Source organism: Thalia democratica, chromosome 3 (genome assembly GCF_965202585.1).
Source record: "Thalia democratica chromosome 3, ktThaDemo2.hap1.1, whole genome shotgun sequence".
NCBI classification, from domain to species: Eukaryota; Metazoa; Chordata; class Thaliacea; order Salpida; family Salpidae; genus Thalia; species Thalia democratica.
In genome coordinates this window covers 44,036,963-44,109,051 of record NC_139167.1, presented here as the reverse complement: position 1 = coordinate 44,109,051, position 72,089 = coordinate 44,036,963, and the positions used below count along the sequence as shown (strand labels likewise).

Sequence of the window (72,089 nt, the reverse complement as noted above, 5' to 3'; positions counted from 1 at the left end):
TGATATGGACATTGCACACTATTAAACATCGTGCAGGATTGATATTCTAGTACAGTGCTTCTGAACCTTTTTCTAGTGGCGGAACCCTTTTCTAAAGTTTAACATTTCCGCGGAACCCCTAATTTAATTTTACATAAAATGTTTAATATAATATTAATGTAATATTAAACGTTATATGTAAAATTTAATGGAACAATATACAATAACAATAATAATAGTAGAACAATAAACATAACAGTAATGTTTGAAGAAAAAAAATGTTGCAACTAAAATTACATAAAAAAAAACCTTGATTAAGCAAATCATTATTTTATATTTTTTATTTAAAGTCATAAATTTAAAAATAATATCATTTTTTCAATATTAAAAGTTTTTTGTCACTTTCTTTAGGTGTTTTTCTTTAGATGAATATCAAAAATAAAATCATTGAGTTATAATATTTAAACAGAAAAAGCATTTAATACTTAAATAACAAACTTTAAAACTTGGCTAACACATACACATTTAAAGATTTTTATCATGTAATTTAAAAAAACATTTCAAACTCAATTTCTCTTAAAATTTTAAAGACCTGGTCACAACTTTTAAAATTAGAGTGTCATTTTTTATCATATGAGTCTAAAAAAACTATTTCAAATTCAATTATGTTAAAATCTTATAGGCCTGGCCAGATTTTTTTCTAAGTTATGGTAGCATTTTTTAAGTAAAAATAAGCTTTTATGCATATTAAGTTTTTAATCAAGCTAACAGACATCTTTTTAAACATTTTTACAGCATTTGAAACAATATAATATACTAGAAATAAGTTTCTGATAAAGATTTTTTTCTTAGTTTTATTATGTAAACATTTAGAATTTGTTTTGATTGCTCCTACATTGTTTGCTTTAGTGATAATACCAGTATTTTCATGACTTCGCTAAAAATAGATATTCAAAAAATTTGCTAAAATTTGCGCAACAAGGACACCTTACAATAATGAGTACCCATTAAAAGTCCTACCCACACTAAGTAGATCAAGGAATGCTATAATTATATATGTTTTCCATTTTATGTATTCCATTTTTTTTGAAGTTTTATGATTTATGGTTTTTTTTCAAATTTCTTTTTCAAATTTCGAAAGGCTTCGCGGAACCCCTGAGAGGCGTCGCGGAACCCTAGGGTTCCGCGGAACCCCATTTCAGAAGCACTGTTCTAGTAGATCAATAAAATAGTTTAGATAGAAGAGATATAACTTATTATATAGATCTAAAAATTTAAAACATTCAGTTTTTTATCTCTAAATTTCAATAAACTGTATAAGCTCACCTAAAATATAATTAAATATAAAACGTTTACAAATACAAATTTTTTTGACTATGCATCACCTGATAAAACCTCAAGCTAAAATATAAGTTGAGACAAAAACGTTTTGAATTTTAACAGTTCTTAAGAAATAAACATATATCCTTATAACATCTAACCAAGCATTGGAAATCGAACTTACTGTCTTCTCCGACAATTCAATTATTAACTATTCTGAGTTATTGTTCTTTATTTTTATGAAATTATAAAAAATAAATATAATTTACGATCATAGTTGACGATATCAAAATATCTTATTATTTTTTTGCTGTTTTATATAAACTTTATTGCTGTTTATCCTCAAATATTTTTATTTAGACTTAAAGGAGCATACTTATTAAAACAAATCGCTTCAATTACACAAACGTAAAATTTGAAGTTGATATTGACAAAGTTTAATCGGCTTTTGGTACTTAATTGGTAAGACAACCTATATAAATATATGTTACTGTTTAAGATAAGCTCCTTTAAAAGTTTTTTAAGAAATTGTATTGTCAGAGTTTGAATTGTCCCGTAATCATTTTTGCTAACACTGATTAAGTTAAAATGAAAACCAAAAGTATTATTAGATCATTATATTGTACTTTTAATTACACAAAAAATTACTAGTGTTACAATAAAGATAAGTAAGATAAACGATTCTTAATTATTAAAAGTCAGAAAAAATAAAAACTGACTTTTTCTTTACTTGAAAAGTTGTGTTTTAATTTCCCAAACTTAGCTTACCTTAGTTTTTACTTTACTAAAACGATATCCAAATATATAATTGTTAAAACTTAGTCATAGTGTTCTTATAACAGTGATAGAAAACGAGCTTCAAGTTTAAACTTATTACTTTTAACAGTTAAGTAGTTAGAAAGCTTTAAAAACGGCTATTTTAGTACTTTTACACATATTAAAATAACGTAGAGTGGATGGTATTTTACTATGTTATAAAGTTTATAAACTTTTGTCATGTTATTCTAATAAACTTGATAAAAAACGAGCAAAAAGTTTAAATTAATATAATTTAATACTTGAATAAATAGAAATCTTCTAAAAACGCGTGTTTTAGTACTTTTAGACCTTATCAAAAATACGTAAGCTTAAACAAGGGTGGTTCGTTCTTTATTTAATGACAGTTGCACTTCTTTTAAATTGCCCTATTTACTAAATAGTTTGTTAAACTGATATCAAACTTTTATTTTTAAAGTGTCTGAACAAAGTAGAGCACCAAAGAACAATAACCAAATTTAGGTATTTTTTTATTTTGTAAATATTATTGTGTTTCAAAATTCTCATTTAGACTCTTAAGTCGATTGTAAAAATTTATAAAATGGAAGAAAAAATATAAAGAAGAGCCGATTGTAAGTTTTAATAATTATGTTTATGTATAAATTAAGACCATATTAAAGAACCTCATTTTTTATTGAAAACCGAACAAAGCAAAAATAAAAAATAAATAAACAGGTATGGTTACTAAATTTTTTACTATTTTGGGTTATACTTATAAATCATTAATTCAACATCAATAAAACCACAGTTGGAAAACATTTGGCAATAGATAATAGAAGATAGAACAGGAAAATCTACAACTACGGCAAGAGCTTTTATCGAGAATCTTTTGATCTAAAATTTGAAAACAAGTCATATTTTAATCTTAGAATTCAAGAATTTGATTAGTTGCTCAATTTTACTGTATATGACTGATGATTAAAACTGTCTCTAACATCAATTTTGTTGCACAACTCAAAAATTTTAAATTGATTATAACTTTTTTTTATATATAAACAGATTATTCATCGATACTTCTTCTGGATAGAAAGTATAGTACAAAAGCGTATACAAATAGGTCAACTTCTCCGTGTAGGAGGTAAAAAACAAGTGGTATTACAGATCATATTGTAATTATAAAAACCAAGATCATAAAAATTAATTAATTTCTTTTCAGTTGTTGACGTAAACTCTTGTAACTGTTGTACACTTTTATCCTCTGCCATGTAAATTAAATAATTATTCTGCCATCTTTAAATTAAATTTCAATATTAGTAAGGAATCTAGAAAAAGTAATTTAAATTTTAGCTTTTGTATTAGTCTTAATTGATAAATTGATAACAGTGTAATTGTATTAAGATTCAATGTTACAATTGCAGCAAATAGTTCAACGAATATTGCCTGGGATATACAACAGATGTCTAAATTGCAATGTATAAACAAGTTACTCTTTTAAAAACTGCTATTATTCTATTTTAAGTTAAAGTGATTGTCGACCTCCTAATTGTTGTACAAGTACTTAGTAAATTGTGAATTGAATTTTAGAACAGTTCTTTTTACTTTATAGTATATTGATTCATTTAACGAAAAAAAGACGCTGAAAATTTTTTGTTATATATCTAGTGCAACAAGAACCATTCGGTGATCGAGTTGCACAACTCTTGAATATCTTTTCACCTTTAGTTAAATAATATTCATATTCTCAAAAATGTTTGGAATAAGTTTTGTTGTTTCTATTTTAAACGTTTATTTAGTACATAGGTTTTTTCAAAACTTTATTGCATAGGTTATTGTGTTTCGTTTTTCAAAGTAATTTTAAAATCTATGGTTCTTTAAAAACTTATTGCAAAAGTTGTTGTGTATTTTCAAAAGTTTATTGTGTACACATGTTTCTTTATTGCGGAAAGCTAATTGGAGAAGTTATAAATATTTTTTTAGTCAATGAAAAAGTACTAACCTACCTTGCATAAGCTTACGTGTTTTTAGTAAGGTCTTAAAGTACTAAAAAATTATTTAAAAGCTCTCAAATAAGTACTAAAAGTAACGAGTTTTAACTTTGTCCTCGGTTCTTATCAAGGTTATAAATAACATATCAAAGTTAAATAAAGTTAATAATATAAATATAAATTAAGTACCAAATAACCTTTGATAAACTTACGTGTTTAGATATATATCGTTAATATAGAGTATTTTTGAAACTGTTCAAACTTCACCTTAGTGAAGTAAATCTTTCAATAAGTCTTTTTTAAGGTGCAGTCTGTCAACCTTCACGAAACTTTTTTTTAAGTATTTGCTACATAAATCCACTTTTGTCCTTGTATCTTTAACTATCGTTTATCAGTTTGAAAATCTTGAAATTTTGGAACGATTGAGTCTTATATCAAATATAAAATGTTATAAAATTTATGTTAAAATGTTTTGTACATAACATTGTTACCTAAAAACATAAAAATGTCTAGAGTTTTGCAAAAAAAAACTCTAATTTCAAATAATTTTATAGATATATTTATTCTTTCAAAAATTTATTTTACAAACTAAGTTTCGGTCAAAGACCTCGTCAGTGCTTAAATAAATCTAAAAAAAAGATATGTGACAGTCATCGGAAAATAGCATTTAAAAAATTAAATTAAAATAAAACCAAATTATTACTGAAAATTTTTACTTAAGAAACTAAACAAGTCAAATTTTAATATTAAGAATGAGTTTTAGTAGAAGTTTAAAATATTAGCTAAGTTTTAAAACCAATAAAACAACAACAATAATAATAATCAAAGCTGTATGTAGCTTTCTTTTTTCTTCTAGATAATTTACAGAGTAAACATTGCTTAAGCAAAAGTGTAATTAATGAAGTGAGCTTATTTGAGATTTGTTAATAAGAAAAAATTGATCAAAACTAGTTTTGTTAGACTTTTTTATTTTAATATGTAGTTTTTTTAGCTTTGTTAAACTATAGATATGTAAAAATTTATGGAAGGAAAGTTATAAAACAAATAGTTTGCTACTTAAAATATTAGAAAAAAGTTATGCCATTTGAACTGTATTTTTAGTAATAGAAGTATCTTGCGATGGTCTGCTAATTTTTAACTTGATATTTTTAACTTTCGGCCGTTAGCTAAATTTCTTCTTTTTTTTTTGCGATGTTCTATACAATCACTGATACTACTTCCCATTTTTTTTTTTAATTTTAATGTTATTCGTGAAATTTTTTTTTTAAACTACAATATACTTTTTTAAAACAACTATAAACAATTTAACTTGAAGATATCAAAGTTGCCATTCTTTTAGACTAAAAAAGTGAACTAATTAAAAACCGTCCTAAAATATGCTGAGGTTTTACCACTCGTTAAAAAAAAAAAATTTTAACTAAAAGAATTATTTCTTTAACAAAATTGGTGATAAAATAATAAAATTTGCAACTGAATCAACTAAACCTCATTCACAACCTTTGAAAAAATGTCTTGAAATTAAAAAAAAAATTGAAACTATCCTGAGCTTTTTATATGAATCAAAACTATCCTGAGTCAACCTAAGTTAAAAAAACAACTTTAAAATATCCTGAGCTGTAAAGAATCATACTGACATTTTCTAAAACTTTAATATAACCTGAGTGTCCTGAAAATCTTGAGAGTGTGGCAACCTTGAGATCTAACCAATTTTTAAAAAGTTTCTGATACAAAACAAGTTTAAAAAAAAAGTTTAATGATCATTTTTTTCAAAATCTAATTTATTCTTTATCTAAAATTTTATCAACAGTCTTTTAATATCATAAACAGTTTTTAGAATGCACACTTTTATAAATAACATTTTGAAAGTTTATGACTTAAATTAAAATACATCTTTTTTTAGACTATTTGATAGAAAATTAAACTACTTGATAGAAAATTAAATAAAAATAAAAAATAATTTCCTACAAGTTGCTTAAAATTCAATTATTATTCAATTTTAACTCCCTTAATTTAAATATTTATTTTCTAAACAGAATTCAGAACCTTCTTTTGTAACAGTGGATTTTAATAAACAAATATTTTATTAATTTTAGTTCAAACTTACTAAAGTTTTTAACAAAAACATTAGCGAAAGTCTACAGAACCGAAGCCTGGACTTTTATATACCGTGAGACAAGTTCAAGTTTACAAGGTTTAATCATAGATTTATGTAGATTTTCTATGGTTTTACTATTTTTAAAAGCATAATATAGAAATTTGGACTTGGCAGTAAATAAATATTAAATATCAAATATAAATTTAAGAAAAGCACTTCTAAATTTGTTGAATAATGTGGTGTGCTTGAACAAAACTTTATTCAGTTTTCTTTTTATATAAACTTTTTTTTTCTCCTAAACTCAGGTTGATTCTGGCTAGTTTTACGGACTGTCTTTAATTTTATTTGCGCACACTTGATTCTAGTTTAAAGGAATTTTTTGAGCTTCCAATTAAATATTTTCATCTTTATTTACCAATTAACATAGCAAAGTTTCACCTTTTTAAAATGACAATAGTAATTATTTCACCCTGCTAATGTACATATTTTACTAGGAAACTGGTCAAAATTGCACGAAGACAAAACTGCACAAGGGCAGAAAATTGCACGAAGATAATTTTGCACGAAGAAAAATTTGCACGAGGGAACAGAATTGCAAAAAGAGAATTTTTCACCAAGGGTGAATTTTGCATAAGTTGCAATTTTCCACGGAGGGTCATTTTTGCATGAGAGTAAAAAAAACAGCAAAAAAAATAAAATAAACTGAAAAAAAACTAAAAGATAAATTTATTAAAATAAAAAGTTAACCGAGGGTAAGGTTTAGGGTAACAGTGAAAGTAAAAATGATTTTTAAAAATACAAATGAAAATTATTATTTTTAAAAAATGAACAAATAAAAATAAATTAATTAAAAAAAGATACCGACCGAGGGTAAGGGTTAGGGGTAACAGTGATAGAACAAAAAAAAATAATTCAACTCGTGCAAAAATGTCTCCATACAAAATTGTCTGCTCGTGCAAAAGTGTCTTCGTGCAAAACTGACCCTTCGAGCAATAGTGTCTTTATGCAGTTTTATCCCCTCGTGCAAAAGTGTCTTTGTGCAAAAGTGTCTTCGTGCAACTTTGTCCCGTCGTGCAAATTTGACAGCTAACCGTTTTACTGAGTGTCATTTTAGCTGCAAACTTGGGTATCTCTGTAACTGTTGATAAAAGCATCATTTACACTTTTTATTAGTTATGTGTTATTTAATATTTTTGTTATATATTTCTAAAACTAGTTAATACTATTATAACAATTAACTTGTTGTCTGTATTAAACTTTTAACAAAGTTTAATTTTAATTTAATTTTTTTGATAAACTATTTATTACTGTTTTTTAGAAAGTATTAACATTGTAAAACTAAAAAGGTTTTTTATAATAGCATTTTAACAACGAAAAAAGGTGAAGTTAATATAATATTAGTTATTTTAATAATTATATTTGACTTCTACTGTTCTTATGAATAAACTTTCAAAAGCGTATAAATTTAATTTAATATTTAAAGCTTCTTTTTAAAATCTAATGACTCATTGTTTTAACAAAATTTAATTTTTGGAACATATGTGACCAGTAATTATACAATAAGATACAGAAAACACACAATTTCAATAAAACTAAATATATTTCGAGAAATTCTCATCAGTAGAGTACAAAGCTAACAAATAATAAGATAAAACAAACTTATATAGTTCCCAAGTAATCAAGTAATCATATTGTAATCAAGAGACTAATAAAAGACAAAAGCAATTAGAAACATTTAAAACCATTTAAGTTTACTTCTATTGTAATTGGTCTACAGTAAAACTAAATATAAATAAAATGAAAACAATCCTTATACAGTATTACGAAAATAAAGAAACAGTATAGTCAAATTTTTTTTGCTTACATAAAACAGGTTTCCTTAACAAAATACAAATGGCTTCTAATCTAACCAAATCGAAAACATTACTACAAGTTTTAATAATTTTGAATCTGTTTATATTATAACTGTTTGCACAAGTTGAATTATTAACCAAAGGTTCTGAAATAGATGAACGTTTGAATGCATTTAAAACCTTGACTGGTATATCATCTCTTTTATCTAAAAAGCAAAAATTCTCTACATTCTTTGGTACATGCTCTTTTATCCTTTTCCTTAGATGTCTTGTTCTTAATCCATTGTAGCTTGCTTTACCACAGCAGCTGTATTGGTTAATTACTATACTTTTATATAAGTTTGATATCGGATCCTTACTACCTGATGTTAACAGTGGTGTTAAACCCTAGAGTGGTCTTCACCTCTAAGCAGCTATTATTTTTTTTTTTTTACTTTTTTTCACTTACTCTTTTAGTTTTATGGTTTATGTATGATACATATCGCTGTGTGTGAACTTAGTATAAAAATTAACTTGTTTTGTTAGGCTTTATTTAACTCTAACGATAGTGTCATTTCAAATTATATTTCACATTGTTAGATAAATTAATTGCTTCTATTTTTTTAATATTATAAACATCGGAAAGCTCAAGACAAAACTTATGAAGGACAGTGAGAATTTTAGTAGAATTTTCCTTGATTTGTAGCAGGGGCGTCGCGTGGGGTGAGCGCTGGAGCTGTAGCTGCACCTAAAAAAATGAAAAATTATGCTAAGTTTATTTGACTTTAGAGTTTAATTCTTTAAACACGCTGCTTTAAATGGGCCCCTGATTCAGCTGTACAACCCCAAACTACGTCAAAGTAACTTTATTATAAAGCTGAGTAATTGAACTTTAAAATGATATAAAAGTTTTTATATTAGCTAAAACATAAGAAAGTTGTGTTATTATGAACTTGTACAAAAAACACAGCCAAATGTGTACATGATCGTCGTTAATTTCTCTGCTAAATTAGTTTTTTTCAACTTTTTATATTTGATGTTTCAAAATGTTCGTAAAATTGGAGCTGCATTTTGAACGTATACAAGTTTTTAATACAAATAATCTTGAAAAGCCGAATTCTTGAGCTGCATAAACTTTCAGCACCATGTGAATAAAATCATGATCGTTGTTGAAATTTATTACAACGCGAGAACAATAAGAGAAGTTAAACTCGAGCAGAAGAAACTCGAAGAGGGAATACTCAAGCAGAGGCAACTCGAGCAGGAACAACTCGAGCAGGAAAAACTCGAGCAGGGGCAACCTCGTTTTTTTTTGTTACTTACTTTTTTTTTTTTCAAATAGTTAGAAAAGTCATAAAATTAAGTTTGTAAGTTTATAATTGTGCAAACACAGAAACTTACAAAGACATAAATAAAAATAAAAGTAGCTATAGCTGTTAAGAAAGGGATATACAAAGGTATGAGATATGTGTTTTATTTTTATTTTTAAATTTTGTTTAATATTTAGTTAAACAAATATGTTAAATTTGTTTTCTGAAAAATTTGCTATTTCTTCACATTACCTTTATGATTTTAGTCTAAATGTTTCAAACTATGGGAATTTTTAATTTGACAATCTCAATCTGCAGCACCCCCTAACAAAAAGACCACGGGACGCCACTGATTCGTAGTATTCTAGAATAAACTATAGAATAATATATAATAATATACTAAATAAAACTTTTACTGTTTTTTTTTCTAGTTACAGTTTATTTCAAACAAAACCTTAAACAGTATTATAGTATATTTAACTTATAGTGAAAAAAGATTTTATATAGAATAATGTAAATAGTTTAAAATTTCTTTTGCTGTATGTTTTTTGATATTGCTAAAATAAGTACTTGAAATTGAACTTTAGAACCAAAACATAAAAATTTTTGTTGATTTTTATGACAAATAATTTATTCTTTAATGTTATACGAGCACATTTTTTTAAAATATTTAAAAATCAATTTCAATAACTAAAACAAAAAATAAATAAAAAAGTGTAAATTGTTTAACTTGTATTATTTTTTTTTTTTTACAACTTTAATAAAATTTTTGTTAAATAGTTGTCATTTAAATGCTAAGTAACAATATTTTATCGTATTTAAAAACTTCATCACTGTTTTTTTAAACTATTTACTTAACTTAATTATGTACGACATTTATTAAATTGTTTTGTCATACAATAACTTACTTTACGTTCTATATGCTAGTATTTAGTGATATCATACGTACAGCACAAAAATAATTACAAAAATTTTTATTTATTAAACGAAGTTAAAATAAAAGTATTATATTTTTGACATAGGAAAAAAATGCTGTTTGCTAATAAATCGTTTAAAAAACTATATAACTTTTAGTTTACTTTTTAAAAACATATCTACTACAACACTTGTACCTTATTTTCAATAAAAATCAAATTATGACTTAGTTTAAAATAAAAACATGAAGAAAATAATAAACAAACAAAAAAACAAAATATACTTTTTTTCTATGAAAAATTTTACTACTAAACATAAAGCTCCCGATGAAAAAACAATTTCAATTTAATAACTATAAAAAACTTCGATTAATCAAAACTATTTAAATAAATTCTGAAATCAAATTATCCAGTTTTTAAATTAAAAGTACTATTTAACATAATTATTTAATTTGATTACAGTGAAGCTTGATTAAAATAAAATAACAGAAACAAATTTGTACACTTAACTTTGTAATCAAACAATAGTATACGCAGTTTAGTTATAACTATAACAAAAATTAAAAAACAAATTATTGAAAAAAATTTTATAGTCGATTTAAGAAACTATTTAATGTTTTAATATATATAAAAAAGTAAAATTATACTTATTTCCTAATTAAAACTTCCTCTAAAAATATAAATAAAAGATCTTTATTAACTAACTTTAAAATAACATGAAAAACATTATAACATATATTAAACAAAATTCTTTTAGCTTAAAAAAGCTTTTAGCTTCAAAAATAGAGAAATATTATCTAAACGAAAATAAAAACACAGATAGTTAAAAAAATCAAGGATCATTGATGTGCCGCCTCAATGAAAAAGCTTTGTCAGCCTCCAAGAATAAGTGATGAAGAGCCATCTCTTTATGTTGGTGTAGAATGAGATAGCGGTACACATGCCCCTAAACATAAAAAAAAACCTTCTTACTATATGGTCTTAAGGTACCCCCATATCCTCTCAATAATCTGTGTCTGAATCCACGGGTTTCTAAGATCCATAAAAACTCGACTGCATGATTAACCGTTTGGTGGATGTAGTTTAATGGTTGCCCATTACCATCCACCAAATTCAGAATGTTGCTACAGGCACGTCAGCAATCGAAAATTAATGTCGTTTCTAGCAAAATATTTCTTAAAATGAGAGGTTCCAAGGTCTCCCTATCACTCTTACCTCCCATACCCAAACATAAAACGAACATTTTACCACTACCCCTTTTTATTCCACCAAACACCCAGTGATGGCTCTTCCTAAGTCTGCAACCTCTGTTATACTTCGCCGAGCTCATTATGTGCGACTCGTCGATTTCGACAACTTTGCCCGGTTCATCAATTGTGTCATATCTATTTAAAGCATAAGCGCATACCTTTTATTATTAATTTTAAAATGTTCGCATAAAAACTATTAAACATAAATATCAACTTTTAATATCGAGTATAAAATTTTAAATTTTTATTATATACTTCTAAATCTGCAAAAATGTAAGTGGAGTTTTAATTCTATTGAAGGTAGTATGTTATAAATAAAATTATTCATAAAATAAACTTTTAAACATTTTAATATAAAAACATTAAAAGTTAAGCAATTTACGATTTTCTTTTTGAAAATACATACTGATTTTTAAATGTTTTTAAAGTCTATACAGGTAGTATGTTATCAAAACAAATAGTTTTATTAATAAATTAAAATTTCACAAAATTTATAAACTTTTGGTTATTGGAATGTATTTTGTTGTATTCGAATATTATTTGCAACTAAATATAACTATAAAACGATAATTAAGAAAACGATAACTATTAAACTATACAATAAAAAATACATTCTAGTAAGTTAAACGATTTTTTTATGCTTACATAAAATAATAACTTTAGTTAGCAGGTTATTTTTTGCAATGTGTGTTTCTTTGGATCATCTTTGTCAACAAACTTTAAGTTATCTTATTTCTTGTTTTATTGTTCTTTAGAAGTTTTTTTGCTTAAAGTTATAAAATGAAAATAATTTTTAGCTTTATTTAGTTTTTTTACTTGGTCCTAAATCATTTAAACTCGTGTACCTTATTTTTTGTAGTCGTAAAAACTGTAGTTAATTGTTTTATATAAATCTTAAAGCTTTATATATGTTTCTATCTTAAAACACCAAGTCTTTAGACTTTTTTCATAAGACTCTTTATTTTACATTCACTTATGTTCAATACACCTTATATCGACTATTGCTTGTGTTTCTTGATATACGAAACTAATTTTAAGTACTATTTTACAATAGGATATCAAACAACATACAGCAAGAGAATTTTAAACTGTTTAAACTATTCTAAATAAAGTACTTTTTCACTTTAATTTGAATTTATTGTAATACTGTTTAAAGTTTCGTTTTAAATAATTTATAATATTGTAATTTGTTTTAAATCAAACGATTCAAAGTTCTCGGATTAAATATCTTTAAGGAAATTTTTTTCACGGTTTATTATTAACAAAACAATGTTTCACTCCTATATTGGCATAGAGGAGATCATCAGTTGTAATATAAATCTTATTAAAATAGAATCTAAAAAGTACTTAAGAGTACTATAAAGGTTTTTTTTATAATTCGGTGTTTAGTTAAAATGCTATTTGAGTTAGGGAGACCATTCCTGTAGGAACAGGAAGATTTTTTAGTAGTTAATGTAAAGTAATTAGTTAAAAGTATTAAATTTTTTCTTTGTTGTTTGTTTTTAGGTATTTATTTATAGTTAATGTGTTAATGGTTTTGAAATAATTTTTTGTAAGTAACAAAAAGTGTTAATACAAAAGCAGGATAATTAGTTTTATATTTAATTTTTGTTTAAACAATGATAAATAACTTTCTGTATAATATTTTTTGCAATAATTTGTATTCTATAGCATTTTTTAACTACATTAGATTAAATATTATGTTTTGCTAAAGTCAAGTCAGTCATAAAATGTAATAGTACGCTTAAAAAATAATCTTTAGTTTTCAAAACAAGTATGAGTCATAGGTAGAAGCTGCTTCTAAACAAAAAAAAATTGAAGCTAAATGGTATTATTGAGGCTAAGTTTTTGATACAAATAATAATTATTTTTATAATAAATTAAAGAGTTATTTATTTAATATTCTTTGTTAGTTTTTTTATTTTAAAACTATTGAACTTATAAATTTAGCTAAAGCTTATGCTTAATATGATTTTTAATCAACCGATATAAAACGCTAGTAAAATTTGGTCTAAAGACCTGGTGTAAGAAAAAAACATTTGATTATCGTGTCGTACACATCATGCTTTTACAACGTATTAGAATCTAAGAAAAAAAGTTTTTTAGAGTTCAATTTTCAATAAATAAAACAAACGCAAAAGAAGCAAATTAAAACGAAAATTTTGAATAGTATATTCAGTTAAAAAATTGTAAACAAAATCTACACAAAGACTTTTCTAACAACATTCATATGAAAAAAAGAGTTATAAAAAATAGTCGTGCCCAAACAGGTGTATGTATTGTCTGCCTTGATTACAGTAAAGTACGTGTGCCCCTACTGGAGTCTTGATACAGATGTACAGTTAAAAAGGTTTAAGCTTATTCTTTACTGGTTTAGAACATATGTTTAAACTAGCTGTTAAGTTAAAATCATTACTCAATAGTAGATTAACCTGTTTATTTGAACTAAATATATTTTTTACTCGTTTGCTATTACACTTTTTGATCATTTTCAGTGCAGTTATATATTTAAAAACTAACTTATTCTTATACTGTATTAGTTGTGTTTAAATTTGGTCTAAACTCTAAAGATTAAAATTGTATGATCAAAACTTTATGTGAACTTGAGCTTGTCTCTCACTCAGCTCACAAAAATCCAGACTTCGACATTGAAAATTAACTTTTGCTGATATTTTCTTTGATTTACATTGTTAACATTTAATAGAATAGAACAACAATATTTCTAAAGAATTTATGCTATATATTATTGTTATTATTAACTAATTTTACTTAATTTATGATTCAGTGGTTAATTAGTTAAAATATATATTGTGTAAAAATAAAAACAAATATTTAAATTTATTTTGTGTTAATTTAAAGTATAATTTTGTTAATTATTCGATTAGATTTTGTAATATAGTTGTTTCCTTAAATCTTTTACCGCTACGATTAGGTTTGTTCCTGACAAAAATTGACGAATCAAATTTGAAAATTAAATCTAAGTCGTTTATTTATTTATAAAAATCAAGAAAACCTGTGGTTTTATAAATTATTTTATTATAAATTATTTTATGTAAATTAAGTTTAGTAAGTTTTAAAGATTTATTACTTTAACATGGTTGCATTCCTATTTCTATCTACTGACAAAAAAATCTTTTATTTAAAACAGTTCTAGTACAAGTTTGATTAAACTTTGGTTTAATTCAAATCATTTTAAATCTAACTGTTTTTTGTTTTTTGATATTAAATTTAGTTATCTTCAAATAAAATTTATTTTTATTTATTTGAGGAGAAATTTTTATATAAATGTCAAACGTAGTTGAAATGTCACTTGTGGTTACAGTTTTCTATCTTTGCTTAAAAAAGCTGGTCTTGGTCTCTGATAACACCTGTAAAAAGTTTATGAATACTTAGTTCTTAATAATTTGCCTAAAACCAATGTTAAATAGTTTTAAAATATTAAAAAATTTGGTTACATGACTATTCAAATTCGGACAACTCAAATTCCGACAATTCAAATTCTTAAAAAAATATTAAAAGGACTATATCTCAATAAGTAATATAAATTTGAAAAAAATAAAAAATACATATGTAGATCTTCATAATATCTAAAGCCACTTTTTTTCTTTTTTTCAAAATCTTTTCAAGTCATTTTAAAATTACTAAAAATAACCATGTTTTTTACTTTTTTTAAGCCATATCTCAAAAAATATTTAATGTTTTGCAAAAAGAAAAAAAAATTCTGTAGATATTAATATGGTTTACATATGCATTTTTTATTTAAATCAAATACACATTATTTTTTTATTTTTAGTCGTTTTAATCTTTTATTAAGAACTTGAATTGTCGGAATTTGAATTGTCCGAATTTGAATAGTCGTGCACCCAAAAAATTTAGTGCGTACTGCGTACCTCTAAAAGTTCATACATTACCGATGTCTTTATATTTTTAAAAGTACATTGTAGAAATTTGGACCTGGTAGTAAACATTTATTGAATATCAAATAAATAAATAAAAGATCTTGCAAATAAAGACTATTTTTTTGGGCCACATTCATGACAATAACCAATATTTTATGCAAGGTGGAAAAACATCAGGCTTACTAGCCTCCTGCATATATAAGTTTTTCAAAGGTCAAGCAAGTTATATTCATCATTTCTAATTCCATCTGCCTTAAATTTTAATTAAAAAAAAAGATTAATTATTGTTTAAGGGAAACAATAAATTTAATTTGTCTTTAGAAACAAAAACAGATTACTCAAAATGAAAAATGTGAACCTTTTTCTAGTTTTGAACAAAGTTTGATTGTAAGCTTTAGTAATGAACGTCATAGTAATAAACTAAATTGCCAAATTTATAAATACACCAAAGTTTTTTTACAGCATGAAATTTTAAATATTTGTATCATAATAAAATGTTTTGTCTAATATTGAAATTTTTTTAAGTTTCCTTTTTTTTGAAATTGTCTGGATAAGTGAGCATCTGGATAAGCAGGGTTCGTGCGCATCGGACTTTTTTAATTCTAAGGCCAAATCAAGCTAAATCAGTGTTTTTGTGAAAAAGTTGAAAAACATCAAGCTAAATCAGTTTTTTTAATTAAAAAATTTAGAATCTTAGTTTAAAGACTTGAAAATTTTTGATAAAAAAAATTGAGAATTTATTTAAAAAAATTAAACTGAGATATGAACATATTTCTAAATATAATTTTAGTGATTAAAGACAAAATCAGTTGGGGTTTATTAAAACAAATGCTTGAAACGTTTTGAAATTCTAATAAAAATTTAAGTATGTTTTTAATCATGTTTTGAGTAGATTATCTTTGTCATAATTTTGAAAGTTTATTAAGAATTATACAGTTTAAACAATACAGTTGGGGTGCACAACAATTCAAATTGGGATTATTCAAGTTCTGATTTTTTAAGCAAAACTCAATTATTTATTTTATTTAAGTTTTTATTTTCACCATCATAATTGTAATAACCAGACCTTTGTGTGCATTTTTTTATTTTTTTAAAATTCAAACTATTAGTCAAGATATAATATGAAAAAATATTTGGTAATTTTATAATATTTTACACTTTTAATTTTACTTTCTGATAGGAAGAGTATAGAAATGAAAAGCTCTAAATCAAAAGTTTAAATAAAAATAGGGTTGCCACACACTCAGGGAAACTCAGGGAATTTTGATTCTCTGTTTTTAATTCAGGGAAACTCAGGGCAGTTTTGGTTTTTTCTAAAAATCTCAGGGAAATTTTAAGATTTTAAAAATAATCTCAGGGAATTTTTTTTCTAGATCTAGAATGAGATATAGTTAATCCAGTTTCAATATTTTGTTCATAAAAGTTTATTTTATTCAATTTTAAGTGCTTATTTAAAAATGTTACGTCTTGTGGCAAGTTCTTCAATATTCTTAGAATTAAAATGGTAATTTTTTAATAAATAAAATAATTTTAAGGGTTTGAAAAAAACTCAAGGAAACTCAGGGAAGTTTAAGGTTACTCAGGGAAGATTTTTTGACTCAAAGAGTAGCAACCCTGTAAAAAAGAAATTTTTGATTAATAAAAACAAAGCTACCAAAGGGTAAGGGTTAGGGGTAACAGTAATAGTAAAAAAAAAATTAATAAAAATTATTTTGAAAAATTAACTGAAAGATTAATTAATAAACAAAAAAAATACTGATCAAGAATAAGAGTTAGGGGTAGCAGTGATAATGAAAAAAAATATTAAAAAAAAAAAAACTGAAAGATAAATCAATAAAAAAACAAAAAAAACTACCGTTCAAGGGTAAGGGTAACAGTGATAATAAAATTAACTAATAAAAATTAAAGAAAAAGTTTTCTGTTTGATTTTAAGTAGTTGTGTACCTTATACTTCAACTTTGTACTTGTCTTATCACAGTGTAAAAATAAAAGTGTAAAATATTTTCACCCTGATATTAGTGCGACATCATCCTAGGAAATTACCAAATATTTTTTACAGTATTTACAGTATACAGTGTAAATAAAATTTAATTCTAAGAATATTTATATTTTATTTTTATAACTATATTCTTTGTAATCAGATTTAGGTACCTATTTTTATTTCAGGATTGCCACACACTCAGAGAACTCATGGAATTTTCAAATTCAAGAAAATATCAGGAAATTTTGATTTTTCTTTTAACTCAGTGAAACTCCGGGCAGTTTTGACTTTTTATAAAAATTTCAGAGAACTTTCAGGGAAGTTTTAAGATTTTTAAATAAATCCCAGGGATTTTTTTTTAATAGATTTAGAATGAGATTTAGTTCAATTTCTATAATTTGTTCAAAAATATAATATTATGTATTTATAAAAGCTTAATTAAAAATTACATAGCCTTGTGACTAGTTCATCAAGTAGTTTTTAATTATTTTTAATAATTTTTAAAAAGTTTTTAAAGTTTTGAAAAAAAACCCAGGAAAGTTTAAGGTTACTCAGGGAAGTTTCTGGTCACTCAAGGAAAATTTTTGACCCTAAGAGTGGCAACCATGTTATTTTTCTCAACTTCAGTTTATATTTAGAGATATAGCTTATTTAAACAAAGTTTAAGTATTTGAATTGTAGGAATTTGAATTGACCTAATTTTAATAGTCAGATAACCTAACAGTTGCAGTAAAACAACCTAGCTGATGGTTTGAATTTGTTTACTTCAGCTATGTTTTTTAAAGTTTAGATAGTATAACTGTAATATATTCTAATTTAGAAACTAATTAACAAATACTTTTTCGAATAAAAATCATAGCAATTTATTAATAATATGTTTTACTATTTGTTTATTAAAAGTTATTGAAGTTACTTACACTACTAACACATTCTGAACACAGCAGCTACTTAATAGAGAGTTTGTAACTTAGAATTTTTAAGCTCAATAAAAAAGAATACTGATAGAATCTTAAAGAGTATTATGTTTACCTAATTATTTCAAACAGATAGTCCATTAGGTTTTATCAATCATGTGACAGTTTGTTATACAAAAATTTAAAAACAATTAGTCTTTTTGCAATAATGTTAAGTATTAAGGGCGTAGGGGGGGTAACACCCTTTTTTGGTTTTTAATCTTATTTTATATAGTTTTTACTAAGCTACAAAATGCTTTTTACAGATTCAAAGAATTAAAAGTAATTTTTGAGATATAGCCGGTCAAAGTCGGAGCCAACAATAGGTTCCTTATGGGAAGCGCAAACTAAAACGGCAAAAATAGACTATTTCACTAAAAATTTATCTTCTCCTACATTTTTTGAGATAACTACCTCAAACTTGCAGGAAATGTTCCTTGATATATTTAAACAGTTCTGTTGGAAGGATTTTAAGTTTTGACAGAATTTTCTAAATACTGCAAGTAACATGTCCTGAAAATTTGAGGTAATTATCTCAAAAAACGTAGGAGGAGATAGATTTTTAGTGATTTCTAGTTATTAGTCGTTTTAGTTTGAGCCTCCCATAAGGATCCTATTGTTGCCTCCGACTTTGACCGGCTATATCTCAAAAATTATTTTGAGTCTTTCAAATCTGTAAATAGCTTAGTAAAAACTATTTAAAATAAGATCAAAAACCAAAAAAGGGTGTTTAACCCCCCTATGCCCTTAATACTAAATGATATAGTACAATGCTTGTTTTATTTCTTTGTTAATGTCTTTGTTTTGCAATTTTACAGGGTTCGTGCGCGTCAGGCTAAATCAGGCTAAATCAGTTTTTTTGAAAAAAGTTGAAAAACGTCAGGCTAAATCAGTTTTTATGTTTAAAAATTTGAGAATCTCAGTTTTTGTCAGTTCAAATGCATGAAATTTTTTAAATTAAGATCAAATTGAGATGTGAATTTATTTCTAAATAAAGATTTAGTCATTAAAGACAAAATCAGTCAGTATTTGTAAAAATAAGTGCTTTAAACCTTTTGTTGAATCTTTAAAATTATTTTAAGAATCTTCATTATTTTGTTTTTAGTAGATTATATATGTCATAATTATAAAAATTCATAAAAAAGTACAGTTTAAACATTACAATTTAGTTCAACAACTTAGCTGTTTGTCTGAATTTGTTTACATGAGCTTTGTTTTTCAGAGCTTAGTTGGTTAAACTGTTTTAATTTCTAATATAAAGGCTTTATACCAAATACTTTTTAGATTAATACTCTTAGCAGTTTGTTAATATATTTTATTTTCTGTTAATTCAAAGTTATTAGAGATATATTCACAAGACTAAAACTTAGCTTAAAGATATAAGTTTCATAATTAGTAGAATCATATTTTGCAAGTGAATGAGTTGATAGTAATTTTTATTTTACTCTTTTTAAATGTTTCAGTTTATTATAACGCTTAGATAATTTTACGTTTATTTTTTGTTCAAAGACATTTATTTATTATAACAGTTTTAAATATAAAATTTTTTTTAATATAAATGTTTTTTTTATTCATTCGTTTATAAAGATTTTTTTGAATAGTTTATGTAGTAACATAAAAAGCTTAAACTGTTTTTTAGTTTGAGTAGTTGTTTTTAAAATTATGTTGTTAATGAAAAGATAAGTTTTAGAGTCCAGATCATGTGTTTAATACTTATCTTTATGTATTCGTTTTAAAGGATTCTTTGAAATAACTTATGTAATATCATGATTAGTTTAATTAGTTATTTTAAAAATTAAGATGCTTAAATGATAACATAAAGTTTTTGAGAGATGTGTTTAATTACATTTTGTTTTTCTTTTACAGACTTATTCACATTTCTGTTTTAATAAAAGCTTCTGGTCCAGTCATGTAACTTATAATTGACTAATTCAAGTACTAGTTGACACTAACCCTGTATATGGGTGATAAGCGGTGGATGTAACTAAGCCCCAAAATTTAATAAAGGTATGAATTCATTGAAGCAGAAATTATAATGACCAGTTTAAAAATATTCAAGTTGCTGGGTAAGCAATTGATAGATGTTGAAAATAATTTCTTTAAATTTTAATTTTCTTCAAAAATAGTGTTTGTGAATACTTTTATTGCGTTAATTTGCTAATTAAGACCCTCCGATACCCAAAATGCCTTCTGAAGGTGATTTTTTCTACTTTGAAAAAATGTCAGGCTAAATAGGTCTCTGTCAGGCTAAATGAAAAGGAATTTCGCGCACGAACCCTGATTTTAACTTGATGTTGAATGCCATACACATTACCTTGCCTATATATAATAAATCTGAGTTTTCTAATATTTAGTTAATTTGTTGTAATGCTGATTGAATAATTATTTAAGGGTGTTTTAAACACTTAAAGCTAATTGAACTATGACATCAAATATCCTGCTAATAAACATACCACATCACCTAAATTTTAAAAGTAAGTGTACTTGAAAAGTTTTGTCTTACAATAAAAAATTTTTTTAATAAAAATTACTAACAAGCTATGCTTTTTAATTTTCCAAAAGTTAATTTTTACAGACAAATTTTGCCTATTTAAGGTGATTATGACATCATAATACATCAAAAGCCTTTAATATGTCTTTAAATCTATTTCAATAAGTATAAGCTTTCATTTAAGATATAAATTATAAGTCAGGACACGTATAAGTGATTTTGTTTCTGTATAAGTCAAAATATCAAAAATATGTGATTTTTGGGGTGGTAAACCTTTTTTTTGCAAATTTTTTTTTCAGATTTTTTTTAATGAAGCAAAAACACATCCAAATCGCATGGACTCCTATGAATTTTACAATATGACCAAAAGAATGTGCTCTACTCCCTACCTATAACACAACCTTCCTTATAATTATTAAGAAGAAAAATGAACATGAGGTATAAGTAATTGGAGCCAGAGTTTGAAAAAAACTCAGGTTGACTCAAGTCACTTTAAAGTAGTGATGTACCGGACTCACTATCCGGATATTGCCATTTTTGTCTGATATTCGGATCCGGCCGGACTCTAATTTGAAAAAAAAGTCCGGATCCGGTTCCGGCCGGATTCTAATTTGAAAAAAAAGTCCGGATCCGGTTCTGGCCGGATCCTAATTTGAAAAAAAAAGTCCGGATCCGGGTCCGGCCGGATCCTAAAAGATATCCGGCCGGACCCGGATCTAGTTAGTAAAAAAAAGCATACTGAAAAGTATTTTTTTCAAAAACAAACCCTGAGTAAATTAATAAGAGTCATTTTCGTCAGTTAAAATTAAACACCTACCGTGATTGGCTCATTTTGTACACATGACTAATTTACATTTGTTTACATTTAAATCATGAAATAAACATTTCATAAAATGCAACTCTTTACATATATTGTAAAATTGAAAACTTTAAAATGAATACTTGCATTATTTATTGTTTAAAGTTGAGCTCAGAGAATATTTAGAGTTAATATGGTTGAATGTACGAGCCAATGAGAATCATATGACGAAATGTTTAAAACTAAATACTGATGCAACAAAACATCAGAACATGACAGGCAGTTTATATGTAAGCAGTAAGTTAGTTTGGTGTGCAGCTTGAAGCAACAAAGTATCTTGAACTTTTTTGTTAATGATTATTGTAAGTAGTGTTTTGTTTTAAAAGTGAATATTTCAACTGGTGTTTAATTGTTTACATATTTAAGCCAGGTTTATAGTTTAATAGTTTATTAAAGATTTTACAGTTTCTTCTTTACTAAAATTTTTATTTAATTTTTAGTTTATTGTTTAAAGTCTTTTTATATAGATTTAAATAGCTTCCAGTTTTAAAGTGTTACCAAAGTAATTTATAATTTTGTATATGCTAGTATTTCTTTTTGTGTTTTGTATAAAAGATTCATCACTCAAAACTGTCGTGTCTGATTATAGAAAGTAGTCTCAGTTAGAATTTAGTATTTGTTAGATATTAATTAAATAAGGTAGGATTTAACTATGATGGGTAGTACTAATAAGTTAAGTGTACCACAATCAGTCCATAACTTAACTACTAAATTGTCAACCCTATGCTAGCTGTTCTACTGATTATTAGATTAAAGTAATTTTTTAGTTTTTAAAAAACTCATTCTGACTCAGGCTTGTTTATATTCACTCTAGCTAGTTTTATTGACTTAAACAGTGGCAACTCAGGCTAGTTTTTTTTTTAAATTTTGAATGAGTTTGAGCTGATCCAGTTTTCAATATTTGGTAATTTTCTAGTGTATTTTGTTCAAGAACTTGATTTCAGATTTTTAATTGTAAATAACACCTAAATTTGTAAACCTTGTGGCTAGCTGTTTTACTTATTATTAGATTAAAGTTCTTTTTTTTCAGTTTTTAAAACCTCATTCTGACTCGGGCTAGTTTAAACTAGTGATGTAGCGGACTCACTATCCGGGTCCGGGTCCGGCCGGATATTGCCATTTTTGTCTGATATCCGGATCCGGCCGGATTCTAATTTGAAAAAAAAGTCCGGATCCGGTCCAGCCGGATTCTAATTTGAAAAAAAAGTCCGGGTCCGGTTCCAGCCGGATTCTAACTTAAAAAAAAAGTCCGGATCCGGGTCCGGCCGGACCCGAAATTGTGGGTCCGGTACATCACTACTTTAAAGTCACTCAGGATAGTTTTTTACTCAAAAATTGGCAACACTGCCTATTGTTTGGTTAGATCAGGATTTCCCAAATTTTTATTTAAAGGCCCCTTTTAAAGAAATAAAAAAAGCTATGGCCCCCTCCAGCAAGTTTACTCAAAAAACTACCATTAAAAACGTTTAAGACTTTTTTTTGCTCTTCATTATCTAATCCAGAATATTTAGTGTAAGTTTCAAATTATAATCTAATGGCTCCCCTCTGGCCCATCTGCTGCTCATGGCCTCCTAAATTTCTGTCATTGGCTAACTTTGGGAAACCCTGGGTTAGAAGTTATTAGGATATATTTTGTTTATTAAGTGTTGTTAAAATTTAAGTAATTTTTGCTTCAATTTTTGTTTAAGGTTTCATCAAGTGATGCATAATCAGAAAAATATTCTATATGTATAAATTTAGTATTTCTAATATATTTTAGTTTTATACAGGGTTGTCACATACTCAGGGAAACTCGGGGAGTTTTCAAGTTTTAGAAAATCTCAGGGAAACTTAAGGAATTTAGACTCTTATTTTTTTTAACTCAGGGAAACTCAAGGCAGTTTTAGTTTTTTCTAAAAACCTTAAGGAAATTTTATGATTTTTAAATAAATCTCAGGAATTTCTTTTTTAAGATCTAAAATGAGATTTAGTTAATCCAGTTTCAAGTTGCCCTTGCGGCTAGTTTATCAATATTCTTAGAATTAACATTGTAATTTTTCAAAGATTAATAACATTTTTAAGGATTTGAAAAAAACTCAAAGAAGTTTCTGGTCACTCAGGGAAGATTTTTGATTCAAAGATTGGCAACCCTGTTTTTAGTGTACTTTAACCACTACATTTATATTCAGAAATAAAAATTTAAATGCTTTATTTTTTTATGTTGACAGAAAATAAATTCTGCCTTTTGAAAACCACTCATAAAATCTATTTAATCTAAACTATTGTATTGATTTACTAGAACACTTTTCCTGCATGTTGTTAAATACTGTCCATAGTATGTGGTTTTCATTATAAACTGTACACTAAATAAAATAGAACAATGACTGTAAAACATCAAGTTCTATTCTATAGGATCTTTTGTTAGCAAACAATTAAAACTATATTTTGAACAGTTCTATTCTATATAAATAAAGTTAATAATCGACAAAAAAGTACAGTAACATTAACATATAACTGGGCTGCAAAAACACCTACAGAACTAGAAAAACTTTAATATTGACAATATAGGTAAAAACGGTTGAACCTTGATGTTGAGAAATTTTGAAAAAAAATTTGGTAAAACCTTGAACTTTTAATACTTAAGTGTAAAGTAAAGAAATTTTAAAAATCAGATCTGAAAAATTCATCATACAAAAAATAAGTTAGCAATAGTTTTTTTTTTTAAAAGCACATTTGAAGTAGCTTTAAAAGATTAACGTCAACTTAAATTCGAACATTTTAATATCCAACAATTCAAATTCTTAAAAAATTGTTAAATTAATATATTAGGTATCCCATGTATAATAAATAGTTAACTAACTTTTAATTTTTGCCAGATAAAAATAATAAACTAATTGATAAATATGATACAATTCTAACTTCTTATAAGAATGATAATAACCATATTATTGTTTTTAGGTTTTTTAGCTTACATCTGTATGTTTCAATTGTTTATTTTATAGATTTCATAAAAAATAAGATAGAATAATGGATAAATGTGAAAAAAAAGTTTCTGAACTAAAAGTTGTTGAACTGAGAACAGAACTTTCCAAACGAGATGCTGATACAAAAGGATTAAAATCTGTCTTAGTCCAAAGATTGCTGGAAGTGAGTTAAGTTTAATTGACTTAAGCAAAATGTTTTACTTTAGGGCATATAGAAGGCCACTAGGAACGTATTGAACTCATGGCTTATATCTCAAAACTTACTTAAAACTTGGTTAATCAGTAAACATTATATGATAGTTTAGATAAAACCTTACAGAAATATGACCAACTTATTAATAACAAGGCAGACCTCCGTCCTGTACTCTTATCAGGTATGCCAAAAAATTTTGAAACCTGGAAAAACCTGGAATTTTTAACAATTAAAACATTTTCAGTAGTAAAATTTTAATTTTCAAAAAATAAATCATATAAATAAAAAGTTTTTGTATCATAATTTTTTCAATCAAAAAACACATCAAAATAGCCTTAGACTATCTTTTCAATGTTTTTATACCATTTAACAGAGTTTCTTACCTTAAAACTAACTTTAAATTAAAAGTAGACCCAAAAGTATGTACTTTTCAAAACCTGGAGAAAATTTTCCAAAAACATTTGGCAACCCTAATTCATGTAGATAAAGTTAAGTAAATATATAAATATTTAATACGGTTTCACTAACTGATAAGTTGTGTTAAAATATATTGATTAAGGAGTCAACCTAGATTTTTACAAGTTAAGGGCATAGGGGAGGGTCCGACATTTTTGTTTATTAATAATAACATTTGATCTTGTATGAAAGCTTGAAGTACAAACTACAAGCCAGTTTTTATAAAATTAAAAAATTATATTTAGATTTTGAGATATTTTAATTTTTATAAAAAAGTTTCCAATACAAATGTATGGATCGCAAATTTTTTACGTCAATTTCTCGGATCAAAAAATTACTAAAAACTTATCGTCTCCTTCATTTTTTGAGCTAGTGACATCAAACTTTCAGAAAACGTTCCTTTTATAGTTTAAAAGACTTTGAATGTTGTAATTTTAAAAATATTTAAAAATAAAAATTTTGACAAAAAAAAACAAAAGTTGTAAGTTAAAAAAAAATATTTAAAATTTTTTAAATAATTCCTTTATTTAATCTTTTTAAAATTTAATTATGCACTTTTTGTAAAATTTTGAAGAAGATTGCTTAAAAAATGAAGGAGGAAATAGATTTTTAGTGGAATGATCTTTTTTCGCGTTTTTAGTTTGCGCCTTCCATTAGGAACCTATTGAGGTCACGGGCTGTGATTGCTCATATATCAAAAAATACTTTGAATTTTTTCAAGCAGTTAAAAATGTGTGATAGCTCAGATAAAACTCTTTAAAATAAGATTAACTTGTAAACATTGAGGTGGACCCCCTATGCCCTTAATTTTATTTTATAAAGCTTAATCTGAGGTATCAGACATTTTTAACTGCTTCAAATAATGCAAATCTTTATTTTTTAGCAATCTTCTTCAAATTTTAACAGAAAGTGTATTATTAAATTTAAAAAAGATTGAATGCAGGATTTTTTTTTTAATTTTGAAAAATAAAATTTTTATTAGAAGAAAACCACCTATAATTTGCCTCCAACTTTGAACGGCTATATCTCAAAAATTACTTTTAATTTTTTGAATCTGTAAAAAGCATCTTGTAGCTTAGTAAAAGCTATATAAAATAAGATCAAAAACCAAAAAAGGGTGTTTACCCCCCCCCTATGCCCTTAAACTAATCAATAACCAGATACCAAAAAGTATTATAAAACTTTTGTTTCAAACACAAACTTAAATACACAAATGAACAAGACATACAAGAGAAAAAGAAACCACCTCAAACAAGAAAAAAAATTTCAACCCACAGTACTGTCATTGCGTAAAAACCAAAATTAAAAAAAATATTAACAGATAATAGACAAAAATTTCAAACTAAACAAAAAATAAGTAGAATCAGTTAAAAAACATCTTACAGTTGCATGAATAATATTAAAATTAATCCAAAAACATAACTGTTATACGTAAAAACAAATAACAATAATGAAAACAAGACACTTTGCAAGTGTTGAATAATGAATAACCTTAAATAAGAGCCCCTTAATAGTAGATGCTTGGTTAAGAACGCCATGTATAAAGGAACAATCAGCTCAGCAAATGAATCATAAAACTATTTTGGATCAACAGGTAAAACATTCAAAAAATGATGATATAACTTTAACAGTTACTTATAAGGAAAATGAGACATAACTTTTAAAATACATCTGGAAACTGGAGAGTAACAAAATTAAGTTTGAAGTAAACTGAAAAGTTATTTATCACATTAAAAACAAAAAACCCACACAGTATTTCTAGCACCTGCATCCTTTAGAAGATAGCAATTGCTATAGCTTATAGGGGAAACACTAGTAAATAATTATAACACATGTACACACTTCATAAAATATTTTAGAATGTTCTTAGAATTTATTGTTATCTATTAGTTTAATTGAGATGGTCAATTTATTGACATCTAAACAATTTACTAAGTATTTGACAATTATATTTAGCTGCTTAAAAAGGAAGGAAATGAGAGTGGTTTAATACATTTCGGCTCTTGTTCTTCGCCATCTCAAAAGTTGAAACAACTAATAATCTCTCAACAAAGCTTATCAGAATTTGAAGTTACTGAAGCGAATGTAAGTAATGTTTAAAGTAAAATTTGTTATGTTCAAATATATTAGTATGTTATTCTATTTTTTCAAATAAATTTAATCACTTATATTTTATAATATTTTTCTCTCAATAAAATTTTATAAAGAGCTGTTTGACAACATCTAATGCAGATATATAAAAAATCCTAAACAAGTGTTTATTTAAAAGCCTCACAGTGGGACGGCTAATGTAAGTAGCAAAAAGAAAATGCAATTTATCTTTGAAAAATTGTGGGTAAAAAACCAAGATCCTAGCTCATTTAGTTCTTCAAGCTGAGCTAAAAATATCCATTTACAACAAAATTTATTCCAGTTAATGCGAGGCGATTTGAAGGGATTTTGATAAAATCAAATTTTAAGTCTTTAAAAGTTGAAAATCAGTAAACAAAATGTTTTCTTTTTATATTTGATTAATTGAATCTGGTCTGATCTGATTTAGATGTTTTGTAGATCACTAGTTTATATGTGCATTTGCTTAAACAACCAAGAGCAAAACAAAATATACATTCCTTCAAGTTTTTTATTTTATAAGATTATAAAATTTTATAGGCATACACTTTCGTTAACTTTGTTTATAAACAAATGTTCATTTACTGATCATCCTTCTTTTTATGGCACAATATTTTTTTAATGCTTTAAATTTAATGATTTTTGTTCTTTAATCAATCACCTTTTTATATATATTTAAAAATTGCTACTTTATGGTTGGACAACTTATGTAGTGGGTGGTCCAAATGTGGCAACCTTTTCATTTTTTGAACTAAATTTGTTTGATGTAGACTTAAGCTGGCTGCATTACTTAGTTAAACTAAACTAAAAAATTCTCTTGGATCACACTGAATCTAATTTAAAAAAAGTTTTGTTCTGGCTGGTTAAATTAATTTTTTCTACTCAAAAACACTTTTTAATGATTAAGTTGTCTTTATAATTGCAGAACATAATAATAACTATTAAATATATAGATAGAAAAATAGAAAAAGACAGGTTACGTATGTATTTACCTTAAGTATCATTTTTCATATCATAGGTTTTATTGTGCACACTAAAGTAAATTTTATGCACACTGGTTCAGGCTTGCCACACACTCAGGGAATTCAGGGAAACTCAGGGAATTTTCAAGTTATAGAAAATCTCAGGGAAACTCAGCGAATTTTGATTCTCTTTTTTAATTAGGGAAACTCATAGCAGTTTTGGTTTTTTCTAAAAATTTTGTGGAAATTTTAAGATTTTAAAAAAATCTCAGCAAGAATTTTTTCTATATCTAGAATGAGATTTAGTTAATCCAGATTCAATATTTTTAAAAAAAGTTAATTTATTTTATTTTTAAGTGCTTATTTCAGAATTTTTTTAGCCTTGCGGCTAGTCCTTCAATATTCTTATAATTAAAATTGTAATTTTTTAATAAATAATAAAGTTTTTAAAAATTAAAAAAAAAAATCAGGGAAATTTAAGGTTACTCAGGGAAGTTTCTGGTCACTCAGGGAAGATTTTTTGACTCAAAGAGTGGCAACCCTGCTGGTTTTTAAATTTGGCAAAAATAATTTTGAAATTTTTAACTAAGCACATGCTAAATTTGTTTTGCCTTAAAGAGTAATGTAATTAAAATTAACTTGAGATATTTGTTATTCATGTAGAGGTAAGCTTAACATTTTGACTTAAAACTAGTATTTTACTATTAGTTTTTTAACAAATACTAAATTGAATATAAAATATATTATTGTTTTGTAGAGGTTACTATCTAGCATTTATTTTATGCGAAAAAGTAATTATGTTTGTCTTAAAACTGTAAGGAAGATCCAACATTTATATTACTTAAATTAAAGGCTTAGGGGGATCCAACATTTAAAAAGTAAAGAACACTGGCTCCTATTTGGAAGCTTAGATTGTATTAGTATAGTAGAATACTAATTTATAGAACAGAAAAATTTCAATAACATTTTGAGATATAATCAGTTTTGTAAAATATCAGATACAACTAAAGATACAATAAAAAAAAATCATGGCAGATTTTCTCAGAGCTTTGAAAAATTCAAAAAAAAAATTCTTTATTAATTATAAGCTGTTTAGTTTTTACTTAAAATTTTTAGGAAGTTTTATTTAAAATATTAAAACAACTTTAAAAGTAGGTTTAAAAAAAAAGTTTAATTTTATGACTAAAATTAGAAAAATACCTTTCTTTTTGTTAATTTTTTATAAAAATTTATTCAACAAAAAAAATCTGTCTCCTACAAAATTTTTAGAAGATTAAACTAAAAAAGATTTAAAACAGTTTTTCAAAAACTACAGGTGGAAATAGATTTTTGTTTTGCACCTCCCATAAAGAACCTATTAAACTTTCCATCTTGAATCACTAATATCTCAAAAGTTACTTAGGATTTTAAAAAATCGTTAAAAACAACTGATAGCTTTGTTTGTATATAAAAGTTAAGACTAGCTTAGAAAAAAAGTGATTACCCCTCCTATGCCCTTAACACTGGCTGTGAAATCAAGCTTAATAGTATTAATAATAGGTTTGGTAAAATAATTTATGGACTAACTTCTGGTAATAATCAATTTTGTAAATATTTCAAATAAATATCCGACTTATTACAAATTTTGTTATCAATTTTCTCCAGGGTTTAAATATTATCTACTTCGTTGTTTTTTGAGATAGAAATCTCTAATACTTAAAAATGATCCTATTGATAAATTTAAAAAGGTTGTTTTTTTTCAACAGAAATATAGATACAGAAATACTAATTTTTAAGAACTATAATTAGTGTTTGCTGACTATACAGTTGTAATGATGATAATTAAAAATTTAAACCTTAACAGTTCTCACCGTATAAAATAACATAATTATAAATAAGTTTCACCAAAATGACTCAACTAAACAAAGTAATAAAATTTTTTTTTTTGAAAAAGTTTGCCTGTAAATAAATGTATTAGAAATTTTTGAATTATTTAATTATTGTCAATAAACGATAAAAGAAAAGCGCACAAATTGTTTGGTCTAAGGACTTGGTGTACCAAAGAACCTTTTGGTTATTGATTCGTACACCGTAAATAGAAAATCTATGTTCAAAATAAAAAACAATTACAAAAGAATGTCCTTATAAATATAAAACCATGTCAAAGAAGAAATTCTTTCGACATTCTAAGACGATTTGATAAACTAAATTGTTGTTGTATGATTACTGACTAATAATGAAGTAGTTATAGTTATTAACTTTTTCAAAAAATAGTTAAAAATTAGAACTTTTATTCCAATTTTTTTTTTTAATTTCTAAAAAGGTTAGAATGATAAACTTCGAAAACATCTGTTCAAAAAATGTAGGAATGAATAAATTTTTAGTAAATAGTCAGTTTTCTCCTTTTATAATTAAGCTATGAAACTTTTAAACTTCAATTGCTTGTATTTTAAAAGTTACTTTGAAATAAAGAACGATAAAAAGCAACTAGTAGCTTATTTATTTGTATAAAAATAAATCTAAAAAATGAATCTTTACCCTCTCGTTTAAACTGTAACATATATAACAACCTCGGAATTAGGTATTTAGAAATTTATTATAATAGTGTTTTTATTTTATACAGTTCAGTTATCTTATTTATATTATTATGATATTAAAACACCTAATTTTAACAAATAGCAATGTAAAACAGTTAAATTAATTAAAAAAAAACACAATTCATTTTTGTTTAATTTGTTTGAGTACTTTAGTAAGGCTCATCAGAAATTGTATCTTACTAAGTTAAATTGAATTGAAGTTGAAATAAAATTATACTGTAGAGTGTATAATAAAGTTTTAAAATATAAAATGACGCAATAATCGAATGTTAGAACTAACTAAAAGCTTATACTATAGAACTTTGCTGTACTAATAAAACTCGTTAGATTAAAATCAAACTAAAATAAACCAGCGATAAGAGTGAAAATAAATCTACACTTAAAAATTTTAACGGGAAACTAATTACCTTAAAATTACTAATATAAGGATTTAAAAAGTCTAGTCTGGTATACAAACTTTTTCTGCTTACATAAACTGGGCCTTAAAGATTGAATGCATAAGGCTTCAAGAATATGTAGCTGAAAAGAGTTTTCCGCTCTCACTAAGACTGAAAAGTTCTCCTTTTTATAGTTTTTAGCACACTCCAAACTATAAAAAGGAGAACTTTTCACTTTTTACATATAGTAAGTTATTTTAAAGTAATTAGTTTCCCGTTAAAATTTTTCAAAGTGTAGTTTAAAAAAAGTTTTTTTTTCATCTTCTTCTTAATGAAGCAAAAACACATCCAAATCATATGGACTTGAAAGAATGTTACAATATTACCAAAAAAATGTGCTGTACTCCCTACTCCTACAAATATAAAGCTGCAATGAATACAATACCTTTATGTTTTTAAATTTGACACTTATGCTATATTAACAATTTATGTATGTATGTTTAAACTTTGATTAATATTAATTGAAATTTTATTTATTAATGTAAAGTTGATTAGTTAATTGATAATCATTATTTTTTTTAAGATTCAAAAAAAAAAAGCTACACAGCCAGTTGAACTTTTGAAATCATCAACAGCAACTGAGTATTATTAAATTAAACTTGTGTTTTTGACTACATGCTTAAAAATAATTACATATCTGCTTTATAGATTGAATCGGCTGCAAATCAACAGCAACTGAGTATTATTAAATTAAACTTGTGTTTTTGACTACATGCATAAAAATAATTACATATCTGCTTTATAGAATGAATCGGCTGTTCAAATTTCCAATACTGATACAGAATCCAATGAAAAGGAAAAAAGAGGTTTTATTTTCTATATTTTAAATGATAACAAAAGTATCATTACTTTACTTTTTTTTATAATATTGATGAGAAAAGATTTTTTTTTAAGTTTTAGTATATTTTTGTCCTTATGAGAATTTATTATTTAACTAAGTAAGAAAAAGAAAGATAAAAACCAAATTATTTACTTTTAAGTATTTAATCAATTTTGAATCATCAAATTCAGTCAAATTGAAAAAAAAATTAAGAAGAACTTTATATAAAACTTGAGCACGTATAATGGAAGTTTAAACTTGGATTTATTTCTCTGGACTAATCATTCTATAGTCGACAAAGTTTAGTTTTCAGATAGAATAAAAAAGAATTTCATTACTGTAATACATGAATTTGTAGTTAAAGACTAAGTGTGTTTAAGTTTTTACGTGAAATGTATATTTACTTAATAAAAAAAAATATTATCAGGAAATATTACAGTAGAAGTTGAAGAAAAAATTGAAGATTGCAGTTTCAAAGAAGAAATTATCGAACATGAAAAAAATATCGAGGAAAAATCGCTGTCAGGTTCTCACAGCGGTACAAACGAAGTTGAAATGGTTGATAGTTATGGTCTTAAAGATGTTAGTTCAAATGAAGAAGGATTTTTAGATATTGAAGTCGATGAAAAAATTCTACAACTAGTAAATAGTAAAGAAACTTCTAAAACAGTTCAGTTTCAGAGTTTAGATGACGATGATGTTGAAACTAATTCTATTTTTCACGCAGAAGCTAATAATAGTAATAAGAATTTTGGAGATAATTTGCCAGACAAAATAATTTGTGATCAACAACTTTTTAAAACAAAGACAAAAATACCAAAAACAAGCTTGTCTAATTTTTGTTCTGATAAAGAAGAAATAACCCCTGTAGAAAAGAGTACAAAAGACAAAGATGTAGATAAAGTTTTAGAACAGGATAATCAAATTAAGACCATGTCTGTTGGTCTTGATCTTGTTAAAGATAATAGTCAGTTACTATGTGAAAAACTAGAAGATCAGGAAAAAATTTCAGATGGTATGGTAGAACTTGCTAATAATAGAGGCATAGCTTTTGTTACAAAGTTGGATCAAGAAAAACAAGAAGTAATTTTAAAGCATGATCATGAAATAGATGATCGAAAAAATAACAATTTAGACAGCAAAGATATTGACCAGTTCCATGATAGTGATATGGTTGAACTTAGTGGAGGTGAAGATGCTTTAGATGATCTGGACTACGATTTCGACAATGGTGAAAATAATGCAAGTACTACAAAAACAAAAGAAGCTTATAGTAGAATTCCCCTATCTGAATCTCAAAAACCAGCTACTAATAACCCTGGTCAGCCAAGGTTTGTTACAAATCAAGCACTTGAGAAAGTTTTATCAAATAAAGGCAAGATTTATGAAAAGAAAACCAATCATTATTTGATTTTATCAATTCCCCATTAAATCATGATTTTGAAAATTGAAGAAATCACTAACAAGCTTCAATTCATACTTTTTTATTTTTAAACAAAATCTTATACAAGAAATAAAAGCAAAAGAAATAATATAATTTAAGTTAATTTTCCAAAATAGATTACATTTTTATTAGTAGTCAAGTTCCTAGTTTTTGTGTATTTTTATTACTATTAAAAAGATACTATTTAATTTTCCTTTACTTATGGTGTATATAAATTAGGAAAAAGACCATTGAAGAGGATAGTAAAACTTTGTGGATTTCTGGTGTTTCCAATAAAACCAAAGCGTCTACATTGAAACAGCTTTTCAAGAAACACGGAGTTGTTAGTTGAATGATATAAAAAGATTAAAATAGTGCTAATTATAGATATTTAAAATAAAAATATTAACAGTGCACAACTCTAAACAAAAAATATAAGCTTCTATTTTGTTACTAACCTAAACCCATTTTTACTACAGTTATCCAAGTATCTAGACATAATAGTTTAAATGCTATTATTAGCATAAATTTACTTACTCTGTTGATTTTATTTATAAAATCTACATTTAATGAGGTTCTTCAAAATTCCGCAGAAAAAATTAACTGACTTGAAAACTCGATCTATATGTTAATTAGATTGAATTTTTTTCATACAAAGCTAGGTCAGGTTTAAGATTAAAACAACTAATATTTTGTAGAAAATAGATAAATTATTAATGACATCTTATTCAGTCAAAGTACACCAATCATCCTAACCAATTGAGTTTTAAAACATTCGAATAAATAGTTTAACTTTTAAAGCTACCATTTTAAACAGAATAACAAATGTACTTGTTTTGTTTTATTAAAAGAATGCGGAAAAAACGCAGTAGTTAATTGTATAATTTTTGTTAAAATAAAACTTTTTTAAAAGTTGAAGAGTTATGTTATGTTTTAGCTATTTAAGTTTAATTTATCAATTGTTTTTTAGTTTTATCAGATAAGCTTTTATTTTGTAGGTATCGAGGTTTTAACAACAATATCTTGTATTTGGTTGTCTTACAAGATCCATGGTAATTGTAACCGCTTTATTAATATTAGTAGTTATAGAATATGTTTTTCAGTGTTAAATATATTAACTTATTTTTTTAAGTTAAACGTGCAGTGCCTAGAATCAGGATGTAATCCTGGAAAAACCTGGAATTTGAAAATTAGGGCTAAAAAAACTGGAAAAACCTGGAATTTTAAACTATTTATACATGTTAAGTAGTCAAATTTTTATTTTGACACGAAAAATCTATCATACAGAACAGCTATAATTTTTTTGTCATGGTCATAATTTTTTTTAACAAAAAACGCATTTAAAAGCAGCTTTACAGTATTTAAAAAAATGTTTTTATACTATTTAACATAGTTATTTACCTTAAATTAAACTTTAAACTAAAATTAGACCCAAAAAAGTGTACTTTCAAAAACGTAGAAGAAATTCAGAAAACCTGGAAGAAATTTCCCAAAAACCAATGGCCACCCTGTTATATTGCTTTTCAAAATTCTCTCAAGAGTTTTAAGTACTCTATATTAAAATATTTATCTAGTTGAAAAGCACTGGTGCACTTACGTGGTAAGAAAAGAAAAAAAAAAAGAAAGAGAATGTTGTTATCTGCATGCCCTTAGTTAAAGCTATCGTCTTGCATCATCAAATGCGAGTAAGATATAAATATTTATTTAAAACTAACCAAAATGTGTAAAGATTAAATGAAAAGAACATCATATAAAAAAAACAATATATAATAAAACAATTAAAATAAATGAACGATAACATGACTAATAACCATAATTGTATCTAATGATTATTAGATTTCAGTTTAGTTAGGGAATTTAAGACAACGAAACGCCTACATCTTATCCCTTTAAAACGTACCGAATTTCTTAAATAACACAAAACTCCTCAAACCCGCTTGTGAAATAAAAAGTAAAATACCTTATTTACGCATTCCAAAGTTTGAAAATTTGTTTAGAAAAAATTAAAGTGTTGTTTATTTTGTCTACTATTTTTAGCTTTTTTCATATACTTTTTAAACCTATAAAATAAAATATTTAGTTTCGTCTCAGAGTTAACAAAAGATCGAAAACTTTTCAATTAACATTAATAGTCAATGAAGAAGTTTTCAAAAAAACTAAATTTTTCTTGCTAAACAAAATTTAAAAAAAGCTCATTTATGTGCCACAAACGTACAATAAGATGCTTTTAAAGTTTAGAGTTTGCGAGTTTTCAGCTCAATAAAGTTTTACAAAATTAAAATATTACAAAAATTCTAAGTAGGTGTCAGAATAGCACAGCGTCAATACTTTAGCACTGAATGAAACTTTGGCACATAGTGACACTTAATCACGGAGTGTAACTTCTACATGTAAATTCATTTAAGCACGGTCGATACTTTTAATTTGATATATTAATAACTGTCTTATATTTTAGGCAGATTTACGTTTAACGGAATTTTCGGAAAAATAAACAAGTCATTGGTATATTTACTATATTTGTTATAATTATGTTGTTATAATTCAGAATTTATCTAAAGTTTTGAGCATTTTTAAAACAAACAAGTTTTTATATTTCATTTTTATAATGAAATAAACTTGAAACTAATACTTTTTAAGTTCTAACTAATATATTTCTTTAGTTACTACTGTTTTAACGAAAAAATAATTCTTTTAAGAGTGTATGTTCTTCATAATTTAGTATTAAAACAAAGCTATATATGTAAATAAATAAAATCAAATTTTCAGTATTAGTTCTATAGTTTACATTAAAGCTTGTTTTTGGATAGTATCGACTGTAGAAGACTAGACTAAAATTATTTAATTGCCTTATCTTATTTATGGTACTAAGGTTTTTGTTATAGTTTTTGGTTTATATATAAACTTTTTTTTCACAACTTTTTCAACAGTTTTCTAAAGGGAAGATACTGCCCGCATATAGCTAATTAATTGAATATATTTTTCTTACTTATATAATTACGTGAAATATTTGCTAAAGGGCCAACATTGCGCCCCTAATTGCCCTTTTAGTATGGAAACTACTGATGTTTTTATACTAAATATACAGAACAGTTTAAAGTTTACTTTTATAAATATGAAATGGTTTTAAAGAGATGATTGGCTTGTTTTAAATAAAATTAAAAGAATCCTGATCTGGTCTAAATTAAATTTATTATTAACAGGTGTAAGTGACAACTCTGTATGGTTTTGTACCCACAGTACTAATTATAGTGTAATTTATATGTGCTTTGTATATTGATAGCATTATTATTACCCTCAGACTTTTTACTTTTTTACATTAATGATAAGTACATAATCTGCAACTGTAAGTTTATAGTTGGTGCCAAACGATAATTTCCAAAAAAAATTGGCATTACATGATTATGATATTTAGTTTCTTTATTTATTTGTTTGTTTGTTTATTTGTTTATTTATTTATTAGATATTTAAGCACTGACGAGGTCTTTGACCGAAACTTAGTTTGTAAAATAAATTCTTGAAATAATAAATTCATTATTTCTCCTCTTGTAGTTTCTTATTAAAACTAACAAGATTTATAAATAATTCGCAAATTGTTCCAGGACACAAGTCAATTGTTTTTACTAGTGATTTTTTTCCCTGCATCAGTAGTTACAAAAAATAAATAAATAAACGGTGGTTTAAAGATCTACCAGTTTATTGCAACATTTTGTTCAAATTAATTTCGGACAACAGTCCTTCATCAGTGAACTTTAAAACTAGTAGAACTAAACACATTCATGCAACAAAATAAATAAAAGTTCAAAAATATATTATGACGTAGTAGTTCAAAACTGTGTATAAAACTAAAATTTTAAAAGCTAGACGATTTTTTACATTGTAATGATATTTTTGTATGTAAAAGTAAATTAAAATGAAATGCGTATAAAAACAAACACTTAACCGATACAAACTTTAAATTAAAACCTATCTTAGTAAATAAATGTTTGATGTAAGTTATTGTTAATAAACGATTACTGCTATCGGCGAAATATTAAAAAAAATATAAACTTTTCTCAAACAATACTTAAAGTAATTACAAAAACCTATATTAATAAGAAGCAGTATCTTACAAACTTCTTATCTTAAAGAAATAGTTTTATCCATGAATAAAAATAACTATTTTGAAACAAAATTAAAATCTAAGTAAGATAATAATACAAAAATTATATAAAGAATTAAATTAACTTGTTTCAGCAGCAAATTATTTTTTCTAATATATTGTTTTTTAAGGTAAACTTTTTATCAAATAAACAAACGGTTAAAAACTATTGTGAAACAAAAATTATTCTTAGTGAAACTATCTTGTTAAAAACCGATTACTAAACATTATTGATTGTATAAGTTTGCTAATATCTATAAAAAGGCAGTATTGTTTTATTTATGTTTATACTTGCTTGTAATAAATAAACCCATTAACTCTCTAAATAATCTAAGTCCGTATGGTTGCTTGTTGAGTCTGTAAAAAGTCTTCAAAGGTTTTGTTCGATGTTGGATGCTTGTTGGTGTAGTGAAGTTTAATTGCAGCTCGATCATTTGTCTCGCTGGTGGTCATGTTCTTCCAGTTATGTCTGTGAGAGCGCCATCTTTGAAAAAAAGACGTAATTGTCTGTCCCACATAGTGCTCACCACATACATTGCACTTTGCCGCATAAATCCCAAATTTTTGCAATTTAAATTCTTTCTTAATTCAATTGTTTTACCACTTTTTGATTCTATTAAGTTAGTTTTTTTCACCATTCCGCCTACTCCCCCTCGGTTGCATAGTAAGCATTTTCCACAAGAGTGAGATCCACCAATTGTAGCACTATTTTCATGGGCTTGGATCTGATAGTTTGTTAATAGTGACGCAATTGTTTGTGGACGTTTATATGCCACTAAAACATTCGGGTTTAGTTCTCTTTCTTTCTTAGTGAGTTTTAATAGTTTCGGAAAGTTTGTCGTCCAAACACTTATATTATCTTTAATTTCTCTTGCCTTCTTCATTGGAGGTCCAAACCGATCTTTCCATTCTACTGTGATATTAATCATATACTCAACTAAAGCCTTACAGAAGCAAGATTTTAAACATTTATCTTTTAAAGACTTTATTGCTTTTAAATAATCATTGTCACGTTCGCACAATCTTCTTAGTCTTATTGACTCTCCGAATACAATTGATTTGTAAATGGAGCGTGGATGGTGTGATTTTTCGTTTACAAATACACAAAATTTTGCTGTTGGTTTTACGTAGTTTTTTACATAAAACCTGCTTATTTCTGTCTTGTCAATGACGTGGTTGACATCTAAAAACTCAAGTTCGTCACCATCATTTTTTGTAGATATTTGTCTGAAAACTAGCTTAAGATTGTGTTCTTCAAACGCACATTTCAATTGTCTTTTAACATTATCTGTAACATCTAATGTCTCAGACAAAAAGACAATATCATCAATGTAGCGTTTGAAGAGTTTTGTAGTTTTAATTGTAGTTGCAATAGGCATTATAACGTGGTGTAGTGCAATATTTGCAATTGACACTGAGTTGTTGTCACCAGTTATAATTCCTTTGGATTGTTTGTAGAAGGAATTGCCGTTTTTTACTACAATATTTTCAAGACAGAAAATTGTGAGGTCGATCAGGATTTTTCTGATTTCTTTGGTGTAATTTGTGCATTTTTGGAGAGCATTTGGATTACTTGCTTTAATTAGTTCTCGACACAAGTTAGGGTACAAACCTTGAACGTCTGCAACTACTAAGTAAAGAGTTTCATCTCTATTTTTTGTGTTGCTTAAGTTATTTTTCCAGTTAGCTAATTCTTCTAAATACGTTTTATTATCCTTGCAATATTCATTAACATTATATTGACAACATTTTTTGAAATCGGTTTAAAAATTGATTCTAAAAAGGTGGTTACTTTTGTAGTGGTTATTTTATCTGCAGACTGTACTAGGCGTACGGGTATGTCAAGAACTCTTGTTTTGCCTATTTTAGAACTTTCCAGTTTGTGAGTTTTAAATAATGGGTAGGCGTAGGCTTGGTCATTACGTTGAAAACTTTTTGCTAATGTACCTTTGATTTTAGTGTAGACTCCGTTTTTAAATGTTATTCCGAATGTGTGTTTTAGGATATTTTCATCTATGCAATTTAGATTGTGTAAATTAATCATTAAATCTTTAACTTTATTACGTATATTTTCAAAATGTTTTTCAATGTAATTTGAGTTTAATGTGTCGATCTTTTCAAACGTTTTAAGTTCGCGATTCATTATAAGTTTGTAATCATCATGGTTTAGAACAATCAACTTTCCGTCTTTGTCTGATTTACAAATCACTATTTCTTTATTTTTCACTTTTGTATTTAAATCATATAAAGCAGTTCTAAGTTTTGGATTCAAATTATTTTTTTTGAAATATTGTTTATTTACTTGTTCTTCTAAATTTATTAGTTTACTTTTAGCCATATTACAATAAGTTTTAATTTTGTCGTCAAGTTGTACATTCAAAGGTCGATTGTACTTTTGTATTTTAAATTAGTTGGTAAATAAATTTGCTGTTTTAAGGTTGTTTCATTATCATTATTGTTGAAGACATTTTGCCACTCAACCGTTCTAATATGTTTCATAAATCTTAACCATTTATTGTCTTTCAGATTGTTATTCCACTTGGGTAGGTACAAAATTTAAACCATGTGATAGTAAAACTTTATGATCAGATAATAATTATTTTATTAAAAATAGTGAGATTTTTAAAAACTAATCAGATTATAACTTTTTTAAAGAATAACGGCATAGGAAGGAGGAAGCCTCAACATTTATTTAGAAAAAATAACATTAGCTCATATATGAAAGCTTAAAGTATAAACTACAAGCCAGTTTTTATAGAATATAAAAACACTAATTTGTGTTTGAGATTTAGAAATTTCTGTAGAAAGTTTCCAATACAAAAGTACGGACCGCAATTTTCTTGGAGATTAAAAATTCATTAAATTTATTTCTTCTCCTTCATTTTTCGAGTTACAGACCTCAAATTTTCAGAAAACATTACTTATAGTTAAAAGACTTTATATCTTGCGATTTTAAAAATATTGAAGAAACAAAGATAAAAACAAAATAAAAAAAAGTAGATTTTTTTCAATACATTAAAAAAAAAATCTTAAATAAAAAAGTTCCTGTATTCAATCGATTAAAGTTCTAGTTATGGATTACTGTTAAAATTTGACAAACATTTGTAAAAACAATAAGGAGAAGATAGATTTTTAGTGAAATAGTAATTTTTCGAGTTTTTGGTTTGCGCTTTCTATAAGGAAGGTATTGAGGTCACCCACTTTGATGGCTTGTATCTCAAAAGTTACTTTGAATTTTGTTAAGCCGTTAAAACTGTCTTAAAGCTCAGATTAAAGTCTACAAAATAGAATCAACTTGTAATATAATGGTGGACCTCCCTGTGCCGTTAAATTTATATATTAAAAAAACTAAATGTTCCCGAGAAAGTTTTTGTTATAATTGATATAAAACTATTGTATAAATTATAACAATCTTGACTTTAAATAATTACTAGCTATTAATTATCTTGATTAATCATACTTTGTAGATTACAATTTTGTTCCAGTACTGAAAGTGAGTTGACTAAAATAGCTGTTTAAAAAAATGTAACCTATAAATAGGTACGAAGTGTAAGAATAGTTACAAGCGCTTCAAAACCAAACGAATGCTTTGGAACGGTAAGAATGGAGTCTTATAAAGATGTTGAAAACGCGATCAAAAGCTTAAATAAAACAGAAGTTGATGGAAGTACCATCATTGTTAAAATGGTAAGCAAATGAATATATGGATTATGTTTATCAGTAGTTTTTAATAGTTTGTTATATCTTTTTGATTATAAAAAGTAATAGTTTTAAATTAATAACTTTATTTTTGTATAAATTGTTTAATTAGAGGTTTATAAATTAAATTTTAGGCGCTCAAATCTAGGCTAAAGTTATAATAAGTAGAATAAAATTAAATATATCTCTGAATTTTTTATTCTTATTTACCACCAAAATACACAGAAACCTGATAGAAATAAGTTAAGCCCTGATGACAAACATGTGCAAGGTCATAGTGATCGAAAAATTGAAAGTCGTAGGAGCGATCCAAGGTAATATAATTTTTCAATTTAGTTTCAAAATTTTATATTGCTTTGCCTTAAATCATTATAGTAACAATATGTAAAAAAAATACATTTTAGTTGTTTATCATAGTTTGCTTACCATGACTTCATTCGGTATTTGTAAAACTTATTGTTTTATAAACTATTTGCAGAAGATCTCCTCGTAGATCCTCAGAATCTAACCGCTTTAAAAGTTCTACAATGGGTGAGTGGTTTTTTTTTGTTCAGAAATAATGTTTTGATATTCATCAGAAGTTTGTAAACAAGTTAAGTATTACGTTTTATTTCTCTTTTAATCTTTTCTATATATTCCAATCGTTACATGCTGCCTTGATATAGATATCAGTTTAACTGTTTTTTTAAAATACGCAGTCAAGAAAAAATCTGGAAAAACAAAAAAAAAATAAAAAAGTCCAGAAAAAAAAGGGGCTTTTGAAAATAAAAGAAAAGTCGAAAAATTAGATATAAACATGCTCCTAATAAGAAAGTTTATCAACACCAAAAATTGTGTTCTGCTAATGTTATATTTTTAAATTTTGGTTTCCTAATTCATAATTTTTTCAGTGTCTAATTGAATTTTTGAAATAAATATAAATATTATATGGTCTCACGTGTGTATTTACTATGTGGTAGAGGTAAAAGTATTTTGCTGATAGAGCTGTTTATTGTAAATACATCGATCATACATAGATTGGTTCAAATAGTGCAATGGAAGTTATTTAGTTAAATCCAGCAAAAGAACGATTGAAACCTGTATAAAACTAAGGTTGAAAACTTAACATAGTTTCAAGTCTTTGTTTGTGTATTTTTGAATCGGTTTCAAATAAGAATTTGATTTATAAAAATCAGGAATTTTTTTCAGCTCGATCTGTGGCAACCCTGTACACGAAGCCAACAATATAAACACATTACATATTTAATACATAACATAATAATACAATATAATACATAACATATAAGTACATAACATAATAACATGTATAACAGTTGTATAAAATAAATTTTATTAAAATTTCATTAAGAAAAATATGTTCTAAAATAGCTTATTAACAAATTTCTTTCCTAGTTTCATTTAAAGAAGATTTAAGCTTTTCACCAGTAATGATATATTAAAATTTGTGTTTTTTTTATGAATATTATTTTGTAAATTTAAGTTTACGTTTTATAATTTTTCACATGTAAAGTCAGAATCCAAAATTTTAATTTGGAAACTAAAATTTGTCTGTTAATGTTCACTTACATTTTTCAAGTGTTATTTGGAGCGTTTATTTAGTAATTTACAAGCTTGCAAAAATAAACTGGGATCCTGGAAAAACCTTGAATTGGACAATCTAGGCAAGAAAAACCTGAAATTTAAGAAATTAAAAAAAAAACCTGGAATTTCGAACAAAAAACACTAGAAAACCTGTAATTTTAAAGAAATTAAAAATATTAAATAATGAAATGTCGATTAAGTACAAAAAATCTATCCGAAAGACAAAATTATTTTGTCTCATTTTTTGGTTAAAAAACACATTTAAAGTAGCTTTATAGTATCTTTTCTATGTTGTTTTACTATTTAGTACAGTTTTTTCTTCTTAAGTTTAGTTTTATATTAAAAACAAACCAAATATCTTTTTCTTAAAACCGGGGAGAAATTAAGAAACCTGGAAGAAATTTACAAAAAACCTTTGGAAACCCTGAACTTTGTAAAAAAATATTTAACAGTTTTATTTAAGGGCTTAGAGAAGCCCAACTTTAAAAAAATAAATATTGGCTCTTGTTTTCAAGCTTAGAGTATATATTATAAGATAGTTTTTACAGGACAAAAAAAAATCAATCAACTTTCGAGATATAGCAAGTTTTGTAAAAAATCTGATACAACCGTTTGGAATTTAAAATTTTCAAGGGCAATTTTTCGGAACTTTAAAAAATTCACTAAAAACCTATCTCCTCCTTCATTTTTAAAGCAATTTAATTCAAATTGTCAGGAAATGTACTATTAGTATTACAAACAACTTGTAGGAAGCAGATTTTTGAAAAAGTATCATACAAAAAATTTATGAAAAATAAATCTTTTTTGTTTGTTTATGTTTTATAACTTTTTTTTTTACAAAAAATTAAAAATCTGTTTACTACAAGTTATTTTAAAGTTATTAAAGATAACTTAAAAAAAGTTTTACAACAACTACTCAAAAACTGAAGGAGGAGATAGATTTTTAGTGTTATAGCCAATTTATGCCCTTTTAGTTTGCGCCTTCTTTAAGGAATCTATTGAGTGGTCTAACTTTGATCGCTTATACATCAAAAGTTACTTTGAATTAAAAAATAAAGTCACAGGTAGATATCTAATTATGTAAAAGATAAAACTAAATTTAAAAAGAAGTGCTTCAACCCCTATGCCCTTAAAGTAGGTTCAAGCTTTTCAGTAGTTCTATCAATTTTTTCCATAATTTTAAATAAATATTTGTAAGTTGAAGTTTTATTTAAAACAATTTTATTTATTTGTTTAAATTTCATCCTTAACTGAAGTATATAACTTAAGGTATATTAAATATATAGAACGCAGGGATGTTGACAGAAGGGGTGGTGCTCGTGATATTGACCGAAGAGCGCGTGACATTGATAGAAGAAATCGTGATGTCGATCGTAGGAAATCACCAAGAGGCCGTTATAAGTTAGTTGTTTCTAAATTTGATATATGTATATATAATATTCTAAGCATAATATACTATACGACTTGTTAGTCAATATGTTTTTGTTTATTACGTTATCTAGCATTATTTTCTTAAAAGTTTAAAATATAGCAACCAAAGAGTAAGAGGACATGACTCTAACAGAGGAACTACTAGAGAAACTGTAAAAGGTCAACATGGTTTGTTTAATTTGTTCTTATTTTTTAAAGCTTTTATTTCATTACTATTTTTTAATTGAAAAACGTACTTACATATAAAGTTTTTACTAAAGAACAATATTATTAATTTAAATATTATTTTTACGTTTTTGCAGATTATAACTAGGGTTTTTTACTTATACATGTACAACGTACACATACTTAAAATAATATGATACTTCAATAATAAAATCTAACAACCCATTTAATTATAAATAACAAAACCAAAGTTATATAATCAAAATGAAGATAGTTTTTTTTATTAAATATTAATTAAAGAAAATTTTTTAAAAGATGTACCGAAATAATGTTTTTTCAAATGTAAAAAATAGTTGTAACACTACATAAGTATTTTATTCTTTATAAATAGCAAGTAAAGTTAGGGTTTTCAAAGTGGGCCATATGGCCCCTTGGGGGCCAAAGGAACCGTAAGTAGTAAAGGGGCCACAATGGGGCCATGAGACCATAACTTAAAACTTATACTAGATACTCGATGATAAAGTCTTATGTTTAATTGATGGTAGTTTTTTAAGAAATCTTCTTGGAGGAGGCCATAGCTTTTTTAGTTCTTAAAAGGGACCTATGAAAAAAAGGATAAGAAACCCTGCACTTGATTATGGTAGTAATGAGATAGCTAAACAATGCTTTCCAGAAGAATTTTATTAAATATCTTCCTTGTTATTATGTAGTCATGGTACTAAACAGTTCATGAACTTAAGAAATATGTGAAATTAACATGAATATTAATATAATTAATTGTCTTCATTCAGGGTTGCCAAAAATCTGGAACCCTGATAAAACTTTGCACTTTGTACAAAAATCACTAAAAATCCTTGAATTTTTAACTATTTTACATGAAAAAAATTTTTTTTTATTAACGACACATTTTTCTAAATGATAAAGTAATTTTGTATCTTCTTTTATAAGTAAACAATACACATTAAAGTTTTTAAAATTATTTGAGTACTTTCAAGTAAGTCTTGTCAAAAGTTGTATTTTACTAAATTAAAATGAATTGAAATTGAAATAAAACTATGATGTAGTTATAATGTTAAAGATTAAAGGATAAAACCATGTATTAATCAAATATAAAAATTAACTAAATGCTAATACTAATACTAAAGAACTTTGCTGTATTAATAAAACTTGTTAGATTAAAATCATACTAAAATAAACCAGCAATAAAAACCGACAATAAAAATAAAACGACACTTTTTCAATAAAAATAAGGAACCAATTACTTTAAAACTACTTGATATAAGGATTTTAAAAGCATTGAGATAATTTGACACTTGATTGTTTCGTCATATTATATTTTAAACTTTTACTTTATAACAGGGTTGCCAATTTACCTGGAAACCTAAAAAACCTGGAATTTGAGAAATTTTGAATAAAACCTGGAATTTTAACAATTTTCACATGTTCAGTAGCAAAATTTTGATTTGACTCAAAAAATATATCATATAAGTAAAAAAAATTATCATCATCAAAAATTATTTTTATTAAAAAACATATTTAAAGTAGCCTTACAGTATCTTTAAAATGTTTTTATACTATTTAACACAATATCTTACCTTAAACTTAACTTTAAACTAAAAATAGACCCAAAAATGTGTAATTTTAAAAACCTGGAAGAAATTTGGAAAACCTGGAAAAATTTTTAAGGAGTGGCAACCCTGTTATAACTATATAATAGTTTTTTAATTTCAATACAGTTTTATTTAGTAAAATACAATTTTTGACAAGACTTACTTGAAAGTACTAGAATAAATTAAACAAAAAATAAAATGTTTTTTGTTATATTTTTGGGATAGGTAATGCTCTGGAAAAACCTTTTTGTTTAAAAACCTATTTAAAGTACTTATACAATATTTTTAATATCTTGTTATGATATTGTAGAAATATATGAAATCGACCAAAAAAAGATTTTTTAAAATCAGAAGAAATTCAGAAAACCTGGAAAACTTTTACAAAAAAAGCATATGTCAACCCTGTTTATTAAAATTTTGTTTAAAGCAATTTTCATTCTAGATACTGCTCCTCGCAAGGTAGTCATTGATCCTAAAGGTCATGGAACTTTAAAAATAAATGTTTCGCGTGATAACTCTGGACTATCAACTCATTTAAAAAAGGATTCAGTATCTGTCAGTAATACTAGGAGAAGAGAGTTTCCATCAAGTCACAGACATCTGCAAACATCGAGAAGTGAAAGATCTCCATTACGCCGACCAAACGCACAATACCATCATAAGCGAGTTGAATCTAAAGATCAAAAATGGATGCCACGCACGAGAAACAGCCCAACAGAACGAAATAAATATCCAAACAAGGAATCCTATTACAAAGGTTACAGTGGTTCGTTGCAATCTTCAAGGTATCTTAGAGATCTCTCTCCATTAGACAAGTATGAAAAGATGCTCGAAAAGAAAAGGAGGATAGCGCTTGAGAAAGAAAAAATAAACCAGTTAATAGTAAAATTTTATTAAAATAGCTTCAATTTATATACATCGTAATAAGTTTTCTATACTTATTTAGATTTAAAATTAAACTATTTCCGTAGAAAATTTTCATATTTTTTCATCAAAAATATAGTTTTTAAAACGTATGATCTATGAAACCATTTGAAACAAAAAATGTTTGTTTAAATCTTCTGAAAAGTTTTATGATTTATAATTACCAGTATTTATTATGGCCATCGTCAACAAAGTTGAAATGCTACGCGCCATCGATAATAAGTCAATTATATTTCATACTGACAACAAAATATGTTTCAGTATATGTAACTGAAATTGAAAACCGTTTTTAGAATAGAAGAGGAATCAATGAGACTTGAAACTTTGAAAAAAAGGCAACAAGCTGAGCTAGAAAGACAAAAAGAAGAGTATGAAAAAATTCAAATGGAAAAAACTAAGCTTAGGTAATTTTTAAACGATTAGTTTCTTTCAAAAAAGTGCATAAACGGAATACAAAAATTTTATGATTTACTAAAGGTTTATTTGTATAAAATTTTAAATTACCAAATTTAAAATTTACCAAATGCCAGTGCAACGATCTTTGTTAAGACCGGGTGCACGACTGTTCAACTTCCGACATTTCAAGTTTTAGTAATTTTTAGTTGTTTTCAACCATCTCTTATATTAAATAACAATAGACAAAAGTATAACATAAACATTTAAAATAATTTTTGAGATATGGATAAAAATGTTTTTTAAATTGAAAAAGTGAAGTAATTTTTAGTAATTATTATCATTTTGTATTTATATATAAGTTTTTTCAGAATTTTTTATCATCATAATTTTATATATCAAATGTACATCACATTAGTTAGCAAATTACACAAGAAACATTACCACGTAATTATGAAATCACAAAACGCATATCAGTGCAAAAATATATTTGTGTTCGAAACAAACAACTACAATTACAAAACCACTTATCTTGTTTAAATTTTTTTATAAAAGTTTTTTGTTTGTTATATTTTACATATTAAATCTTTTATAAATATTTTCACTTTCAAATGCAGAATAGCATAGTCATTGCAATTTACTTACTAAAACTAAGTTCCTCCGTAACTTGATTAGAAGGGGAACAGGTCAAATATGCACGAAGGGTCAAATATGCACATAGAGACATTTTTGCACGAAAGGGCATTTTTGCACTGATAAGAAAAATAAAGGAAAAATAAATTTCCTGAAATAAGTAAAATAAAAGAGAAAAAAAATAACTAATAAAAAAACGAAATAAATAATAATAAGTTTCCGATCGAGGATAAAGATTAGGGGTAACAGTAATAGTTAAAATATAACAGAAAAAGTAAAAATAACTAATATAATTTATTGATGAAAAAAAAAAAACAAGAACGAGAAATGAAAAAAAAATAAGAAAAAGAAGTAACTGACCGAGAGTAAGGGTTAGGTGTAACAGTGGTAGTAGAAATTAATAATTAAAATTAAAATGAATTAAAAATATTTTGAGCAGTGCAAAAGTAACTCTTCGTAGAAAAGTGTTTTTGTGCAAAAGTGACCCTTTGTGTAAAGTTGACGCTGTGCAAAAATGTCCTTTCGTGCAAAAGTCTCCATTCGTGCATACTTGACACCTACCTGATTATAAGAGCTTTAAACTTGTATAAATATAAACTATTGAAATGAAAAAAAAGTGCTTAACTGTTACAAGAAAAAGCATGATCGTTCAAATTTGGCTACTAAAATAGTTTGAAATATCACCACATAAGCTTAGAATTTTATTTATAATATCAAGCTTATAATAACATTATTAAAATATTTAAAAATTAGTTAAAATTTTACTAAATACAAGCAAGCAAATAAAAATTGATATGCTAAAAACTAAATCTAGATGAATTTATTTTTAATATAATATTTCTAATTTCACCAAAAAAAAATTCATTAGAGTAAAACAGACACACTGAAAATTAATGTAGTTATATAAACTAATAGATTTTTAAGTTTTCTGAATTTGAAATGTCGTATTACGAATTGTCGAAATTTCAATTAAAGGAATTTGAAATATCGTAATTTTAAATGAAGTATTTGGAGTTTTTTTAATTTGATTTGAAAGACTTTAATTCCTTGTCACCTAGAATATTTGACCTTGCTATTGAGCTAAATGTGTTCACAGATAATTATTGTTTATCAGAAATATTATCATAAATCAGAAAAAAGTATTTATAGTAAACAAAAATAAAGCTGAGGTAAAAGTAAAAAGCATGCGGAAACTATTTCTAATTAAATCAAAACTCTTTATTTTTTTTTGTAATTTTAGTAGTTTTTACCTAATAAGTGCCAAATTGGGAATACTATGAAGTAAAACTAGGCTATATGCCAGATAAAATGTCTGAGTATCTTTTTGAAATGCTTTTAACAACTCTGTTGAACGTTTTTTGCTGAGAGTAAGTATTGGATTTGTAAGTGGGAAGTTTTGTTGTAATTAGTTCCTTTAAAGCAACTATCTAAAACTTTAGTACAATTTTCTATAAAATTAGAATGAGACTTACTGAAGAAAGTATGGAGTTGAAGCGTTTAGAACGTTCTTCTGATCGTGATCGATTGACAAGAAGAGAACAACCACGTAACTTAAAGCGTCCTTACCAAGATTACAACAACCATGAAGACATTGTAAGAACTAAAAGAACCGCGTATGATGATACCCGCAGAGACTTATCCTATCAGAACTTTACTAAAGACCGCCTGGTTTCTTCAACAAGGTTAACTTAATATAGATAAATAAAAATAACAAACTTCGATAAGAATCTAAAATAAATTTTAATAAATATTAAATGACAAAAGTTGTTAATATTTATGTTAATTTTAATTTCTAGTAACTTTTGAAAATTATATCTAATATGACTTTTGATAACAAAATTAATTTTTCATTTTAATCATTGTGTAATTTACTAGAATTTTATCTTCTTTAACACCCATTAATATTCTATTTTACTGTTGATCTAAATAGGTAAATAGATAGTTAATATTTAGTATAGTGAATATCAAAATTCTCGTATGGATAAACTGGTAGAGGTCATTTAATTCAATATAACTAACATATTTTTTTCATTGTTATTCTATTTGCTAATTTAGCTTAAGTACTGCCATTATATATTTATCTGTCCTGTAACACAAAATTGACACTATGTCAGGCTAGTTTTAATTAACTGTAATATTGTCTGTAAAAAATGTAAACTAATTATTTAAGTAAATTGTTATTTAAGATATTGTATTATTAAAGCTTCATTGTCGCTTAATTTTTAAACAAAAACTTTCATAGTTTTGCAAGTGTTATTCAAACTCATTTTATATAAAGTCATCTTTCGGTTGAGTACATACTTACATAAGCCAAAAAGTGTAGGTCCAAAATTTTCTTTTTTTTTTCTTTTTTGATTTTTAAGAAACTAGTTAATTGTAATATAAAAATAAAATTTGTTTATTTTTTAAATTTCTTATATTTTATGAAGTTGGTCGTTAAAAGGTTAGCTACATTTACGATAACCTTGTACTTTCGTTATTTTGTGCTATAAAAAAAGCATTTAGTTTTTAAATTTAGTAACTAATTAAAAAAGAAAACGAAATACTAATACATTTTTTCATTTAATTCAAGATCATCTATTTACTGTTCCAAAATGGATGTGTAACATCATTTTTCGCTATTGTTTAAAATTTGAAAAAAACATCTTTACTTTCTATACTATTCTATTAACTATAGTTTTATCTAATTGTGATGAGAAATAAAAATTTTCTCCGGTCTTTTGAAGCAATCAATTATGCTTTTGCTCGTACAAGTTACCAGCTTCAGAAAATAACATTTAAGAATACACAGAAGGTCGTAGTGCAGAAAAATGATATTATAATGAGATTATTATAAATTCCGAATTTTAAAACTAAAATTAAAATAAATTGATCCAAAATATTTTTTATCAACTAATAGGGGGTTAAAACCTATAAAAACTTTTACTCTGTAGAATTTTATTTGCAATATAAAAATAACTTGGTATAAAAACTTAAAGGGGCTGAATTGAGTAAAGTAAGTTCAGTGATCTACCGGATCCATAACATAAGGATCTGGCCGAACCCCGATATTTTGTTATAAATGCGGATCCGACCGGATACAAGTCCGAATTTTATATTTAAATTAGTATCCGGTGGAATCCAGATCCCTGATCTAGTAGATCACAACTTTTACAGCTTTGATAGACAGAATGTTTTATAGACATTTGTTGTAGGGGACATTCTGATCACCTAATAACATAAGTAAATTTTAATATACTTAGATTACCCCTAATGTATGAAGTTTTACACCAGGACTCTCTGAGTATGGACTTTTGGCTGTTTTCAAAGTGCGTACTCAAGCGAAAGATGAATGAAATTATTTTATTATTGACTACTTTATACTATATTTTTTTGTGAGAATTTTGTAATACTCGATTCCACTTAAGTACACAAAAAGTTAAAAAAAATTGCATTTTCATATCTGATACGTAAAATATTATTTTTTATCAATGTATTGTTTTTACTTTCAAACCATTATTTTTTGAACAATGTTAAAATTTTTTTTATACTAAAGTTTTTTTTTGTAGCTCTCAATGGTAAATTAGTTTTGGTTATAATAAATTGTTTATTAATAATAACATATCACTTCTATAACAATTAATTTCACTAAGTTGTATTTTAAATATAGGCTTGCAAGTAGTGTGTATTCAACGAGTAAATTATCACTTCCCAGTGATCGTCATCACAATAGTATTATGACGCATTCCTCTAGAGATGTCTACAAACAGGTTTTCATGTGTTAAAAAATAATATCGTTTTTATGTATATGTAGTAAAATTTACTCTTTGAAATTCTAGCTTAGGGGTAGGCCTACCAAATATAAATATTCGGCCTGGAACGTATGCTTAAGCTTGAAAACAACTTGTGCAAAGAGAATAGAAATATGCCTTTATTTTTATTTCTAGTAGATGTTAATGCTTACTAGATGGTCATTTTATCACAGTTTTGCATTTAAAGTTGTTCTTTAGTTTAACAGTTTAATTTTTCAAAACAACGCGACCTGCAAAAATTTTTTCAACATGGCTGGTTTGCCTATTAGAAAAATTGCCAACCCCTATATTACCAGTTTGTAAATTTATATAGTCGTATAGTTTAAATCTTAAAAAAAAATTATAAAAATACTCAATATATAACAAAGTATAACACAAATAGCTATAGTATAATAAATCTTAGTACAGTGCATATTCACTTATTCGGACATGTTTGGCGAGATTTTTCTGTAAACATATCCGGATAAGCATTTTTCAAGTACAAAAAAATCATTTTTTTTTATAAAATAATATAACTGCTGTATATTATGCTATGCATAATAAGAGAGTTATAGTAAAAACATATATAAAACTATCTATAACTTATAAATAGTTTCGAAAATCAAAAGCTAGTTTAGGAAAATCAACAAATTTATTGCATATTAGTTAAGTTCATAACGTTTTCAGATAAAAACCCGTCTTCAGTAAAATTTTTATTGAGATACAGGGTTGCCACTTTACCTGGAAACCTGGAAAAACCTTGAAAAACCTGGAATTCGACAATTTAGGCAAAAATAACCTGGAATTTGAAAAATTTTGAAAAAAAAACCTGGAAAAACCTGGAATTTTGATCAAAAAACCTGGAATTTTTTTTATAATTTTAACATTATCAGTACTAAAATTTCAATTTCACACAAAAAATCTATCATATAAATAAGATTTTTTTGTCATCATCATAAATTTTTTTTATTAAAAAACACATTTAAAGTAACTTTACAGCATCTTTTAAATGTTTTGTACTATTTAACACAGTTTCTTTTATAGAAATTAACTTAAAACTAAAAATAGACCCAAAAATGTTTACTTATAAAAACTTGAAGAAAATTTGGATAACCTGGAAAAAATTTAGAAAAAACGAGTGGCAACCCTGTAGGATAGTTTTATTGAAAATATTTTCTGTTTCAGAAAAGTTTTTAGTCGTTTAAATTTAAGTAAGAAAAAATCTTACTTTAAAAACAATTTTTTAGGAAAAATGGATAGTTTTTAAAACAATTAAATTTTTTTGTTTATTTTTTAACTTATGTTTTGTTTCAAAAAAGTTATTTTTATTCATCGATAATACTATTTCTTTTAGATGAGAATTTTGTAAGATACAATATCTTATTATTACAGGTTTTTGATAATTACTTTAAGTACTGTTTGGGAAAAGTTTTTTATCTTTATTTCATCGATAACAGTAATTATTAATTAGCAATAATAACTTACATCAAATTGTTTCTTACTAAGATAGTTTTCAATTTCAGGTTTATATTGGAAAAGTGTATATTTTTAATTTCATAACATTTAAATTTACTTATACATACAAAAATATCATTATAATGTAAAACATCTTCTAGCCTTTACAAATTGAGTTTTATACATAGTTTTAACTGCGTCATAATTTATTTTTTTCACTATTATTTACTTAGATGCATAAATGTGTTTCAGTCTATTAGTTTATCATAAGTTTACTGAAGACAGATTTTCATCTTAAAACGTTTTGAAGTTAACTAATATGCAATAAATTTGTAGATTTTTCTAAACTAATTTTTGATTTTTTCTATTTATTGATGCAGAAAATAATCACAAAAAAAAATTGAGCGTGTCCTGGACTGATTTAAGAACCATATATAAATTATGTCTAACTTAATATAAAAATAAATAAAATTGTCATGCACCTTATCTTAAACAGTGTTTGAATTACCAACTTTTAAAATCAAACACAAAAGAACTGTTATACATTCATTATCTAAAAAAAGCTAAAACTTAATCAACTATTAAAAGAACTTAAAATTTTAAATAAGAGCTTTAAATCATATTTTGAATAATATTGTTTAAAAAAATTTAAAAACTGACTTACTTAACATTCAAACGTTTTTATAACTAAACTAATTTCAACAAATTACATAATAATAATTAACTCAATTGCAGAATTTATAAAATCACTTTAAAGTTTCTTACAGCATGAAAGCTTAAATATTTGTATTACACAAAAATGTTTGTGTTTAGTATTGATTTTTTTTGAATTTTCTTCTCGACTGAAACTGTCCAGATAAGTGAGCGTCCGGATAAGTGTGTAAGCACTGTACTGTTTTTTTAGTTTTGTAAATTTTTGACTAAAGTAGAATTTTGTTGCAATATGCTTAAATTTCGAAAAAATAGTATTTATCATTTAGATTTTGTTATTTCTAATATTTTCGGAAGTTTTAAATAAAAGAAACAAAAAAAAGTCGTATATCATGAATGTTAAATAATTAATAGAATGTTAAGCCACATGGGTCTTTATCAAGACACAACTCGTCGTCTGTAAAAAGCTCTGCTGCTTATGATAAAGGTAAACACTTAAATTTCTTATTGTTCTACTTTAAATTTTTTAAATTTAAAAACTATGATTAAACTATAAATACAGCTAATAATTTCGTTGAAGATGTTATTCATAAATTGAAAGTGTCAAGAAACTTTATAAACAAAAAAGTTATGTGTAAATTAATTCAATTTGATGCTACACTATTTTTTATCATATATAAAAGTTTTTTTCTTAAGTTACTCTAAACACAAGTGTGTTCACGAAATAATGGATTTAATTTTAATATAATTTACATGTTTTTTTTCAGATCGACGCTACCCTTTAGGAAGACATCCGTAAGTAAAGTTTCTAAAAACTAGTTTTTTCGAAGTCCTTTGTTGTTTAATATTTTATTGGAAAATAAATTTCTCACTCTTAATGTTTTAAGCCCTAATCGAGAATTAAATAATTGTTTGATAAACCATTATAGTGTCTTATATGGTAGTTTTATTTTGGTAGTAACACTGTTTTCTTTGCTAAAACATTTGGTCAGTTGCTTGAAATATAAGGAGTTTAGTTATTTTAATGTATATTAACAAGTATTAAATTTTTTAATTATTAATGTGCTTTTTATTATAGTCTAATTTCTTAATAAAATCTTACGTAGTTTTCGACGGATTGTAATTCAAGTTTGTCAATTCATTTTTATTAAGTTATAAACAGTTTTGTGTTAAGCACAATTAAAAGTATTTATTTTTACTTTATACTTATAATAGTCAATAAAAAAAAAATAGCAGGGAATTAGCAGACACTAGAAAGATAGTATCCAGAGCCAGTCGTTCCCCCAGTCCTAGATTTCCACGTTCATCTGTAAGAGGTTCAATTAAACCGACTGCTTCTAATAATGATGTAAATAAGTGGGGCTCTCATGTTACTAAGAAAGTTTCCAATTTTTCAAACTCACGTGATGATCTTCGAAGAGAAATTTTAAACTCGGTATGAGTTGCTGGTTTAAGCATAGTTTTGTAAACAGCTTTTTAAATAGTAAAATTTAAATTTGACTTTTTATTTGACGTTGTTTTACTCATTCAATTTTGTTTTATTTTAAAAGAAGTTATTATGATGTATTTTACTAAAATAGCAAGATTCACAACAAACCTCTAAAAGCTGGTACGAGATATCAGAACGAGAAAGGAACAGCAGTTCAAATTCTCTTATTACAAGAAGTATTGATTCTCACTACAACTTAGACTGGTCTTCATCTAATAATCGTAACAACACTAACTTAAAGTATGCTTCATCATCTGATAAATCATATGATAACCAGATTCCCATTTCACGCAGCATGCAGTGAGTTATAATTTGTAACTTAAATATTGGCATATTAGCACTAAACAAATTTTAATTCAAAAGTTTGTGAAATATTTTTATTTTGCTTAGTAGGTAAAAATAAAAAAAATATCATACTGAAAGTTTTATTTATTTTAGATACTAATTAATGGCTCAGCATAAAAATCAGGGTTGCCAAAAAACCTTAAAACCTGGAAAAATCTAGAATTGGACAATTTAGGCTAAAAAACCTAGAATTTGAGAAATTAAAAAAAAAAATCTGGAATTATGAACATAAACCACTAAAAAACCTTGAATTTTTAGCATGTTAAGTAGTAAAATTTTGATTTGACTCAAAAAATCTATCATATAGATTAATTTTTTGCTATCATTAAATTTGTTTTATTAAAAAACATATTTAAAGTAGCTATAGAGTATCTTTACAATATTTTGTACTATTTAACACAGTTTTTTACCTTAAACTTAATTTTAAACTAAAAATAGACCCAAAAATATGTACTTAGAATAACCTGGAGGAAATTTTGAAGACTTTAAGAAAATTTTCGAAAAAAATTTGGCAATCCTGACTAATTAATGGCTAATATGGACAAACTAATTGAAGTATGGTATTAAAATGCACACGGTGTCCTTTGAGAAATCCTAAAATAGTATTACAGTATACTACCGCTTAATTACGCACTTTTTTTGGTACCCACCTCGCCTTAAGTACGCACTTACCTAGAAAGACAAAAAAAATCTAAATTTTCCTAGACTTAGAATATTTATAAAGACTTGTTCTATAGAGTCATTTTCTGACGCTTTCCATCCATTTTTTTACACTTTTATAAAATTTCTAAACTTTTTGTATTCAAAAACTTTCAGAACACCTGCAAAAGAAAGGCTAATTTCAATTAAACATAATACTAAACTATCTAACCCTAAAAACTAGTTACAATTTTTATAAAGTCAAAATAAACATATAAAAAGAAGCAACAACAACAAAAAACTAAAGTTAAAAAAAAAAATAATGAGCATCTTATCATTGTGCACTTATACTATAAATGTTTCTACTGATATAAACTTTCTTACAAAAACAGTCCTGAAACGTTTTTCTTTCAAATAAAAAAACCAACCACTTTTTAGCTAATGGAAAATTATAATAAATGTATTAACTAAACTAAACTTAGCTTGACTAGCATTATGTAGAAACTTTTTATAGAAAAAATAAATATTAAAATATTTTGTAGATTAGAATTATGTATCAAATGTTATTTAAAATAAAAAGACTTGTTTATTTGGCTTAATTATTTGGTGGCTAGTTGTAAGAAAGAAAACAAACAGCTAAATTTCATATTATACTATGTCGTCAAAAAGTACGCACTACCCGTACTAAGTACGCACTTTTTGGTCGGGTTCAATTTGCGTACTTAAGCGGTAGTCTACTGTACTGTGTATTTTGTAATTTCGTTTCAAACAGTTTATTTTGTGTTTTGATTTCAGTAAGACGGTAGGTCAACTCCCACCTATAAGCAGTTATGGAGTAGCCACAAGCCAGCCTGCTCTAATTAGTGGTATGACATCATTAAACTCTTTGCGTTCAGCACCTAGTCGAAATGAGCAACAAGCCGCACATCATAGATCCTTGTCTAGTCATCACTCTATAAATGATTACTACAGACGCTAGATTAGTAAAGAAAGATATTTTAATGCAATGCTGGTCGTAAATTTATTACTTGAAATGTTTATTTTCCACAATTATTTGTACTTACTACACTTATTTGTAATAAGCTCGTAAACTTTTATTTGTATATAATAATGTTTGAGATTTATAAAACTCTTAGACATTTTAACCTATTTTTTACCCTTGATTAGTTATAAGCTAAGTACTGTTTTTCTTTCAATTTTCTTCTCGAATATACTTTACGTCTTTAAAGAATAAAAATTTTTGATGAAAAGTATACATTACTTACGTTTTTAAATTTAAAAGCGCTTAAAGGTTAAAGTACTTAAATAATATTCTACTAAGAGTTAAAAAAGATTACAATTTAGTTCAAGTTCCATAAAACTAAATACGGAGTATAAGTTTTAATATGCTAGTGTTATTAAAACAGTAAGATACACACTTACCAGTACTATATAAATATATGATAGTTCTAGTCAGGGACGTAGCTAGCTCAAAAAAGTTACGAATCTGCAAAAAAAAAATTCAAGAATAACTGTGATGATGTCATAACAGGAATAGAGTAGTTTTAACTACCTTTAATTTTATATGAAAGTGTGCAGTTTTATTAAAAGTTTAAAAATAAATAGAATGTTGAAGTATAATGAATAACTGAATACAAGGCAATTTGTACTGCTCTTGACCCCTTATAGTTCTTTATGTGTTGAAACTTTTATGAGCATAAAAAACCATTCATTTAAAATACAAATATTAATTAAGAATTTTACTTTAACAGTATTACTGATAGGCCTAAAATATATAATTTTGAAAACAGTTTCTCCACTTCAGAAAATAATTGCAAAAATTGTTGCTTTTATTGAAACAAAAATCATAAATTTTATGAGTTGAATAAATAAAAAAAAGGATATAAATTAAAAAAGTTTACAGCATTAGATAAAATTCAGATGTACAATTACTTAATTTTGTCAAAAATAGTACATAAAGAAAGGAAGAGTACACGTTTTTGTAAATGTTATTACTAGCTTTGGTAGCATAAAGATTTAAGCTGTAAAAAAAGAATAAAACATTTTATTAAAAAAAAAAGTTAAATAAAAGCTGTAAAAACGAATCAAACTTTCTTTTTTACAAAACAAAGTTGTTAAATAAAACAACTTAGTTAAATAACAACAAACCTTGAATATTAAACATTAATATTTTCCAGATACAATGTGAAACATATAAATAAATTCAAAAATAAAGATTTTTAAACATATATTATTATTTTTTAAACTTCTTATGAATTTATAATACACTTGTTAAAATTAATAGTACCAACTTATTCATCTAAGCTTAGATAGAAAAAGTTGTATAAAACTAATTTTAAAACTTTTTATTAAACTTAGATTTAAGAATTAAACTGATAAATTTTGTAAACCACTCTAAAATTTGTAAACTTATTTTAAAACAACAGATACAATCCATATTCTTGATAGAAAATATAAAATACAAAAATCTTTATATTGTAAACAACAATGCTCTTAAAAAAATAAAATTTACAGTTATATTTAAAAACAAGTTGAAACAAACTTTATATTTTACATAGTTGTCTGAAAACATCATTCAAAGAGCTTTTTCTGTAAGTACTTATCTGGAACTCATTGTAACAAACTGTACTTCAGATTGATTGACTTTGTTAATAGCTTTGAGTGTCAATGGTACAAAGTATTTGGTTTTACTTTCAAATGATATTTGCATAATTTTAACCTTAGAAAACTTAACTTTTAAACTTAGTTTTAAAAATCTGTAAACAAAAATTGTAAAACAACTAAAATTTGTTAAAATCTACACATAGTGTACCAAGTTTACAGTAGTAATACAAACAAAATTCAAAAACAATTTTCAAAATGTAAAGCTAACTAGAAAATACAAATGTACTAATTTAATTTTTTTGTAAATTACTTATAAATTTCTAATATAAAGAATAAAAAAAAAACAGAGAAGTTGAAAACCTTTGAAAGTTAGTAATAAAACCAAAAACTCTGAAAAAATCTTCATATAATAAAACAATATGCATAGAAAACAAACTCATTGTAAACAAATAATATAACAATACAAGTAAAATAGGTATTAACAACAGCTCTACCCTTTGACCAACACCAATTCCAGGATTTTATTTTTGAATTTTTCTTCTTATTTTTTGAAACAAGACTAACTTTTAAAATTTATCAATGTTGTTTTTACAAAATTAGTTATAAAATAAAAACTTATTAAAACTAGCTAGAAAAATCTCATTCAAATCTATAAAATCAACTGTTATGACATTATTAACAAACCTAAAATGTCCTTAGTTTTTCATAGATAAAAAAACTATACTAAGTCAGCCTTAGTTCATAAATAAAACTCTAAAAATTCTAGAGTTATCCAGAATACTTGGAATGTGTGGCTACAATGTACAATTTAAATCTTTCAATTTTTGTAAATAAAGGCAATAAAAACTTTAACTAAGGTAAGCAGTTATAAAATATTTAAAACCAGTTTAATTTAAAAATAAAGTTCTAAAATATAATAAAAAACTATAATTTGTTTATATTAATCTTGAAAAATAAAAAATTTAATTTACTAAGCATTTATAAAATCTGTAAAACAAGTTTTAATTAAAAAATAAAGTTCTAAAACGAAAAAAAAATAATTTGTTTATATCATTCTTAATATTTTTTTTATAGTATTTATTTTTAATTTTTCTTCTTGTTGCAAGCTATTTGTCTTATTGTGTTATTTTTTCTGATTTAATAGATTCTAATTTTCTTGATAAAACTTCAGGAAATGAGTTTATTATTATTGTTTCAAAAGTTTTTCATTTTTGTATATTTGTCAACCACAGGGATTTAATCTTAAAACATTCAACTCAGAGAGTCAATTTGATTGAAAACAAAAGTTATTTCTTCATGTTACTTTACTTTGAGGTTCATGTATTCTAAAGTTCATCTTTTCATATACCTTCTATCTGTATTTACTATTTTGTCAGACAAAAAATGTAAAGTTTAAAAAATGTAAAGTTCTTTTTGACTCACTACAAACATTTCAATAGTACAAGATCCTCTCTCACACTTACTTTTTTATTTCTCTCACATCATTTAAACCAAATCTACAGCCTCGAAATGGATATTTTTACAATAGTTTGCTATTTGATAATAGATTTTTACACCAAGCTATTTGTATACAATTTAGATGTATTCAATTTGTTAAACATTTACGACACTAAAAGCGCTAAAGAATCCGTAAAAATAAAACTATTTCACAGGAGTGCAAAACTAAGTATAAACGAATACTTGAAAGCTAAAGAAACAAGGTCTTAAAAGCTGAGTAATCGAAAGAAAAGCGAGTTTTTTCGCACAAATGTTTACGTTTCTGTAGATTTGCAGAAACGTACCAAACTACGTGCCTGGTTCTAGTTATAATTATAAGCAAATTTAAAGTTAATTTTGAATTATCTTCAACATAAAAATAAGTAGTGATCTACCGAGTACAAAAATTTTGGATTCGGCCGAATCTGAGTCTTATTTTCAAAATAGGATTCAGCCGAATCCAAATCTCAATTTTGAAATTTCGTCCGAGTCCGAATACTTTAATAATTGGAATCCGAAAGACTTAATCTGCTTGTTATATAAATACAATATAAGTTTATAAATAATAATTACGTATTATGTTGTTACTTATTTTGTAAAAAAGTTTTCGCAATATTTTCATCGTGTTAATAAATATATGAGTAGTTATTTTAGACATATTTATTTTAAAAGTGCAAAAAACGAGTGTCCTAAAAGAAAAAAAATTAAGCTACATACACAAAACTTAAAATAAATATTTTGATGGTCATGCAAGCAACATTAACAATTGAGTTGCACTGTAGTTATTCAAACTAAAAAATATATAGACTTCAATAATTACTTAAAGCAGAACACAAATCAAAAAAAAATTAAAACATTTTACGTTTGACTTAAGAATTAAGTTCTTAATGTGAGCATAAACGAATTAGAACATAAAGCAATCATATTTATAAAACAAAGTGCAATAAAAAAACATGGAGCCGTAATAAATTTAAATATGATACCAACCGTGGTAAAGGCCTAAAAACGAATAAGTATTACACTTTAACCATTACAAAAAAATTAGGCTTAGCAACTGTTTAAAAATATATAATGAACTACAATTGCAAAAGATGTCCCTGTTATCCTACAAAAGACTTTTCTTGTTTTTTCAAGTTGTGGTGGAGAAATAAAAGTTTTTGGAAGCAATCGATTGCGCTTTTGCTCGTACAAATTCTCAGCTTCAAAAAATAATCTTTCAGAATACGCAGAAGGTGATAGTGCAATAAGATATTTCCTTGCAAAACTGGTAAGGTGTGGGTATTTTGTCTTGTTCAAATTCTACCAGTTTCTGCATTCAAATTTATTGTAGCATAATAGCCCTTTATTACTGCTTCATTTTTTTACAATAGAATCCTGTTGCTCGTGTAGCTGCGTTTGATTCTGTTTTAAACAAAGAATAGTAAGTTGAAAACTTCTTCAGATCAAAATTTACAGAGTGTTTTGGTTTTTCTGGTGGCAATTTAGAAGAATCACCACCTTGATTAGCCTCGAAACAGATATGCTTTTTTACATTAAATTTTAGCTTTTATAAAATTAATAAAAAAACCCTGCGTTTCCTTGAGTACCCTGAGTGTTTGGCAATCCTTGATTGCTGTAATTTATAAAAGCTAACAAACAAATTATTAAAAAATATATATGGGTTTTGTGAACTATACTTCCACAGTAAAATCAGTATAAAATTAGCCAAATCGTTTATTTAAAGCTGTTGTCTTTAAAGATATAAAACAAATATAGGTCTCCAGTCTAAACTTGATGCTTAAGACAGGGTTGCCAGATATTTTTGGCAAATTTTCTCTAGGATTTCAAAAATCTTCCAGGTTTTAAAACTTACACATTTTTGGGTCTATTTTTAATTTAAAGTTTAGTTTCAGGTTAATAACTAGAATAAACTGTATAAAAACATTGAAAAGATACTGTAAAGCTAATTTAAAAGTGTTTTCTTTAAAATTGCAAATTTTTTTAATCTATATGAAAGATTTTTTGAGTCCAAACAAAATTTTACTACTTAACATGAAAAAATGTTTAAAATTAAAGGTTTTTCAGTGTTTTTTGTTAAAAAATTCCAGGATTTTTTAGTTTTTTTTTTCAAAATTTATTAAATTTCAGATTTTTTAGTCTAAATTGTAAAATCCCGGAGTTCCTGGTTTTTTGGCAGCCCTGTAAAGAGAATTATATAACTTCAATTATTTTAAGATTTTGTTTTCATAACAATCTTTCACTCCAAAAAATAAAAGATAAAATATAAAATTATTAGAAATTTGTGAGCTATGGATGCTGGTTTGCCAATATCCAAAGTCTCAGTTAGATCTGGTTGACTGTCCGTGGGTAGATTGTCAACCTGACCTTTTTGCCCATACTTTTCCTGCAGACGGGGTGACTTTCTAGCACGGACCCTCGGCGTACAGCTTGGTACATGAATTTCTTAAACTAGACAAAAAAATATAAAATGCTTCTATCCTAACTTATTATAATGTATCAGTGAATTTTATTTATCAAAACTAAAGAATTTTCCTGACTACTCTATATAAATTAGGTAAGATAGTTTGGGTGATGTACTATACAAAATAACCACACAAAAATATTACAAAAATTATTACTCAATAAATGTAAGCTGCTTTTGAAACTTTTATAAATCACTAGGCAAAGTTTTTTGATAAAATGTTTCATCATTGATTAAAGCCTTAATTCTCATGACTGCAGCAAGCTCTAAATATTCTCTTAATATTTAGAGTTCAAAAATGAACAAATCAAGTAATTGCAGCAGTTCATTACAAATTAATTAAGATTGTATTGTATACAGTTTTTTTTTCTTTAGAACATTGTTTTCAAAATGAAACACTAAAATGTTGTAAGTTATACCATATATGTCATAAATTAAAGTTATCAACTAAATAAACAATAAAATATTATCAAAAAGTATATAACTAAGCGTATGCAAGCATCTGCTTTAATGTTACATATCTAAGTTGCATTTTTTGTCTTCGTATAAATAATGCAGCAGTTCATTACAAAGAGCAAACATAAAAAAAATAAACATATGATGAATAAATAAATGCGGTTATCCAAAAAGCTGAGATTAAATGCCTTAACTATGTACTTAATTTTATTGGAGAGTCTAACAAAAATAATATATCATAGTTTTTATACTGTGTGCAAAACTATAACTCAAAATTGATTAGGCTTTTATAACTGTGAATTTTTTTTTTATTCACTCAAACGTGGACTCATTAACTAGTTTTACATTCCATTTAACTTTTGACAAACAGGTAAGTAAAATTCAAAAAGTTTAAAGTGGTTTACCGAATCCGAATCTCATTTTGAAATTAGGACTCGGTTAAGTCCGAGTCCAAAAAGGCCGGATTCGTCCGAGTCTGAGTCTTGGATTCGGTAGATCACTAAAATAAGAAAAATTGATGCTTCTTCATCTATTTTATTCAAATTACTAAACCAGGCTGTTTATAAGTTGAAGACAACTATTTGTTTATTTAAGAGTAATACTACAGACTTAATCAAAATTCAAAAAATATTGTAAGATTTGTAAAGACATATACAACATTATTAGTAGTATTAAAAATGTTGAAATCTTTGATGATGGTAATCAAAAAAAAATCCAAAATGTTGATAAATTAAAGTAATTATCGCTTTTTAAGATGAACAAACCACAATTCTAGTTTTTTTATAATTATTTAAGCCAATATTTTTTTTCGCCTGCTTAGTCTTTAAGAACTAGGAGGGTGTTGCAACTTTTTATGCTGCGTACACTTGAATTGCGTTTGTTTTATAAGTAACAATATCCTTTCTTGGTATCTAAACACCGGGTGTACTGAGTAGTGACCTACCGGATCCGGCCATTTATTAAAAAAAAGATCTGGTTCCTTAATTTAAAAAAAGATCCGGCCTGATCCAGTTAGTTTGGAAATACTTTATTTTCCGCGATCAGATTATTTCAGTTTTATGTACTTGGTTTATTGTGTTTCAAACGACAATTTGTATACAAAATTAGTCAAGCGAAACAGACTAATTAAAGTTTAGTTAAATTAATCATTTGTTGTAAACATACACCCACTGTTTTCAGAAAGTAACGTAAGTGTGTTGATAGCCTATGCCCGTCAAACTATTGGCCACTTTAACCATTCTACTACAGTGTGCGAGAACCTAAAAATAATCAAGGTCATTTTAAGTTCATCAGTGTCAATGCAATAAGCCTTGCTACTTGTGTAAGATGTGTAAACAAGGTAGAACTCAACCTATCTTATGTTGAAAAGATTTGAAAAATTATAAACAATTGTCCAGAACTACGTGGCTAATAACAAATTTAAACCCAACAATATTCTTACAGCTGATGAATGGAAACTTGTTAGCATTCTTAATGAACTGCTCGAACCTTTTTACATAGTAACGCAGCATTGTAGCTAAAAAAACGCATTGCTGTCAAGTTTAATCCCGGATGAAGCAGTACTAAAAAAGTTTTTTGGTAATAAAGCTAATAGTCTACCAGATCTAGATCAAAGTAATTCTACAACCTTAGCAGAAAATATAGAAGAGGCTTTTAAAAAAAGTTATTATACTACTAATAACAGCACACGAATAAACCTTAATGATAAAGACTTGTTTTTACTCACAACAGCTGTTGATCCACGGTATCGACTTGAGTTTTTCCCTGCTAATCTCAAACAGAAAGTTGTAAGGCTACTGAATTCAGAAAAAAAAATAGTTGTCGTGAGACAGGTCTAGTTTCTCTAGTACCGCCTAATAAACCTAAAGCTCAACTACCTAAAAATAATTTCCCCAATTTTTTTTGTCGTTCTATTCTTCATTTAAATCGGAAACAAGTCAAACACTAACGAAAGGTTCCGTTGATCAAGAGACTGAAAAAAAAAGTTAATTTTTTTTTGGCTGAAGAAAGTTTATCTGTTGTAGAAGTTGAAGTCTTGTCTTTGTGGAATTAAAACAATAAAAAATACACACATCTTGCCAGGTCTGCAAAAAGGTATCTTTCGGCACCACCATCTTCTGTTTATTCTGAAAGCTTATTTTCAGAAGCTGGTAACTTGTACGAACAAAAGCGAAATCGATTTCTCCCAAAAACCGGCGAAAAACTTTTATTTCTTCATCACAACTTGATTTAACAAGAAAAGGTTTCTTTGTAAACGTCATTTACCAAATTACTTGCTTTTATATATATGTAAACAGTTGATAAAGAAGTTATTGTTCATCTTATAGTTCGAGTTTCTGTAAATATAAGTACAGTGCTTATTCACTTATCCGGACTTCACTTATCCGGACGCTCACTTATCCGGACAGTTTTGGTCAGAGAAAAATTCAATAAATTTTCAATAGTAAACCAGAAATTAATTCAAAAATTTCACAACTTTTTAAATTTCATGAGTTTTCTGCTGAAAAACGTGTAAAAACTATAAAACAAACGTCTATTATTTCTTACTTTAGTAAAACTTCCAATAAAAACTAGTTAGTTAGGAGTGGTATGTTTCCGTTAAATTGACTTTAAACTTAGTCAAACTTTATCGTTTTCTTTTTGTCTGTTTTTTTTTTAAAGTTTTTTGTTTTATTTAAAGAGATAAGTTTATATTATTTTTGTTTATAAAGATAAATCTAATTTATATTTTCTCTTAGACAAAAATTAATCTTTTTTAAGATTAATAGCTAGGGCAGGTTGAATTGCAAACGATGATTATTACTTGCTTGACCCTTAAAAAATGTATATAGTTGTAGAGGGTTAGTAAGTCTGATGTTTTTCTACCTTAGAAAAAATAAATAAGTTAACCTTAAGTTTAGCTTTTATTATTTATCATCATATTATATATCACTCAATTACTATGTACTTGTTTTTACCATAACACTTTTATTATGCATTGCATCAAATGCAGCACTTATATTATTATATGAAAACATTTATTTTTTCTACTTATCTGGACATGTTTACAGAAAAATCTTGCCCAATGTGTCCGGATAAGTGAATAAGTACATCCTATTCTAAGAAAAAAAAAAGTTAGTTTTTTAAAGCATTGTAACATGTTTTTTTCTTTTTACGTCATACAAGGTACAAAGTTCAAGGTTAGTCGTATAAGTAGCTTAAAATTTAACATATAAACTGAGATTTCGTATGAATAGGTTTTTCATTTTTCTTACAACGTTGTTTTTCCTAGAGTTCAAATAAAATACTTAGACAAGAACATTGTGTTTTTTAAAACATAATATTTGTTTTAAACAATTTTTAATACATAGTTAGTTGTAATATTATAATTAAATTTTCTAAGTTTCTCTCTTGTAACTACATAAAACTTAAAGCATTTAGGATCCGGATCCGGCCAGACGTTATTTTGAAAAGGTAGATCCGTATCCTGAGCTGGCTAGATCCTAATTTAAAAATAAGATCCGGACCTGGTTCCGGCCGGATATTAAATTTAAAAAAGATCCGGATCAGGCAAGATCTTAGATATTGGATCTGGTAGATCACTTGTACTGAAGAAACAGAAAATGACAATATACAAACAAGTTAATTTTATCAGAGAATACATCGGCGAAAGTAACAGAGCCTTATCCTAAAGTTTTGTATACAGTGAGACGAGCTCAAGCTAACATAAGGGTTTGATCATTTCGACCACTAAACCACTAGTTTGTGGTAGTCTGAGACCCAGAGTTCGTTTTTATTCAAAATCGATAGTCAGTCGCAACCGAAAAACTTACCGTCGTAAATTTACAAACCGTACCTATATTTTTACTACACAATACTGAAAAAATCAAAGCTACAAGTTTTAATAGTTGACAGGGTTGCTAAAACACCTGGAGTTTATTCATATAAGCAAAAAAAAAATAAATTTGAGAAACTTGTAATACTCCTGGAATTTCAAACAGTTTTTATATAAAAAATTGAAAAGACTAGGTATAAAAAATCTAACAAGTAGAATATGTAAATAATGTAATAATAAACTTTTAATTTTAAAAACCTGGAAGAAATTTATAAAACCTCGAGCAAAATTTCAAAAAACCTTTTGACACGTGAGTTGAGCTTTACTTTAAGATTTTACCAAAAAGTCTTTTTAACAACTCCTTTATTTTATTTCTCAATAAAGTAATCATTTTACTAATACCGGATGGTTATAATTGTATAACAACCTTTAAACTAGTGATCTACCGGATCCAAATATTTGATATTGCATTATTAGAACCGGATCTTTGTTTGAAAGAAAAGTTCGGGTCTTGAAGATCACTAGCTAATTTTCTAAATCAGGGCTACTAAATTTGACATTTACTGAAGTTTAGTGTTACGTTTGACAATAATTCATCGTATATTAATTTCAGTGTTGAAAGTGTTTTAAAGCTTGTAAGACAAAATTAAAATATGGTAGTAAAGTAAAAATCTTTGAAAATCACAAAAAAGTATACAGACTTTAAAATACTGTACAAAATAATTTAACATTCATAACTAAATTTCGATAAATGACAACAACATATAAAACAATCTAAATATGTTTAGCGAGTTTACTGACAGGAGACATAAAATACTATGCTTAAACCTTTTTAATTTTTTTATGTTTTTATAGATACTTTAAATTTTAAAGCTTAAGATTTTTGTTCAAGTTAACTAAAAGTATTAAAAGTTTACTTTGGCTAAACTGCTATTGACTCAAAAATTGGCAGACATGCGTTACTAATCCTAACGGTGTTTTGATTAAGGATTTTATTGGATTGACCACTTTATAGGAAGTTTTATCAACTAGTTTCAAAACTTCTTTTTCAATAATTTGATTTTTGTTTTACTATGAAAAATGGAATTGTTACTGTTTTTAATATATTTTTCTAGTACAGTTTGTTATCTTTAAAAATATATTCGCAAGCCGGATTTTACCAGCACGCCGTATGTTTTCCACCCTTATCCTATAAAAAATATGTTTGTTTACAAAATTAATAAACCTAATTAGTTTTCAGTGTGAAAACAAATCATACATAACATTTTAGACTAGTTTTCAGTTTTTTGCAGCATAGTTTAGTTTCATAACGACAGCAATACACCATGTTTAACAAATATTTTAAAGTTGTTTGCAAGAATTGGTTCTAAAGAAATAAAACTTTTTGCTTAAAAAAATTGATATATCGAGTTCTAGCATGTCTAGTTTAGACAACTTTTATCTTTGAACTCCTGTACAGACATTGAATAAGAGTGATATAACACAAAAGACTGAAGGAAAACTCTTTTTAATCCTAGGCTATTGTTAGTTAGTAATGATAGTTTTTTTACATCAGGCAATTTTTACAACAGTTTTTGCTAAATTTAAGACTAATTAAAGGAAGTTTCATTGAGGCACTTCTTGATTTAAAAAAAATAAAAACTTTAAACTAAAGAAAATTAATAAAAACTACACAAAACCAAGAAGTACCTCAATGAAACTCCTTTTAAATCGTCTAAAATTTTGCATAATATATTTTTGTGATAGTTACCACATGTAATACAATTTCCAGCTAAAATCTCACAGGTTGCATTTTTTGGTCCAATACAGTTTGTATTGGGTTTATTTTTAGAAAATCAAAAAGTGTTAGCATGAAAGTTCTTTTTTAAATCAGCAAAAATTTTAAACAAGCTGTTTTTATGATATTTGTAAAGTATTATATTTTTTTAGCTGAAAACTTAAAGGTTGATTTTATTAACACCCTAATATACAAAAAAAATCTCGGTTGTCTCAGTATACCGAAAGCTTGTCGTCAAACGATCCAAGTTATCAGATCAAAACTTTACTCTGATGACTTTTGCTGATGCTTCCTTAGATTTTATGATTGTTTTTAGTTTTGAATAGTTTAAAATATAAGTGTTTAATAAAAAGAGTGTACCACAGTAAAAACTTAGTTAAAGTTTATTTTCAAAAATAAAAAACTTTCTTAAATGCATAATAATAAAGTTTTTTATGTAAACTTTTACAGAACAAAAAATTATATGACCTTAAATCTTTTTTTTGCACAACCTTGTTTTATATTGATTTTCGTTTTCTTTGTCGGTATTAAATAGAATAAGTATTGCAGATTTCATCTTAAAATTTTTAATAAGAAAGATTGATTAACATCTAAATTATTAATTTAAATTGAGTTAGAGTTTTAAATTCACCGCTTTTTTAAAATTTCAGGTCAAGTATCTGGATTCGGAAGATCTCAATAAAAAAAAACATCTGGATCCGACCTGGTCTGAATTTGAAAAAAAAATCCTGATCGAATATTGTTAATCTGATAGATCACTACTTTTAACTATTTTCTTCGATAGAAAAACATATTTTAATTAACAATAGTACAATGAGTAATCACAATTATTTTTGCAATCCGTTCTGCTACTTTTTTTTGTAAAATTCATAAAAAAAAATCGGTAAATTTTTTTGATCCATGTTATAAATTGATTATTTTAAATTTTTTCTTAGTATTCAGGGGCATGTTTAATCTTTTTTCAATGGCGTTGCACAGTTTTTAGTTCAATAATAGAGTAATTTTTAGTAGTAGCTTCTACAGTAAACTTTAGTAAATAACATAGTACATAACTTTCTAAAATTTTTCTCAGTTACAAAAAACTATTTAAGCTATAAATGTTTTTTAAACACCAGTCAAACAGCTCGAAAAATCTTAATAAATAATCCAGTTTTTAACTTTTAGTAAAATAATTAAAATATAAATCTAATTGCAGTCATTATTAACAATGTAAAAATTTTGCCTTGCAATGTAAAGCTAAAACTTTTATACATAAAAACTAAGTACGAAGTAGTAATTAAAATTAGTAACTAACTTATCTAAATAATAGTAAAAACATACTCAACAAAACGAAAAAATTCTAAGTCAAATAGTTTTTGTTAAAATCATTTAGCTAAAACATAAAACAAAAAAAAAGAACAATGTTTTTTTTGTACAAGCTAGCAGCCCACGTGAATAATTATTTTACAACTTGATGAGAAAAGTAAATTGTAAAGCTTCAATTTTTTAATACATAGTAAAATATTAACAATGTGCTAATTAATAAATAGTTTCCTTATTAAAAATGAAACCATTTAGTATAAAATAATTCAAAAATAGTTTTCTAAAACATTTTTTATCGGATAATTTTGAATCAAAAATGTGCCCCTGACAATATTATACAATATATGCAAAAAAAATTTTTTTAAAGACTACGACATTTTTTCAAAAAAATACAAACTAAACTTTATTTTAAAACGTTATAGTGCAAAAACAGCTTGATAGCAAAAAGTTAAGATACTTAATTAATTTTTAGTAAACTAGTTAAATGTAAAACAGTATTCATTCGCTTTTTAATTACGTTTTTTCATCCTAATATTCAAGGGTTGCACAATAAACCAGTCAAAAGACGCCCTTGATCCAAACTTTCTCACCTCTTCATAGCAAGTAAGGAGAACATAACTATGCCCTGTTTCTGAGTATCTGTAAAGCAATTGGTGCTTGAATAACATTATTTGTTAAATTGTCTTACATAATGCTTGTAAATATTATATGATTTTTAAAGAAAAAAAAGCACTTTGATTATTATTTATTTATTTATGATCTTGATTTTCTAACAAAAAAAAAAATCAGTCAGTGATAAGAAAAACTAAAAACAACATTTACTAATGACTATGATGTACCTAAACATGAAAATTACTAAGAGGTACCTGGTTCCGGCCGGATATTAAATTTAAAAAAGATCCGGATCAGGCAAGATCTTAGATATTGGATCTGGTAGATCACTTGTACTGAAGAAACAGAAAATGACAATATACAAACAAGTTAATTTTATCAGAGAATACATCGGCGAAAGTAACAGAGCCTTATCCTAAAGTTTTGTATACAGTGAGACGAGCTCAAGCTAACATAAGGGTTTGATCATTTCGACCACTAAACCACTAGTTTGTGGTAGTCTGAGACCCAGAGTTCGTTTTTATTCAAAATCGATAGTCAGTCGCAACCGAAAAACTTACCGTCGTAAATTTACAAACCGTACCTATATTTTTACTACACAATACTGAAAAAAATCAAAGCTACAAGTTTTAATAGTTGACAGGGTTGTTAAAACACCTGGAGTTTATTCATATAAGCAAAAAAAAATTAAATTTGAGAAACTTGTAATACTCCTGGAACTTCAAACAGTTTTTATATAAAAAATTGAAAAGACTAGGTATAAAAAATCTAACAAGTAGAATATGTAAATAATGTAATAATAAACTTTTAATTTTAAAAATCTGGAAGAAATTTATAAAACCTCGAGCAAAATTTCAAAAAACCTTTTGACACGTGAGTTGAGCTTTACTTTAAGATTTTACCAAAAAGTCTTTTTAACAACTCCTTTATTTTATTTCTCAATAAAGTAATCATTTTACTAATACCGGATGGTTATAATTATATAACAACCTTTAAACTAGTGATCTACCGGATCCAAATATTTGATATTGCATTATTAGAACCGGATCTTTGTTTGAAAGAAAAGTTCGGGTCTTGAAGATCACTAGCTAATTTTCTAAA

General features: G+C 25.9%; 1 protein-coding gene across 3 annotated transcripts; it reads left to right on the top strand.

Annotated features, from left to right (window-relative positions):
- Nucleotides 1–24,612: 24,612 nt before the first annotated feature.
- Nucleotides 24,613–57,709, top strand: LOC145832750 (uncharacterized). Of its 3 annotated transcripts, none has more exons than XR_014369733.1 (19): nucleotides 24,613–24,750; nucleotides 27,193–27,321; nucleotides 32,066–32,126; nucleotides 32,568–33,471; nucleotides 33,804–33,906; nucleotides 41,242–41,388; nucleotides 41,626–41,714; nucleotides 41,879–41,931; nucleotides 44,268–44,382; nucleotides 44,513–44,580; nucleotides 46,630–47,062; nucleotides 47,405–47,515; nucleotides 49,598–49,819; nucleotides 51,787–51,886; nucleotides 54,428–54,500; nucleotides 54,781–54,808; nucleotides 55,247–55,448; nucleotides 55,620–55,802; nucleotides 57,282–57,422. XR_014369733.1 is itself a non-coding variant. In XM_082940088.1 (19 exons), the coding sequence occupies exons 1-19, from the start codon at nucleotides 24,631–24,633 to the stop codon at nucleotides 57,463–57,465; spliced, it is 3,348 nt and encodes a 1,115-aa protein (XP_082796214.1). In that variant the 5' UTR covers nucleotides 24,613–24,630; the 3' UTR covers nucleotides 57,466–57,709. The 3 variants fall into 3 exon arrangements, 2 of the variants coding, with proteins under 2 accessions (XP_082796214.1, XP_082796212.1); XM_082940088.1 differs by having other exon boundaries at nucleotides 55,250–55,448; nucleotides 55,594–55,802; nucleotides 57,282–57,709; XM_082940086.1 differs by having other exon boundaries at nucleotides 55,594–55,802; nucleotides 57,282–57,709.
- The last annotated feature ends 14,380 nt before the right edge of the window (nucleotides 57,710–72,089 follow it).

Bases quoted from the DNA above. Each gene is read 5' to 3' on its own strand.
- LOC145832750 (XM_082940086.1), top strand. From the start codon at position 24,631: ATGGATAAATGTGAAAAAAAAGTTTCTGAACTAAAAGTTGTTGAACTG. The intron at 41,715-41,878 runs GTAATATAATTT...AACTATTTGCAG, and splicing joins AGTCGTAGGAGCGATCCAAG to AAGATCTCCTCGTAGATCCT. The intron at 54,501-54,780 runs GTAAACACTTAA...GTTTTTTTTCAG, and splicing joins CTCTGCTGCTTATGATAAAG to ATCGACGCTACCCTTTAGGA.